The sequence below is a fragment of the Eretmochelys imbricata genome, chromosome 8 (assembly GCF_965152235.1).
Source record: "Eretmochelys imbricata isolate rEreImb1 chromosome 8, rEreImb1.hap1, whole genome shotgun sequence".
Classification (NCBI taxonomy): Eukaryota; Metazoa; Chordata; order Testudines; family Cheloniidae; genus Eretmochelys; species Eretmochelys imbricata.
The window spans coordinates 78,354,047-78,418,246 of NC_135579.1; the positions used below are offsets into that span (position 1 = coordinate 78,354,047).

General features: G+C 42.6%; 1 pseudogene; it reads right to left on the reverse strand.

Annotated features, from left to right (window-relative positions):
- Positions 1–12,617: 12,617 nt before the first annotated feature.
- On the reverse strand, positions 12,618–60,376 carry LOC144268865 (calcium-activated chloride channel regulator 1-like; annotated as a pseudogene).
- Between the last annotated feature and the right edge of the window lie 3,824 nt (positions 60,377–64,200).

Sequence of the window (64,200 nt, forward strand, 5' to 3'; positions counted from 1 at the left end):
TATATATATATATATATATAGTAAACACAGACACGGATACAGACAGGGATAATGTCGAAAAATTTCAAACGTGTGTCCTCATGAAACTCACTGTACAAGATTGTTCTCACAAATTTTCATCTTGAATCTGTGCCTATAGACTACAAAAGCCTATGATGATGCCCAAGCTACCAAGCTAGGGCTCAACCAACCAGTCACCTCTTTTAGATACCATATGAAGATAATAATGATGAATTCTCACACATAAATAATTCCTTAGTCAGCTAGACATAAAACTGTAAAGACACTAAAATGTACCAATTCGCTACCTTTCAACACGCACTTGATCTGGCACCACCCACTAGTAGTGGTTTGTTTATATGATCAGCTGATCTGAGAGGACACGTTCATCATGGTTTAATATTGTGCCATCAGAACCAATATATTTTTATTAATATTTATGAACATTTTAAACTCTTTAATATGACAAAATCTGTATCAATTAAAAATTATGTCTTTTACCAAATCACATCTCTTATTTGCTTAAATTTGTAGATCTAAGCTGAGAGAGTGTGTCACATTTTGGTCTGATAGGGATGCGCATAAAAACAAGTTGCAGAACTTATCAAATGCCAAAAAATTAACAAGTGTCTAAATTTGAGGCCCATTTTGAGCTTGAGGCCCAGGCCAAATGGCCCTCCTGGCCTCCCCCTCTGATTGGCCCTGTATGTACTACTGAATGGGACAAATGCAGATTGAGTGGCAAAGGCAGATCAGTGCTAATCTATGTGATTTGAGAGAGAAATTCCATATGGAATGTATCAGAGGACCTATTAGTTTTCATTAGATGCTTTAGTTTAAATAGAACTGTAGAAATTTGTCATACCTGCCAATGTTTGAAATCTACTATATAAATAAAATAGGGACAATTGTTATGTACTGTATGTAACTTTATATTCTAATATGTGTAATTTAAATTGCTTTCCTTTTTGTAGAGAGAACACTTCCACTCAGCTTAGCTGTTTTACTTCAACAATGCATATAACTGCAGTCACAATTCATAGATGCATTGATTTTAAGTCCACCAGGGACCATCAGATCATCTAGTTTAACCTTCTGTATAATACAGGTGATGGAATTTTATGATGACTAAAGCATGTCTTCCAGAAAGGCCCAGTCCCAATCTGAAGACTTCAACTGATGGAGAATCCACCACTTCCCTTGGCAGTTTGTTTCAAGGATTTATCACTCACACTGTTAAAAATGTATAACTTAGTTCTAATTTGAATTTGTCTGGCTTTAACTTACAGCCCTTGGTTTAATGTCTAGTATATTCTCCCCAGGAAGGTATTTATATACCATAATAAAGTCATCTCTTGATTTTTTTTAAATCAACTAAATAAATTGAGCTTCTGAACTCTATCACACTGAGATATACTTACCAAACTTTGAATAATTCTTGTAGCTATTTTCTGAACTCTTTCCAATTTTCCAACATCCTTTTAAAACTGCAGACACCAGAACTGTACACAGTATTCCGGTATTGGTCTCATCAGTATTGCACACAAAGGCAGCCTTCTCCTTGCTGCTACTCACAACTCCCCCTTTATACACCCAATGATTGAATTAGACCTTTTGGCCAAAGCACAGCACTGGGTGCTCATTTGAATTGTTTGTCCACTCTGACCCCTAAATCCTTTTCACAGTCATTGCTTTCGGAGATACAGTTCCCCATTCTCCATGACCTGCATTCTTTGTTCCTAAATGTATGATATTACATTTGTCTGCATTCAAATGTATTTTTGTTTGACTCAGCCCAGCTTACCTAGCTATCTAGATCACTCAGTATGACTGGCATGGCCTCATCATTATTTACCACTTTCCCAATCTTTGTGTCATCACTAAATTTTATCTGCAGTGATTTTATTTACTTCCAAATCATTGATAAAAATATTGAATCGTATTGGGTAGAGAACCAAGGCCTGGGTAACCCCACTGACAACACCCTCATTTGATGACGAATCCCCAACAACAATTACTTTCTGAGAGCTATAAGTAAACTAGTTCTTAATCCATTTAATGTGTGCTCTAGTGATAATGTATAGTGCTGATTTTTAATCAGAATGTCATAGAGTGCTACGTCAAACACCTTAAAAAATATAAGTAAAAGACAACAGTGTGGATGTCATAATCAACCACACTTGGAATCTTATCAAAAAATGAAATGAGGTTTGTTTGACAAGACCTATTTTCCATAAAATCACTGTGCCATTGCACCCCATAATGCTTTATGAAAATATGCTTATGAATGTATATATGGGACATAACTGAAATATGTTTTATGCTACATATGCTGTGTAACATATCTCTGCAAAGGTTATGATCGACTGAATATATTCATGTATTTGTATGCATGTATCATTTTTGTATTCAAAGTTACGAATATTGGCTGTGTACTTGTTTAATTTTAAGTAGTCTTAGTAAAGCATTTGGTCACCTTCTTTAGAAAGGAATTTGCAAGTTAAGTGCCCAATCAAGAAACACTTAAGCTAACACTGAACTTGGAGACGCCAATCCACATCTGAGCTTTCTCAGGAATGTGGTCTGGCTGGTAAGGAACTCAGTCAAGCATGGACATGTGACTTGCCCATGTGATTCCAAAACTCCATCTTGGAGCTGGATTTTGCACAGGAGAGAGGAGGGGTCTCCACCCACTAGAGAAAGTCTATTTAAGCCTTCCATTTTGTCTTCAGCTGGCTCAAGAGATAGCCTCTCCACCCCAAAGGTTATCTAAAAGAGACGAACAAAGGACAGTAACTACAGGGGGTGTGAGTGATTGCTGGACCCAGATTAGAAGGAGACTAGTCTGTAAAAGAAGCTTACTGGAACATCTCTGAGGGTGTGATTTCATCCGTAATGACTTTCTTACTGTATTAGGCATAGACTTGCTTGTTTTATTTTATTTTGTTTGGTAATTCATTTTGTTCTGTCTGTTACTACTTGGAACCACTTAAATCCTACTTTTTGTATTTAATAAAATAACCTTTTACTTATTAATTAACCCAGAGAATGTATTAATACCTGGGGGGGGGGAGGGGGCAAACAGCTGTGCATATCTCTCTATCAGTGTTATAGAGGGCGAACAATTTATGAGTTTATCCTGTAAAAGCTTTATACAGGGTAAAACAGATTTATTTGGGGTTTGGACCCCATTGGGAGCTGAGCATCTGAGTGTTAGAGACAAGAACACTTCTTAAGCTGTTTTCAGTTAAGCCTGCAGCTGTTGGGAGATGTGGTTCAAACCTGGGGCTGTGTTTGCAGTAGGCAAACGTGTCTTGCTCAAACCAGGCAGGGCACTGAAGTCCTAAGACGGCAGGGAAAACAGACTCAGAGGAGTCAAAGCACATCAGGTGGCAGTTCCCAAGGGGTTTTCTGTGATCCAACCCATCACAATCACATCATTTATATTCATTATTTTCCCATCATGTAATTCTTTATTGATTGAATCTCATATTGGCTTTTCCATTAATTTGCCCGGGACTGATGTCAGGCTAACCAGCCTATAATTACCCTGTGTGATGGATTAGTATGTGTCTATTTCAATCTGCAAAACCTATTCTGTTTTGTGAACACTATTCTGGTTATAAAATTATGCTGTGCCCTCACTTTGGCACTGCAGCCTTCATCTTGATCTGAAAACACACCTAAGGTGTCAGGAAAAATCCTTGCATCTGGCAGCAGGCTAACAATGGAGAGCAAACAAGAGTAATCAATTCTGGATAGTCTTCTATTTCAATGGAAGCATCCTAGAGCAATCTGCTGGCTGCAGTTTCCCAATCTGGACTTCAGGTGGACTGGAACTAAGCAACAGATCACTTGATGAGGGAACTGAAGCTACTCAGAGAAGTCCCCTGATAGACAGAATGGGACTATTATGAAAGGATAAGTTCTGTTCTGAGCTGCTACTCTTTCATTGGCCATCCAATGAGACAAGACCGGGCTGAAGGAGAGGAAGTGTAAAAGAATGCTGTGCTCCCTGGAAGAAATTGAAGACGATCCAAAGGACTCACAGGAGGGATGAGGAAACTGAGCAGCCTTGTGTGGAGCTGTTTAATATTTTCCCATAGATTTGTATATCTCTTGTGATTGTTTAGAAGTGCTTCTGTAAAGCCTGTGTGTTCCTTGTTTTAACTGTCACAAAAATCTCTGAAGGGTGAAACACTCATTCTGAGCAGTGTTGGGGAAGGGGACTTCACTGGCACCTGGAGAATTTAAGGTCTACAGCATTTATTTCTCTGATATATCAAATTCCACAGCCATCAGCCAAACCATAATCTCCCTCCCATACACCCGCTCTCTCCTCATTGACCACCACTCCCCTAGTCCCCATGGTTGAGGCTGGTGGCACTGCAGAGGTTAAAAATCACACACATTGTAATGCAGGCATGTTTCCTAAAATGGCAGAAGCTCATGGGCTGGATCAGAACTTAGTGACTAAGGAGGAAAGCCCAGCAGCTAAGGACTGGATGGGAGGAGAGTGGGCAGGCTATTCCTGATGTGAGGCAAGAAACTGGCCTTGAGCTAAAAATTGGTTCAGGACTCCAGTCTGCCAGAGGCCGTTGGTAGGAGGACAGACCTGACCTGGGTACATGTGTTAACTGGAGCCCAGCAGCTGGCCGTTAGATGGTGAGAGGGCTGTTGCTGCTGGGAACCTGCCTGTAAAGAAGGCGGTTGAAGGCTGAGTTGAGTGGGACTGAAGGCACTGTTGTGTTGATGTTATATTGGACTGGACTACGGGACTTTGTTACCTGGGAAGAAGATGAATGCTTTGAAGTAGCTTGGCCAGAGGGCCAAGTTACCTCTATGGCTGGAGCAGGCTGAAGATCATTGTTGGGAAACTGAGGAAGAGTGCTTGGGATGGTCAGTCTTGTAACAGAGACCATCACTGCTTCTGAGCCATGGACCTATCTGAAGAAGCAGCAATGTCATGGGGAGATATTGCCATGTAACCCCCTTTGACCTGCTGCACAGCCTCACCTACCAATTTCCATAGTCTTACTCCCCTCTCCACTGCAGTAATACAGTAGCACCAAGTAGTATTCCAGCCATGTGAGTGCCATCCCCTTCCTGAAATAGATCAAAGCACTACCCTATTTAAATTTAAGAATGTCATCCAGCCCTACGTAGAAAGTAATCTTATTGCAGCACAGCATATAAAGCCAACTGTACAAAACCTGGGGAATGCTATTTTCCATTACAGTGGAAGAAGGAAGTAAGGCCGTGCATAGAATGCACTTGTGAACTCTTGCACGCACAAAGTTCTTATATTGCTATTACAGCTGATGTAGCTATATCTTATCAGTAACCTAACTGCACTTTGGAAAGACTGAAAATGCTTTTGCAAAGCTATTTTAAGAGACAAAGTTCACCCAGATAGCAGGGTCAACCGTAAGTATACTAGTGGCTTTAGCAAGACATTCTTGGTACCTTGATCACCTGAACACACACCATGCCCACAAGATAGAGATTTAGCAAAAAAAAAAAAAAGTTTAAGCATAAAATGGGGTGGCTTTCATTTTCCAGGTTTCAGAGTAGTCTCTAAGGTGCCACAAGTACTCCTTTTCTTTTTCATTTTCCAGTTATTGCTTCCATTCCCCACTTTTCATCTTCCATTCTCTCACCCCACTTCCCCCTTAATTGTTTTGTTCTCCTCCCTTATGTCAGTTCTGTTCCCGTTTATCTTTCTCTACTCTTTCCTCTGGATCCTATCTTCCGGTGTCTCTAGTATTTCCCCCATCTCTTCCCTACCCAAAGAAATCAGACTGGCTCACAGCGATAGCACAAAATCAAGTGGAATTATTAAAAATAATTCTCCTCATGATGTTTAATGGGGTCTGGTCCTTTAAATCATGCACACAATGGCTTCAGCCCTCCACCACAGGTGTTACAGTTATGCAGTGATACAGTTAACGGCTCATCGTTTGCATTACAAACCTTGATTAATAGTAGAAATGGGCAAAAAGAGGTGATGTGTGGACTACGTTTAGGTTATTGTTTGAGTTGAAACAATCATTTCTTACTTTGAGGTTCAATGGTTCCTAAATCATGGAAGTATTTTTATGAGAGTTTGACTCCAAATGGCTGAAAACAGATTTGCAGCTGCATTTTCTGCATGAAGAAGCTTCTTGGGTTGCAGCATTCCTGGGAAACTTCTTTCACTCATGCTCTTTAGTCTCCACTAAAAATGCAGTACTTGGCTGTCTATGAACCAGCAATCAGATGAGGACCAGCATGAAGCTTTTTCCTGCCTCAACACATCCTCCAACTGGGTGCACATCTAAACCAACTGTTAGCTGGCTGCTTCCTCTGGATGCCATGACATGCATGAGAGCTGAATTATAAAGATGTTCACCGTATGGGCAGCTGCAGGAAACCTCACTGTACATCTTCTTTTGCATATAGATTTAAGACCTTATCTCATTAAATTTAATTGCAGCTTTTTCATTATAGTGTACACATAGACTATGTAATCAAGTGGCATAAAGCTTTAAGTGGCATGAGTTTAGGGTGTATATATGCAGTACATACAGTGTCCTTTTAGGGTATGTCTACACTACGGAATAAGGTCGAATTTATAGAAGTCAGTTTTTTAGAAATCGGTTTTATATATTCGAGTGTGTGTCTGTCCCCACAGAAAATGCTCTAAGTGCATTAACTCGGCGGAGCGCTTCCACAGTACCGAGGCTAGAGTCGACTTCCGGAGCGTTGCACTGTGGGTAGCTATCCCACAGTTTCCGCAGTCTCCGCTGCCCATTGGAATTCTGGGTTGAGATCCCAATGCCTGATGGGGCTAAAACATTGTCGCGGGTGGTTCTGGGTACATATCGTCAGGCCCCCGTTCCCTCCCTCCCTCCGTGAAAGCAAGGGCAGACAATCGTTTCGCGCCTTTTTTCCTGAGTTACCTGTGCAGACGCCATACCATGGCAAGCATGGAGCCCGCTCAGCTAACCGTCACCCTATGTCTCCTGGGTGCTGGCAGACGCGGTACGGCTTTGCTACACAGTAGCAGCAACCCCTTGCCTTGTGGCAGCAGATGGTACAGTACGACTGGTAGCCGTCATCGTCATGTCCGAGGTGCTCCTGGCCACGTCGGCTGGGAGCGCCTGGACAGACATGGGCGCAGGGACTAAATTTGGAGTGACTTGACCAGGTCATTCTCTTTAGTCCTGCAGTCAGTCCTATTGAACCGTCTTATGGTGAGCAGGCAGGCGATACGGATTGCTAGCAGTCGTATTGTACCATCTTCTGCCAGGCAGGCAAGAGATGAGGATGGCTAGCAGTCGTACTGTACCATCTTCTGCCGAGCAGCCATGAGATGTGGATGGCATGCAGTCCTTCTGCACCGTCTGCTGCCAGCCAAAGATGTAAAAGATAGATGGAGTGGATCAAAACAAGAAATAGACCAGATTTGTTCTGTATTCATTTGCTTCCCCCCACCCCGTCTAGGGGACTCATTCTTCTAGGTCACACTGCAGTCACTCACAGAGAAGGTGCAGCGAGGTAAATCTAGCCATGTATCAATCAGAGGCCAGGCTAACCTTCCTGTTCCAATAAGAACGATAACTTAGGAGCACCATTTCCTATTGGAACCCTCCGTGAAGTCCTGCCTGAAATACTCCTTGATGTAAAGACACCCCCTTTGTTGATTTTAGCTCCCTGAAGCCAACCCTGTAAGCCGTGTCCTCAGTCACCCCTCCCTGCGTCAGAGCAATGGCAAACAATCGGGCATCTGAGAGTGCTGTCCAGAGCAGTCACAATGGAGCACTCTGATGGGGCTAAAACATTCTCGCAGGTGGTTCTGGGTACGTATCGTCAGGCCCCCGTTCCCTCCCTCCCTCCGTGAAAGCAAGGGCAGACAATCTTTTCGCGCCTTTTTTCCTGAGTTACCTGTGCAGACGCCATACCACGGCAAGCATGGAGCCCGCTCAGGTAACCATCACCTTATGTCTCCTGGGTGCTGGCAGACGCGGTACGGCTTTGCTACACAGTAGCAGCAACCCATTGCCTTCTGGCAGCAGACGGTGCAGTATGACTGGTAGTCGTCCTTGTCATGTCCGAGGTGCTCCTGGCCATGTCGGCTGGGAGCGCCTGGGCAGACATGGGCACAGGGACTAAATTTGGAGTGACTTGACCAGGTCATTCTCTTTAGTCCTGCAGTCAGTCCTATTGAACCGTCTTATGGTGAGCAGGCAGGCGATACGGATTGCTAGCAGTCGTATTGTACCATCTTCTGCCAGGCAGGCAAGAGATGAGGATTGCTAGCAGTCGTACTGTACCATCTTCTGCCGAGCAGCCATGAGATGTGGATGGCATGCAGTCCTTCTGCACCGTCTGCTGCCAGCCAAAGATGTAAAAGATAGATGGAGTGGATCAAAACAAGAAATAGACCAGATTTGTTTTGTACTCATTTGCCTCCTCCCCTGTCTAGGGGACTTATTCCTCTAGGTCACACTGCAGTCACTCACAGAGAAGGTGCAGCGAGGTAAATCTAGCCATGTATCAATCAGAGGCCAGACTAACCTCCTTGTTCCAATAAGAACGATAACTTAGGTGCACCATTTCTTATTGGAACCCTCCGTGAAGTCCTGCCTTAAATACTCCTTGATGTAAAGACACCCCCTTTGTTGATTTTAGCTCCCTGAAGCCAACCCTGTAAGCCGTGTCGTCAGTCGCCCCTCCCTCCGTCAGAGCAACGGCAGACAATCGTTCCGCGCCTTTTTTCTGTGCGGACGCCATACCAAGGCAAGCAGGGAGGCCGCTCAGCTCACTTTGGCAATTAGGAGCACATTAAACACCACACGCATTATCCAGCAGTATATGCAGCACTGGAACCTGGCAAAGTGATACCGGGCAAGGAGGCGACGTCAGCGCGGTCATGTGAGTGATCAGGACATGGACACAGATTTCTCTGAAAGCATGGGCCCTGCCAATGCATGCATCATGGTGCTAATGGGGCAGGTTCATGCTGTGGAATGCCGATTCTGGGCTCGGGAAACAAGCACAGACTGGTGGGACCGCATAGTGTTGCAGGTCTGGGACGATTCCCAGTGGCTGCGAAACTTTCGCATGCGTAAGGGCACTTTCATGGAACTTTGTGACTTGCTTTCCCTGCCCTGCGGTGCATGAATACCAAGATGAGAGCAGCCCTCACAGTTGAGAAGCGAGTGGCGATAGCCCTGTGGAAGCTTGCAACGCCAGACAGCTACCGGTCAGTTGGGAATCAATTTGGAGTGGGCAAATCTACTATGGGGGCTGCTGTGATGCAAGTAGCCCACGCAATCAAAGATCTGCTGATATCAAGGGTAGTGACCCTGGGAAATGTGCAGGTCGTAGTGGATGGCTTTGCTGCAATGGGATTCGCTAACTGTGGTGGGGCCATAGACGGAACCCATATCCCTATCTTGGCACCGGAGCACCAAGCCGCCGAGTACCGCAAGGGGTACTTTTCGATAGTGCTGCAAGCTCTGGTGGATCACAAGGGACGTTTCACCAACATCAACGTGGGATGGCCGGGAAAGGTGCATGACGCTTGCATCTTCAGGAACTCTGGTCTGTTTCAAAAGCTGCAGGAAGGGACTTTATTCCCAGACCAGAAAATAACTGTTGGGGATGTTGAAATGCCTATATGTATCCTTGGGGACCCAGCCTACCCCTTAATGCCATGGCTCATGAAGCCGTACACAGGCAGCCTGGACAGTAGTCAGGAGCTGTTCAACTACAGGCTGAGCAAGTGCAGAATGGTGGTAGAATGTGCATTTGGACGTTTAAAGGCGCGCTGGCGCAGTTTACTGACTCGCTTAGACCTCAGCGAAACCAATATTCCCACTGTTATTACTGCTTGCTGTGTGCTCCACAATATCTGTGAGAGTAAGGGGGAGACGTTTATGGCGGGGTGGGAGGTTGAGGCAAATCGCCTGGCTGCTGGTTACGCGCAGCCAGACACCAGGGCGGTTAGAAGAGCACAGGAGGGCGCGGTACGCATCAGAGAAGCTTTGAAAACTAGTTTCATGACTGGCCAGGCTATGGTGTGAAAGTTCTGTTTGTTTCTCCTTGATGAAACCCCCCACCCCTTGGTTCACTCTACTTCCCTGTAAGCTAACCACCCTCCCCTCCTCCCTTCAATCACCACTTGCAGAGGCAATAAAGTCATTGTTGCTTCACATTCATGCATTCTTTATTCATTCATCACACAAATAGGGGGATGACTACCAAGGTAGCCCAGGAGGGGTGGTGGAGGAGGAAAGGAAAATGCCACACAGCACTTTAAGCACAGCACTTTAAAAGTTTACAACTTTAAAATTTATTGAATGACAGCCTTCTTTTTTTTTGGGCAATTCTCTGTGGTGGAGTGGCTGGTTGGCCGGAGGCCCCCCACCGCATTCTTGGGCGTCTGGGTGTGGAGGCTATGGAACTTGGGGAGGAGGGCGGTTGGTTACAGAGGGGCTGCAGTGGCAGTCTGTGCTCCAGCTGCCTTTGCTGCAGCTCAACCATACACTGGAGCATACTGGTTTGGTCCTGCAGCAGCCTCAGCATTGAATCCTGCCTCCTCTCATCACGCTGCCGCCACATTTGAGCTTCAGCCCTGTCTTCAGCCCACCACTTACTCTCTTCAGCCCGCCACTTACTCTCTTCAGCCCGCCACCTCTCCTCCCGGTCATTTTGTGCTTTCCTGCACTCTGACATTATTTGCCTCCACGCATTCGTCTGTGCTCTGTCAGTGTGGGAGGACAGCATGAGCTCGGAGAACATTTCATCGCGAGTGCGTTTTTTTTTTCTTTCTAAGCTTCACTAGCCTCTGGGAAGGAGAAGATCCTGTGATCATTGAAACACATGCAGCTGGTGGAGAAAAAAAAAGGGACAGCGGTATTTAAAAAGACACATTTTATAAAACAGTGGCTACACTCTTTCAGGGTAAACCTTGCTGTTAACTTTACATACATAGCATATGTGCTTTCGTTACAAGGTCGCATTTTGCCTCCCCCCACCGTGTGACTACCCCCTCAACCTTCCCCCCTCCCTGTGGTTAACAGCGGGGAACATTTCTGTTTAGCCACAGGCAAACAGCCCAGCAGGAATGGGCTCCTCTGAGTGTCCCCTGAAGAAAAGCACTCTATTTCAACCAGGTGACCATGAATTATATCTCACTCTCCTGAGGATAACACAGAGAGATAAAGAACGGATGTTGTTTGAATGCCAGCAAACATACACTGCAATGCTTTGTTCTACAATGATTCCCGAGTACGTGTTACTGGTCTGGAGTGGTAAAGTGTCCTACCATGAAGGACGCAATAAGGCTGCCCTCCCCAGAAACCTTTTGCAAAGGCTTTAGGACTACATCTAGGAGAACCGCGAATGCCAGGGCAAAGTAATCCTTTCACATGCTTGCTTTTAAACCATGTATAGTATTTTAAAAGGTACACTCACCAGAGGTCCCTTCTCCACCTGCTGGGTCCAGGTGGCAGCCTTGGGTGGGTTCGGGGGGTACTGGCTCCAGGTCCAGGGTGAGAAACAGTTCCTGGCTGTCGGGAAAACCGGTTTCTCCGCTTGCTTGCTGTGAGCTATCTACAACCTCATCATCATCATCATCATCTTCTTCGTCCCCAAAACCCGCTTCCGTATTGCCTCCATCTCCATTGAAGGAGTCAAACAACATGGCTGGGGTAGTGGTGGCTGAACCCCCTAAAATGGCATGCAGCTCATCATAGAAGCGGCATGTTTGGGGCTCTGACCTGGAGCGGCCGTTCGCCTCTCTGGTTTTCTGGTAGGCTTGCCTCAGCTCCTTCAGTTTCACGCGGCACTGCTTCGGGTCCCTGTTATGGCCTCTGTCCTTCATGCCCTGGGAGATTTTGACAAAGGTTTTGGCATTTCGAAAACTGGAACGGAGTTCTGATAGCACGGATTCCTCTCCCCAAACAGCGATCAGATCCCGTACCTCCCGTTCGGTCCATGCTGGAGCTCTTTTGCGATTCTGGGACTCCATCATGGTCACCTGTGCTGATGAGCTCTGCATGGTCACCTGCAGCTTGCCACGCTGGCCAAACAGGAAATGAGATTCAAAAGTTCACGGTTCTTTTCCTGTCTACCTGGCCAGTGCATCTGAGTTGAGAGTGCTGTCCAGAGCGGTCACAATGGAGCACTCTGGGATAGCTCCCGGAGGCCAATACCATCGAATTGTGTCCACAGTACCCCAAATTCGAGCCGGCAACGTTGATTTAAGCGCTAATCCACTTGTCAGGGGTGGAGTAAGGAAATCGATTTTAAGAGCCCTTTACGTCGAAATAAAGGGCTTCATTGTGTGGACGGGTGCAGGTTTACATCGATTTAACGCTGCTAAATTCGACCTAAAGTCCTAGTGTAGACCAGGGCTTAATTTGACCTGGCCATTCAGACATGCGGTGTACATGCAGTATGATACTGCTATTAAATCACAGCAGTTTCATACAGTTCTGTATTATGGCTTTCCAACTATTTTATACACCCATTTTCTGTACCAGTGTAATTATTTTTGTGTATTTCTTGAAAGCATCTAACCGAATCCTAGAAAAATAAGTGGATGTCATCCAAACTTTCATCTTAAGTCACAGTAGATTTGTTGCAGTTTCTGTGATAACCACTTTCTTCTTTTACTTTAAAGCACATATGGTTGCATTTATAAGGCAAACTGCTGTTATTAACCCGAATCCTAGCAACACTATATTCAATATTACAAGTGAGATGATCCATTGCAGGAACCAATGTCACTGTTTGTGCTGTATTAGATATATCAGAGTGAAAAGAGGCTTAATCAATGGCATGTACAGCCACATAGATGATGGTGATATTTTCTGTTGCAAAAGGTTCTGGTTTAAATACAAATATTTCCTTGTACCCAGCATGCTGAGGTGTCAGATCAGAAGTATTCACCAGAATAGCTTTATCAAAGTTGTCTCTTAGTTCCAGAGGACTTTCACTTGTTCTTATTTCGTAACTTGCAGCTGAAAATGGAAATATGTCAATAGAAATTATACAGCATGTATTTAACCCTGTAATTAAAACTGTTGATCTGTTCCTTTAGAAGCAGTCAAATTGTTAGCAGCACAAGTGAGCACCTATTCCAGTTACCCTATTCAACCATCTGAACAGTGAAGGTTGCATGCTGGACAGATCCCATAACAGAACACTTGCTCTGCTAACTTGAGGGAGACTTGAGGAAGCTGTTGTGAACTCGAAATCTCACTGAAAACAAAGATTCATGATATTGAATTTAATAGCCAGTATGGGTTAATCCTGTCCTCACCCAAAGCCTCACAGCCCTACCAACATCACTGAATTCAGTCTATAATGAAGAAGTAAAATTACAGTAAAATTATTGAGTCAAAAGCTTTCACTCTTCACTCCATGCTCTCCCTTCACAGTTGGAGACCACATGGCTCCCTTTTGTGGCTGCTCAGAAAGCAATACGACACTATAGTCAAGGTAAGACCTCCCATCACAATTGCAAGCACCACTTCTGCAATTCTTTCAAAATCCATTGGCCAAGTCAGTCCAAAATCACCCCAAAATCAGGAATGAAATCCTGGCTCCATTGAAGTTAATGGCAAAACTCCTACTGATGTCAATAGAATCAGATTTCCCCAGGGACTTGTGTGGTGTACTATGTTTCAGGCTGAGTGACAGGAATGACTCATATAGGTTATTTATGGGTGAACTCTGGTTCGTAATCACATTTTATTCATACTAAAACAACAGAAATATTGGGTCAAATTCTTGGAGTTTCTTCACTTGCTCTCATACTTCAGAAGCGTGTTGGTTTGCACAGGCAAAACCTGTACTGACATTTAAAAAGGCATGTTTTCTCTGTACAAAATGGTTGTGGTTGCAAGTTTTTGTGAGCACAGTTAAGGAGGACCAGTGAAAATCTGCCTCAGTCACTGTGCGGTTTCATTGCAATCAGATGACAAGCAGATAAACCATCAAACATACCTTGCCAGTGGTCAAGATCATCCCCTGATGCTGTCCATGATAAAATAATCATACTGTCAGCTGTTCTGGAATCAAGATAAATAATTTGACATGGTGGAAACACAGCAGTAGTGAGTCTAGTAGGAATGCAGACAATATGAAGGATCCTCCTGAGGCTGTGCTGCAGAAGCCACCGACTCTGATTTGAATATCTTTGTTATTGATAACTGAGGGTCTTGATGGGTTCATCTGGATCTTACCTACAGACACGCACGCACCCCATTGGATTTGTCTCAACATTCTCACATTACGGAGCTCTGCAGATACTGTGACCCCAATTCTGATCTCACTTATATTGCTGTAAATCAGGAATAACTCCATTGAACTCAGTGGAGTTGAGACCAGAATCACTCCATAGTATGTGCTCTGTATCTTCAAGAATACTGAATTAATGAGAATGAAAATAATACCTAAGTGAAGTAGTTGAGACTCAGTATAAAATGCTAAGTGTTTGACATTTGCTAAACCTTTGTCGCAATTCTGAATGTAAGATTATTGATTATGATTTTCCAGTGCCATTGGGGTACATGGCACTTTACAGATGTAGAGGCAGGACAACTTTCCATATCTGCTTTTTTCACAGGCAAAACATAAATTCATGTGGATTTATTCCCTCTAAAGTCCCATCCACATCACAAAAGTAGTGTTCTCGGAAATAATGGTTTTAAACTAACTTTAAACACTGATTTAACTACCCCTTTTTTGCTCCTGTGTAGAAAGGGCAGAATTTAGTTAAAACAATTTCTGAAAAGCATCCAAAACTAATATCATCCAGCCGGGCCGATCCTTATACTTATGAAGATCTCTTAGCAAGGATGTCAATGCTCTAATGCCCTTTAACAGTGTTTGAGAGAATGTGATGCAGTTATTTATTCCAGTGTATTCACAATGGAGCTTGTTTTACATGCCTCACCCCGCATTACTCCATCTTACCATTTTCTGTGTAACCGGGTATATACATAGAATGACTCCATGGCACTATGGGGTGTGGTCTGACAGTCTTGCTAGCTCGTTGAACACATACTTTCAAGTTGTATCTGCCATTTTCAAAGAAAGAATAGATGTTCCTAGAATAGACACTATCATTCTTGACAATGTCTGACCCTAGACAGAAAAAACTGAATGAGCACAAAGAAATTACTGCATTAGTTCGTTCTTCATTGTTAGAAGGAAACTAAAAGGCAGGGATGGAGGGAAATTCTGTTCTGACTTATAACCCATGCAACTCCATTGACTTTGGTGCTGTACAATATCAGAGAATAATTTTGCACAGGCTGTTTATAAAGTGACCAAAAGAATGCAGTCGGAAGCTAGAATGCTTGCTTATCACCCTGAGGGATGCTGACTGAGGGAGCAGCTGATTTCTCAGTATGGAAGAGTTAAGGGATTTTCATCTCCTGGGCCTATTGCTTCCCAGCATGGATGATCATACAACTGTATCATTAAAGCTAAGTGAGCCAAAGTCAGACCACTGTCAGAAAAAGGCCACACAGTCAAACCACACTGCTCAGTTAAAAGACAATGATGCAAGTATTGTGCTTTCAACAGAGAGGCACGGTTATGCAACTGGAGGGAGCTCCAGGGAGGTCTTTATTAAAATTCGGCCAAAAGCTGAAGGGAGTTTGGGATGATTTTTCTGTATACAATGATGCTTACTCCCTTTTTGTATATGGCTAACCCATCGCTTTTGGAGATGCATGTTCTTTGTGAGGCCCAGGGAAAAATTATTTTGCCTTGGAATGTACCACACAATAGATATTTTCAAGAAATTTCCCAGATTACCCCCTATTTAAATCTTCATCCACAGCCAACACTTCAGAAAACTCCAGTGCTACACTATCGGTTATACTTAACACATTTTTCATTAAGTAAGTATACCCATTTCCATTAAAGCACAGGTAACCAAAGTTTGTTAGCCAAGTTGTAGTGTCTCCTTCCTGATCAGTTAAGAGAAAAAGATTAGATTCCTAATTCCCACATACTTCCTTCTTGTAAGCACATTCACACCTGGTAACAGGGTTGCAGTGAAAAATATTTATGGGAATCCTTGTTAACTATTAGCCACACTTCCTTGTTGGCAGGTGATTACTTCATGTGAACTATGAACCAAATATAACCCTAGTTACAGCCTGTTCTGGAAGGCCATGCACATCAGCAAAAGACAGCCCAGAGCACGTTTGTTCCCCTAGTTATACACCATTAAAATCGGTGCAGATGTCAAAAAGCCAAATGTGTATACGTTTCAGTAGTCAGTGTAGTCGAATATATTGCATATGACAGATGGCAAGTCAAAAGCACCATTCACATTTGTAAGCAGTCAAGATGAGCTCTACCCTGACAGCTGGTGGCGAGTCACGGTGGGTTGTGGAAAAGAACTTCAGGGGCTGATCTCATTTGCATAGGCACACCCACCTTGCCTAGATGGTCACTTTGGCTGCTGTAGGATCCCCAGTTTCTCTGTTATTGGGGAATGAATAAACCTGTTATTATCCTGATTATGTGAATCAAGGACAGTGGAACTGTACTTGGCCTTTTGTTATGATGGAGGGACTCACCATCAACTAAGCAGCACTCACTAGGCAAGGGTCATGCGTTCCAACTCCCAGTAAATGGAGAGAGGTTGGGGACAGGTATTAATACTTGGTGGTATGGGCCCCCTGGTGAGGGTCTTACATGCTAATTGCACTTCCATCTCTTTCCACTGTAGAATATCAAAGCTAATTTTGATTCCCTTAGGAGTCTAGTTACAGGCTGCTGAGCTGAATTTACTTTGGGCTAATGGTGCACCAGCACTGAGGTTCCCCTACTACAAGCTGAAATCACAAAACAGCTAAACTTACTAAGAGCTGAAATCACTGAGTGTTGTGTTAAGTAGTAGGGGAGCCCAAAGATATATGGCGGAGCAGTTTGTGGGACAGCTGGCAGAGCAGAGCGGCTGGTGAAGTAGAGCAGTTTGTCGGATGCCTGGAGCAGGTCATGGGGGCAGCGGACAGAGCGGAGCCCCATGGAGAGGTGGGGTAATCAGCTTTGAACCACGTAAGGTGCCCCTTAAACCCCCCCCCCATCTCCACACAGGTTGGGAGGTAGAACTCTGCAGATAAACTTTTGAACTCTGGGGCTGCCCTGACCAGGGACAGAGACTTTTGGGTCGTTGGACTTTTGGGACTTTGGGTGATTTTGGGTTGCTGGACTCAAGAACCAAAGGGAAACGACATGCCCCAATTTGCTTGGGGTGGGTTTTTTGCTCATGGGTTGTGTTATGAATCCTGTTGGTGGTGTTTCCCCAACATAATGCCACATTGTTGCTCTCTGTTATTAAAAGGCTTTTTGCTACATTCAGACTCTGTGCTTGCGAGGGGGGAAGTATTGCCTCTTGGAGGCGCCCAGTGGGGGTGATATATATTTGTCCCAGGTCACTGGGTTGGGGCTCGAGCCGGTTTTGCATTGTGTTATTGGAATGGAACCCCTAGATACTGAACCCGGCCTTTGTTGCTGCCAACTCTGACGAGCAGAAGGGTTACACATTAAAATCTTTACTCTTCCTGGGCGCCTCTCAGAAACTGTGCTTTGAAAATGATTCAACCTCTACACATTGCAGAAGCAAGAAGCTCAGTGTCATTTCTGAAACAACAGCTAGCCTCACTAAGGGGATGTATCAGTTCATAAATTGCCTTGTTCTATTCATTCCCTCTGAAGCATCTGGGGCTGGCCGCTGTTGGAAGACAGGATAGCGGGCTAGATGGACCATTGGTCTGACCCAGTATGGCCGTTCTTATGTTCTTAACAAGACCAGTATACAGTTGCAGACAAGCTAAGTTGTCCATGACCAATTCTATGTTAGCTGATGCGAATGATTCAGATAAAGTGCAAAACTGGTTCCATACAGTATTAACAAAGTGAGGGCTGAGTTGTTAAGTTATAAATAGCACTACCGATTTCTTTGGTAGAAATAGGAGGACGAGAAAACTCAGTACTACTAGCTGCAATTATTTTGAAGAAATTGTTGCTGAGTTGAGATAGATCATGAAAAGTGCCAGGAAAGCTGGGAATCAAAATGCTATCTATTGTTTAGAAGAGAAGTAATTGGGGTATTTTCCTCTTTATTGATAATAGTATTAAGTAAGATGCTCTGGAAGACAAAAATGACTTGTTTACAGCATTCCATACAGGAGTGGCTGAATGTTCTGTGGTATTTCTGCCTACCTCTATCTATAAGTCCTTTTGCATTAGCTAATCGTGAGAAATTTTAATTTTCTTTGTTTCACTGGCTGTTTCATTTCATTGCTAATATAACAGACCACAGAAATTCCCACAGCCATTTCCAAATATCAGTTTATATTTCAATTTTAAGATCAGTCACTGGCAGTGCAATAGTTAAGATTACTGACTACTAAAATTACTCTAATTGATCAGTAACTGATTAATAATGTGAAAAAAACCAAAGGTTTGAATCTCAGACCTGAATAGACTGTTCAGAAATATTTCCACTTCCTGATGAAATTCCACTGAATGCATCAATTAGGCCATTGGAATCAATGGTATCTGTGGCATAAAACTTTAAGCCTCCTGAAATGTGATGGTTAAAATAATCAGAATAGTCATTTACTGTAAAACAGTAGGTCTTTGTTATGTGCGTTATGGTAGTTGGCTGTTGCTATAAGCACAGTGTTCATTTGATAAATTAAATCTTGTTCCTTTATTATCCTTTATTCATGGGGCAGTGCAGGGAGGAACCACTGGGTGGTGGGGAATCAACTAATACAAACACCTAAAACAGTTCCTGCAAAAAGCTAGTCTGACCTGGGAAATGATCCTATCTGTTAACATTTTAACTCCACCTAGCTTGGTCACATCTACCACTTCATCCAGCACACTGTGCTGACTCACTTAAAGTCTGTTCTTGGTAAGTCTGGACTTTGAGCCATGCACTACTTGTAAAGTGTAATTCCGTTTTGCAAGACGCCTCTGTAAAAATAACATTGTAGCATTCCATGATTATTGCTTCTCAATGACTCAGATCAAATCTGCTTAGTTTACCAGTATAACATTTGGGCCTCTTTCATATGTGCTGAGCACCCATAACTCCAATGGGAATTTCTGGTGCTCAGTGTCTTTGGAAATCTGGCATTTGTTTCAAACAGGTGAGCCCTGCCTGCTGAGACTGGGCTCTGAAAGACCATCTGGGTTCTTTCTGGCTCACACATCCATCACTAGCACTGAAGATTCTGTGAAAAGCTTGTTCTCCCACAGCCATGTTGGCTGTACAGTGCTAACAAGAGTAAAAAGCAGTACAATCTTATTTAAGTCCCTGAAGCAAGCAGATGTGATTCTGAATACATAAAAGGAGCATCTCTGACTAAAAAGGTGTAATTTATACATAGTCACTATTTTGAGTAAACTTACACTGTAAATCAACACATGGAATTCCCACTGGTAGGTGCCCTGTACTGCAGCATCACCCAGCACTCATCTGGCTTTCCTTAAAATGGCTGAAGTTAAAAGTAACAGTGCAGCTTCCACTGAAAGCAGAGCTGACTGAGTCTCCTGATCACTAGTGTAGTGACATTGGTTACAGACTCCTCAGCTAGAGCCCTCCAGCTGTGATGATTTGTGAGGGGGTACTTATTTCACTATTAAGTTTACACACTACTGCCAAGTAAACAACAGAAATACAATGTTAATCATTTCAACACTGAGCTTATCTTTTTGTTTGGAAAAACATCCTGCAGTAATATCTTTATCAAACCTTGCTATGCCTCTAATGATAACCTATAAGTAATGTAGACTAGACAACTAGTAGTGTACTAGACAACCTGGACCCAATCTTCTCGGGCCCACTATAGTGGGAAGTCTGGAACACTAATTGGAATAGGTGTGGTATGCCCGTACAAGAGAAGGTGCAGGGCACTGTACCACACAAGGGGCAGTGGGACAGATGGATCATTGACACCTTCCACCTTGATGCCTGGCCCTATCAGGAAGTGTCGCCATATGTCCTATGCTTTTCCAGGGATACCTGGGCAGGAGGATTCCCAAAAGAAAAAGAAAGGGGTGGAGTGTTAGAATATAGATATTCAGGCCTGCCTGCAAAGGCCTATACTTTAAGAACTTAGGTGTATTTTTATCACTTAGCTACTTGTAGAGGTATAAAATCAAAGAATCAAAATCACAAGTCCGCCTGTGTATGGGCCTTCTCTCACTAGGATAGTCTGAGGCCTGGTTCTTAAGTTCAGGCCTTTGTCTAAGGAGCAGGGGCAGTCATAAACTGGGACGCGAACAGCCACATCCTCACATCCCAAGCCAGTCACACTGAAACAAGGTGGTATTGGGTTGTTAGGAAGACGATCCTGAGCTGATAGTTCCCATCACCACCAGATAAAGAAACAGATCTTAAGATGGTTAAAGAAAACTTAGTTTGATAGCATCCTGTCTGGCAATAAATCACTTATTAATGGTTGTGGTTGTGAAACCCTCATTTCTGTATTGTTTTATCTTGATGGCCCCCACTTTTTTATTGTTAATCTGTCTGGTTCTCTAATTGTTTCTGTCTGCTGTATAATGAATTTTGCTAGGTGTAAGTTAAAGAGGGTAGTGGGATATAATTGGTGAGACAATTATATTACAATATATTAGGATTGGTTAGTTAAATTTCAGTAAAATGATTGGTTAAGATATAGCTGTGAATATTCCTATATAAACTGGGGTCAAACAGGAAGTGGAAGGGAGATTGGAATCATGCTTGCTAAGGCAAGGGGAATGGGAACAGGGAATGGGGAACAGGGACATAGGTAAGGCACTGCAGCGTCAGAGCTGGGGAGGGGGATATGGGGTAAACGCTCTGCGGCATCAGAACTGGGAAGGGAGACACTGGGGAACAGACTCTATTGGCATATAGAGATAAGCCTGACTGGTGTGAAGTGCTTCAGAATATGCTTGCTTGTAAACTAACCCCAATAAACATCACGTTGTCTGCACTTCAGACTTCTGGTCTTTTGCTGCTTGCTGTTTGCGTGACAAGAACCAGGGAAGTGGGAGGGAGAAGGGAAAGCACGCTAACACTATTTAGCAGGGTGTTACCAGGTTACAGTTTTTTTTAAAGTGAGGACAGGTAAAGATAAACAATTGTTCCCAATATTGTTGTGTTTATTTAGGTGAAAATAAGCATTCTGTAAATACGACTGGAATTAGGTGACTAAGTTTACTTTCTTTTCATATTACAAGTTGTAAACCACTCTATTTTTACATTTCCTGCTTCATGTATGCAAGCCAAAAGCAGGATTAGTTTGGAAAGTTACTCACCTGTCATGGCTGAAAATTGTTCTAGTTCTGGAGCAGCATTTGGCCCCAAAGCAATGGTGTGAATGATTGAGCCACTGTTTTCTACCTCTGTAAGGCAACTTCTCATATATGTATCCTCTCCATCTGTCAGCAGTACAATTTCAGAACCATAGAGATTAGTGTATTTTTGTTTAATCACCTGAATTGAAAAGAGAATTTCAGGTGTTAGCAATAGGACTTTGTTGTAAATCAGAGGTGCGCAAACTACAGCCCGCAGGCCCGTTCTGCCCAGCTCCTGAGCTCCCAGCTGGAGAGGCTAGCCCCGGCCCCTCCCCTGCTGTCCCCTCTCCCCCACAGCCACGCTGCCACATGGGCAGCGCTCTGGGTGGCGGGGCTGTGCGCTAATGCAGGGCAGCATGGCAACGTGTCTGGCTCTGGCCGGGCGACGACTCTGCCAGACATGCTGCTCTGAGTGGCATGGTAAGGGGGCCAGGGTGGGAGGTTCCAGGGGTCAGTCAGGGGACAGGAAACAGGGGGCGGTTGGATAGGTGTGGGAGTCCTGGGGGGTCGTCAGGGGGCAGTTGAATGGGGTGGAGGTTCTGGGGGGGGGGGGGCGTTGGAAAGGTGTGGGAGTCCCAGGGGACCAGTCAAGGGGCAGGGGTGTGGATAGAGGTCGGGGCAGTCGGGGGAGGGGGTTTGGATTGGTGCGGAGTTCTGAGGGGGCAGGAAGTGGGAGGGGGCGGATAGGGGGCGGGGGCCAGGCTGTTTGGGGAGGCACAGCCTTCCCTACCCAGCCGTCCATACAGTTTTTCAACCCCAATGTGGCCCTCGGGCCAAAAAATTTGCCCACCCCTGTTGTAAATGTTAGCTGCCCTAGCACATCTAGTGTCTATGTCGAGGGATATGGTTATCAGTGCAAAATCATAGATACTAAGGTCAGAAGGGACCATTATGATCATCTAGTCTGACCTCCTGCACAACGCAGGCTACACCCACCCACCCACTCCTGCGAAAAACCTCACCTATGCCTGAGGTATTGAAGTCCTCAAATCGTGGTTTAAAGACTTCAAGGAGCAGAGAATCCTCCAGCAAGTGACCCGTGCCCCATGCTACAGAGGAAGGCGAAAAACCTCCAGGGCCTCTTCCAATCTGCCCTGGAGGAAAATTCCTTCCTGACCCCAAATATGGCGATCAGCTAAACCCTGAGCATATGGGCAAGATTCATCAGCCAGATATTACAGAAAATTCTTTCCTGGGTAACTCAGATCCCACCCCATCTAATATTCCATGACAGGCCATTGGGCCTATTTACCATGAATATTTAATTACCAAAACCACGTTATCCCATTATACCATCTCCTCCATAAACTTATCGAGTTTAATCTTAAAGCCAGATAGATCTTTTGCCCCCACTGCTTCCCTTGGAAGGCTATTCCAAAACTTCACTCCTCTGATGGTTAGAAACCTTCCTCTAATTTCTAGTCTAAATTTCCTGGTGGCCAGTTTATATCCATTTGTTCTTGTGTCCACATTGGTACTGAGCTTAAATAATTCCTCTCCCTCTCCGGTATTTATCCCTCTGATATATTTATAGAGAGCAATCATATCTCCCCTCAACGTTCTTTTAGTTAGGCTAAACAAGCCAAGCTCCTTGAGTCTCCTTTCATAAGACAAGTTTTTCATTCCTCTGATCATCCTAGTAGCCCTTCTCTATACCTGTTCCAGTTTGAATTCATCCTTCTTAAACATGGGAGACCAGAACTGCACACAGTATTCCAGGTGAGGTCTCACCAGTGCCTTGTATAACGGTACTAAAACCTCCTTATCCCTACTGGAAATACCTCTCCTGATGCATCCCAAAACCGCATTAGCTTTTTTCACAACCATATCACATTGGTTGCTCATAGTCATCCTATGATCAACTAATACTCCAAGGTCCTTCTCCTCCTCCGTTACTTCTAATTGATGCGTCCCCAGCTTATAACTAAAATTCTTGTTATTAATCCCTAAATGCATAACCTTACACTTCTCACTATTAAATTTCATCCTGTTGGGGACACTTGGCACTACACTAGGTAACTCGGGAAGGTGGAAGACCACGAGTGTCGATGAAGCCCTCCTGCTCTATGCCCAGATAAACCAAGGCCCCTTTGCTTCTTGAACCCTCTGTGATCCTGCATAACACTGAGGAAGCTAGCACACGAACAGACAGGTTTGCACATGGCTAGCCAGCCAAGGCCAGCTTCGGCCTGGGAAACAGCTAGATAAGGCAGAAATGTTTAGCAAAAACTGGTAACAAATAGGACCAAATAAGGCAAGGCTCGGGCAATGCTACTGAGGAAAAACACAACTGGCTGCTTTAGCTGATTGGCTCCGGTATTGTACGGGGCAACAGGTAATTGGTTGCATAAGCTTGTGTAGTGAAGTAGGAAAAGGTATAAAATGTATACTAGAATCTGCTGCACTGGGGAAGGATTTGAGACAGCTCAGTCTCCCTGCGCCCTATTTAGAGCTCCAAATAAATCTCTCTGCTTCTCCACCCCGTTGTGTTTATTGGGTGACGCACACTGGGCAATGAACCCCTGTTGTTGCTTGCCTCTGGCACTGGGTGCCGGCAACAATCCTATTACTATTACTCCAGTTTACAAGGTCATCCAGATCCTCCTGTATGATATCCCTGTCCTTCTCTAAATTGGCAATACCTCCCAGCTTTGTATCATCCGCAAACTTTATTAGCACACTCCCAGTTTTTGTGCCGAGGTCAGTAATGAAAAGATTAAATAAGATTGGTCCCAAAACTGATCCTTGAGGAACTCCACTGGTAACCTCCCTCCAGCCTGACAGTTCACCTTTCAGTAGGACCCATTGTAGTCTCCCCTTTAACCAATTCCTTATCCACCTTTCAATGTTCATATTGATCCCCATCTTTTCCAATTTAACAAATAATTCCCCATGTGGCACGGTATCAAACGCCTTACTGAAATCTAGGTAAATTAGATCCACTGCATTTCCTTTGTCTAAAAAATCTGTTACTTTCTCAAAGAAGGAGATCAGGTTCGTTTGGCACGATCCACCTTTTGTAAAGCCATGTTGTATTTTGTCCCATTTACCATTGACTTCAATGTCCTTAACTACTTTCTCCTTCAAATTTTTTTCCAAGACCTTGCGTACTACACATGTCAAACTAACAGGTCTGTAGTTACCCGGATCACTTTTTTTCCCTTTCTTAAAAATAGGAACTATGTTAGCAATTCACCAATCATACGGTACAACTCCTGAGTTTACAGATTCATTAAAAATTCTTGCTAATGGGCTTGCAATTTCAGATGCCAATTCCTTTAATATTCTTGGATGAAGATTATCTGGGCTCCCCGATTTAGTCCCGTTAAGCTGTTTGAGTTTTGCTTCTACCTCAGATATGGTAATATCTACCTCCATATCCTCATTCCCATTTGTCATGCCACCATTATCCCTAAGATCCTCTTTAGCCTTATTAAAGACTGAGGTAAAGTATTTGTTTAGATTTTGGGCCATGCCTAGATTATCCTTCACCTCCACTCCATCCTCAGTGTTTAGCGGTCCCACTTCTTCTTTCTTTGTTTTCTTCTTATATATATGGCTATAGAATCTTTTACTATTGGTTTTAATTCCCTTTGCAAGGTCCAACGCTACTTGCCTTTTAGCCTCTCACTTTATCCCTACATGTTCTGACCTCAATAAGGTAGCTTTCCTTGCTGATCCCTCCCATCTTCTACTCCTTGTAGGCTTTCTGCTTTTTCTTAATCACCTCTCTGAGATGCTTGCTCATCCAGCTTGGTCTACAACTCCTGCCTATGAATTTTTTCCCCTTTCTTCGGATGCAGGCTTCCGATAGCTTCTGCAGCTTTGATTTAAAGTAATTCAAGGAATGAAGGACCAGCCCTAAACACAGATCTCCATATACTGATGACAGTTTGATTGGTCAAACACTCCTAGGCTCCCAGGCCAATTTTTCTATCGGAAACAGCTCGGATATATATGATTGGGCAGGTCATCAGATGAAAAATCCTCTGTTCACCAGGGCTCGAGGTTAATTGAAAAATAAAAAGTAAAATACAATCCTCAATTCCCATGGTCTGTTCTATTCGTCTTTATGCATAACACATGGCACCGCCAAGCTTTCTGTTTATTACACAGATACTCTACTAATTACCTCCTTGTGTCCTATTCACCTACACCCTCAAAAAGTGAAGAATATCCCAAAATGCACCAGACAAAACAAAACTGGGAAGTCATATTGCCTTTACATGTGGAAGAGCAACTGTTAAATTCCATTTATGACTTTCACTTCATGTTATAAAAAAAATCATCTAGGAAACATAGAAATTGCACTAACCAATCAGACCCATGGTCCATCTGATCCCAGATACCTCTCTCAGACAGTGTTTGTTTTCACTAGTGATTTGTATTTAATATGTTTGTAAAAGCTAACATGGACATACCCCAAATGTTTGTTCCAGGCATAGTCTAAATGTGGTAACTACCTTGAGCTATCAGTTAATTAACTTATACAAAATCTGAGTGTAGCATACCCCTGTTAGCCAATACGTCTATATTGCTAAATATACTTCAGTGGAAGCAGTAAGAATCCCCAAAATGGACTGTGACATTCCCTAGGGTAGAATCTGGACGGTTGAGTAGCTGTGTCCCCTCAACTCTCCAATTGGGGTGCCTTTCACTGCGTGAAAAACTACCCCTGGCCTGTTTATACACAGCCTCCAGCATGCAAAATCACTCCCAGCTGAATTATATGAGTGCATTTAGCCAGCCACTCCTGAATTGTATTGCAGAGTGACACCAGTAAATTCCCAGTCCAAGACTTGTCCCCAGAAATGTACATCTTGTACTGCCCAGCTCTTTCCTTCTGTACTGTACAAGCTTATAGAAAGTCCATCATTTCATAAATAGAAAATGATATGCACAAACTTTGCTATCTCAAATTACGTTTCTCAAACACTTCAATCCAGACATACACTGGTTTGGATAAAACAAGTTTATTAACTACAGAAAGATAGATTTTAAGTTATTACAAGTAATGAGGCAGAAAAGGCAGAATTGATTAAATAGAAATAAAAGGTAAAATTAATACCTAAGTTAAACTAAATGAATTTAAAACAAAAGGCTTCTCTCACCATATGCTTACAGCATTCTGGCTGAATTCCTTCAGCCAGGACCACTCCCCCAATTCAATGATGCTTCTTTTGTCTTTCAACTGTTGTTGATGCCATGAGGGAAGAGAGGTGATTTAGGGCCTCTGTTCCTCATTTTTATATCTTTTCCTCCTCTTTGAGAATCATCTTCATCTGGGGTTCAGGTGAAGCCAGTCAGTTTACATGGGAACCCCTAGCTGTGCCATTGCCAAGATGTAAAGTTCTTACTCACACCCTTCTTCCTGCCAAAGAATGGACACTTACCCCATTGATAGTCCATTTGATTGTGCTGACACATTGCTGAGGCTTCAGTTTTCCTTTTGCCACACATATTTTACAAGAACGATAATGATCAGCGAATTATGAGTTTTCAAATGATACCTCACAAGGCACAGTTTGTATAAGATTTATCATAGTTTTGTAAAAGTGGTTAACATAAGGGTACACGGTGTGTCACATGGACAATTATGGAATAATTTACCAAATGGAAAAGGTCCTCCTTAGGCCCTGTTAGTGATGAGCTGATGACCTGAAGCATGAGGGTTTATGTCCCTTATAAAATAATTTCACCCCATCTAATGTAACTATAGATATTTTCATTATGCATAGAATGGATGATCCTTTCCCATTTCTGGAATGTCATATCACACAGCATGATGTTGCAAGTTGGGCTTGCAGGATATGGAAAAGGTGAGTGAAAAACCATCTGCTGAATAGCTTTTCCTCCTTGATGCCGCATGCAGTTGCTTCTATCATATGCCGCATGCAGGTGGCATTCCTGCTAATTTGGCATGTATTGTCTTCTCTTCTACTATTTTGCTTTTGTTCTTTCGTTAATAGTTTAGAGTTGGAAGGTTGCATGTGTGATTGGTGATTATATCAGGAAGAAAGTGTTTTCCATATGCTCATTTGTGGATACTGTATGGCCCTGATCCTGGTAATATTTAAATACCTGCATAACTCTCCTCCCATGAGTAGAGTTGTGCATGTACTTAAGCATTTGCAGGCTCAGGGCCAACAGAGGTATGTATTTTTATTTCCTACTCACTGTATGTAACTGAAAGGATGTGAAAGGTATGTATCTATCACATTTTTTATAAAATCTCATGTTCCTGATAGCTAAGCAACTGGAAAAAAAATAGAAAGACACAGTTTTTGCTACTTTTTAAAAATAAAGCACAGAATACCTAAAATTGCAAAAATCTTGCAAGATTAGAATTAAATTATAATCTAGATTGTCATTTATACTCGTGTCTTACTCTACTGAGTACATGCTTTTAAAATCAGTATTTTGTCTATATACATGTACTGTAACATAGCATAAACTCATTGAAAGCAGAACAGAAATACACATAAATGCACATCTATTTTAAAGTCAATTCACTTAATTTTCAAATGTATTAACAAATTATTTAAGTCTTCCCTTATGTATTTTAAAAATCACAAACAGAACAAATTAGGATAGATTCCTACTGAGCTTTCATCTTACAATTAGTTCTATTACATTCTGATCTCAGGGTCTCACCTTCTATTTTTCTGGTGCAAAATGCAAACAGCTGTACTTACAGCTATTAATACAGCTGCTACACACCCAGCTACTATTAACACTATGGTTAAAACATTAATACCTTTATCACCAGGAACACTAGAAGACGAGGATTCCTTTGGAGGAAGAAACAGAGCTGCTTGTGCTATATTAGACACCTCTGAAGTCAGGGAAGCATTATCAATGGCACATATTGCAAAATATATTATGGTGCCATTTTCTATTGTGAAATTTTCTGGTTTAAACTGAAATGATTCTTTGGTGCCTGCAGGGTTAGGTACCAGACTAGAGGTATTCACAGAAGTAGCATTCTCAAAGATGTTTCTTAGGTCCAGAAGACTTTCACTCATTTTTATTATGTATCTTTCAGCTGGAAAAAGAAACATATTCAGGTAAGAATGTGTTAGTATGTGTATTACCCTATCTGTAAATGCAAGGATAGCACAGGATTTGTAGAACAATTTTGTATTTTTATTAACCACTCCTTGGGGGAATTCTGCACTAAAAAATTAAAAATTCTGCACTCAATATTTGAAAAGTCTGCAAAATTCTGCATATTTTATTTGTCAAAATAACACAATATAATCATGCCAGTTTCAGTTATTTTGGTAATTTATTTTAAAATGTCTGTCAGCAAGTATGTCTGTAACAATACAGACCAAAAAAGAAAGATTCTGGTAATTTTTTTTTTGACAATAGATTCCTTACTCAACATATTAATACAGAACTTTGTGTAATTCATTTAAATTACAATACAGAACTGTATTTCCTGCACCTGGCAGAAGCAGTGTAAAGGCTTGGGGCAGTCAGGGGCACAGAGGAGCTGAGGGAAAAGGAAGACGCCTAGGAGTGAACATGGAGGGAGTTGAGTGGGAGAAGTTTTTTTTTTTGGGGTGGGGTCGGGGGGAGTAGGATTGCTAGAAAGTTGGAAAGCCTCCTCCATACAGTCCCTGGCTGAACCCTAGCCTCTCCCATTCAGTCAGGCTCATCTACCCCGTTTCCGCACCCCCTCGCCCCATCCCCATGGGTCTCTGCAGCCCCCTTTCCCCCTCTGCAGTCCCAACACTGTCACCCCACTAGCTCCTGAGCCCATGCCCAGGTCTGTCCCCCCCACTAGCCATTCTGAACCCGTCTCTGACCCCCCACGCCCCAGCAGCCCTGTATGCCCCACTCTGTCCTAACCTGGCTCCATGGGCAGGGTGCTGTGATGAACTTCTACACCTGGGGGAATTCTGCAGCACTGGGCATAGAATTTTGTGTTTTCCTGCATAAAATACATTTTGGCTAAGAAGTGCTGCATTTCTTCCTTGTGTCCACTAGAGGCAGCTGTGGTGCCAGAACAGCCAGCATAAATGCAGCAGGCCGTTTTGGTGCCACAGTGGCCTCTAGTGGGCATGACATGGAACTGCAGCACTTCTTAGGCAAAATGACAGGTTTCAGAGTAGCAGCCGTGTTAGTCTGTATCCGCAAAAAGAACAGGAGTACTTTTGGCACCTTAGAGACTAAGAGACTAAGCTTATGCTCTAATAAATTTGTTAGTCTCTAAGGTGCCACAAGTACTCCTGTTCTTCTTAGGCAAAATGTTTTTTATGTGGGAAAATTCAAAAGTATGTGAGACAGAGGAATTCCATGCATTCGCAGATGCACAGAATTCTCCCAGGAGTAATCCTTCTAACTGAGGTTATTCTTCCATTGCTGGCTACTCTAGCTATAAGGCTGTTTTGAGCCAGATGAGTAGTGCAAAGTAGCCACATATCAGAACCTAGGCCAGTGCTTTGGGGGTTTAATGGAGTTTTTGGTTTGTTCCCTGATGAGCTGGTTGCCAAAAGCTGTCGGCATATGTAAAAATGTTAATCTGAAGCTGCTCTCTGTGTGACTGCAGGTTGTCTATCTTAACCTCTCTGTGGCTTGTGCTGATGTGCACACTGTAACATAACAGAATCACGGGACCTGGTTACAACATACTTAAAATGTGTATTATAGAGGAGACCTAGCTCTGTGCCATAAATGGACTAAAGCCTTGGACTGTCCATGGTGTAACTGGGTCCCCTGATTTATGTATAGTGCAGTGTAGACAGGGGCGAAGCCTTGGAAGAGTCACTGGTGAGTGTGTTTTTTATTTAATTTGTTTGCCTTTTTAAGCTAGCATTGGCTGGTTGGTATAAAAGTTTTGCATTTCTGCTGTAAATGTCTCAGGGTTAGGGAATATTACATGTTTCTCAAATAGTTTTTGAAGGATTAAGGGGGACTAACATGAAAAGCATATTGACCAGGTAATTTATTGGTTACCCTGAGGCCTGATCTACACTAGGAAATCTAGAGAGAAAATCTAGTGGAGGCCAGGCCATAGTGATGGTGAAATTTTGCAGATGGCAAAGACGTAACTTTTGTCCTCTGCTTGGCATAGTATGTAATTTCAGATAACTGATAAAAATGGATCACTTCCAGATGACTAAAACAAAACTTCCAATTTACCTTGTCCCACATCAAAGTCATTCCCGGGAGCTGTCCAAGACAAGTGAATTTTATTTTCTTCATACTGAGCCTCCAGGTCAATAATTTTACAGGGTGGGAACACATCTGTAGTTCCTCTTGAAGGAACTTTCTCCACTACAAAAGAACCTCCTGATGCAACTCTGTTGAAACTTCCTAGCTTCGCTTGAATTTCATCATCACTAACTTCAGGCCTCGGGGCATTCATTTTGATTTCACCTGCCCCAAAAGAAAAAAATTGCTAATGTTATTTGAACATTACAAAACTCTAAATCATAACACACTTTCTTTTTATCTAGCATTCCTTCTCTTATTCTTAATCTCGTTTTTAATCTACTTTTTTCTTTGTCTTATGCAAACATAGTGCAAATATTAGTGCAGCTCAGACAGAAAACAAAGTGAACTTCAGGAACCTGCATCCTTGCACAAAACTAAGGCAGACCCCAAAAGCAAAACAGATTTCAAGGGCAGTTGAAAGTAGCAACAGTGCCTATTATCAGGTAGGGTGTTTAAGGTATTGAGCAGGTGTCAGTGGGAAGTGGCTGTGATAAGGTAGCTTCCACCCATCTCTTCCGAGGCATTGCTGCAGAATTACAACCTTGTAGGCATTTCCTTACTTTTCTGGGGCTAAGTTGGACACATTTTTATGCAGACTTTTTAAATTCTGTATATTCTAAGTTTCTAGAAATACAGAAAATTCTGTCTGTGTGTGCGTATGCAAGAAAGAGAGAGAGAGAGAAAGAGGATATGAAATGCAAAAACTAATATTAATCCACCATTAAGGTTGAGAAGTCAGGCACTCAAAAGTCAAGAAATTCCAAAACCGAAGTTTTCTATTACCACCTTTTTACGGTCATGTTGCACAATTTGTCTGGGTCTTTTTGGTACTGGCAAAATAACATGAAGGTTTATATTTAAAAAGGAAAACTGGAATAGGAAATCCTACTTTGTGCAAGGTAGCCAAGTGAACAGTGAGGTACAAATCTTAACTGTTGGAACTTCCTGAGGTTTTTGGGTGCCTTACAGCTCAGCCTTAGAGAGTGGTCCTTACACAGTAGAGCTGCCACTCTGTGTACCCAGAATCAGATTAAATGACAAAAAATCAGTTTCTATTTCCCCCCAAACCAAGTTCCATTTGCATGGCCAACTGTTCAACTATTCTCTTCAAAGTATGTCCCCAGTTACACCTGCACAATCCCACTGATGGCCATAGTGTTGTATAGATGTAAGTGAGCATGGCATTTGGCCTTCAGATTATGGAGACAATGCACAAACCAGAAAGAACACAACTTGATATTGACAGACTCACAACTAGGCTGAGTCTGCAGGGCTGGGAGTTAGAACAGCCGTGTTGCCAACCTCTAACTAGCACAAATTTGTTCTGGAGTGATTGAGACAAAAGTGTAGAATTCGACAATACTAATTTTACAAAGACACTTCAGAATAAAGCTATATATTTAATGATGAACTAATTGTATTTTTTTCACTTAATTTCCCTGGGGATTTTAGGTCAAAACAGAAATGCAAAAATAAGGGAAAGAGGAAAAAATATACTAAGTCACACCACACTTGTAACAGACTCACTGTTAAATTATCATTAACTGAGGCTTCATTGATTGATAAGGCTTAAGCAGTACAATCTTAATAGCAGCATTCATACCTTTGGTTTCTAGAACTGAGAAACTTTAGCACACACATGCCTAATGGAAAGAGTCCTGAACAATGTGTCCAGAAAACCCAACAGAAGAACAGAAAAAATGTGGATGCATTAAACTGATAACTTTAAACTTTCATAACTTTGAAACTGAAAGATGCATATAATAAACGTTATAGTTAAAAAAGCATTTTTGTGTAGCTAAATTATCTCCCATTCACCTTTATTTTACACACACACACACACACACACAGAGTGTTTTCTACTTCATGAATGTTCCTTACCGTTTTCTATATAGCCTGGTATATACAAGGCTCGACTCTGCCTGCGGCCAAGTCTGACAGTCTTATCTTTCCCTTGGACACGCACTTTTAAGTTGTATCTACCATTTCCCTTGAAAGATGTAAAGTACTTTGAATAAATTCCATCATTCTTGGTAATATCAGCACCTTGACATACAAATATATCCAAACAAAGTACCTTTTGTTAAGCAAGGACATTTGTTGCTGTCGAGCCTACTCTTGCTTCTATTGAAGAGTTTTGATATGGACCTAGGTGAAAACAGGATCGGTCCCATTGTGATGACATAAGCTCATTAAATATTTAACTGGAGATAACAATGTAGCATTAAAACATGTAGCTGTGTATTTACTGTTATTTTCAATAATAGCCACTAGTGTACTAGTTCCAAACGACTTAGTAATTCTCTGTAGTTCTCTGGTTTGTGGAGCCCTTCTTGGTGATGTGCAGACTAAAACTCTTTGAGATTGCAGCAATGGTGGAATGTAGGGTTGTGGGGAGGAGAGAGCCTGCAGCCTGTACTACGTGGTTCAGAGAATGGAGAAGTTGGAGATTGATCACATCTCCTCTGTAGGCACAGTAGCATTTGAAAAGGAGAATAATAATCTATGTAACTCATCCTTTTGAAGGAGAAGTTTTTAACATAGCTCTACTGCCTATATAGCATGTGACAAGCTATAGAAACAGACTCTCACTCTCCTGTTCTGCCTCCTGCATCCCCTCTGGAGGGCACACAAGTAAGTAAAATATACCTAAGTTCAAACAGTGAGTATGGCTGAATCAGGCCCACAAGACCCCCTTCTGTCCCTGTGCTGGCTATTTGCATCAGGGGTAACGGAAGGGAAAGGAAGAAAGCTCTGCACAGCCACTACACACCCTCCTTCTTGGCGCAGTTTCTCTCTCCTCCTTCCCAACACACCCAACAGTGTAGCTGTGCCAGCATGTCAGGGCACACATGCTGCACCACTTTAGACCCAGTGCAGTTTACTCCCATCCTGACCAGAGTCACAGTCTCCTCTCACTTGCTGCCCCTTAGTCTGTGCTCATGGCATAGCCGTGTCTGAACCCTTAGTGGTAAGCTTGGAAGTAGCATCCAGAGGCAGATTCTAAAACACATACCACAAAATGGGGATTGTAGAAATTTTTCTAGACAAAATGTAAGGAAACTGTGGTGAAGATGAGAAACCACCCAGCAGCATGGAAGGGGTTAAAGAGAGCCTTTCGGCCCAGCTCGCCCTGCCCTGTTATACCTGCAGCCAATGTCAGGTCTGACAGGGAGAGAAAAGGAGGGAGCCTGGCTCTGTTCGGAGCTGACTAGTGAAGAAACAGGAACTCGCTGCCTCCTTACCTGAGGGAAGGGTCACTAGGCTGCCAGCTGAGGCAGCCACCAGGAGCCAAGTGCTGTCTTCCTGGCCAAGGGAGCTGGAGAAAGAGGCCTAGGAGCACGGGGCCTAAGAGGAACCCAGGGGAACAAAGCTCAGACACCTTGTGGGGGTCCTGACCCCACTAAACTTATGTCTGCCCTGCCTAGAATGATCTGGGACTGCAGATCAGGGACTGCAGCAGGATGCTGCCCAGGGTCCACAGGAGGGTGCTACTAGAGACAAGCCACCACAGGAACTTGGACTAAAGGGGCCATGCCCCAAACTGAAGGGGAAGGAGAAGGAAGTAGCCCAGGGCTGTGGACATAGACTTTGTGCTGGGATGTCCCCTACTCAGGGATTGACTTACAGAGGGCCGTGCCTTAAAGACTGAGGCACCTCAACCACAGAAGCAGGGGGCAGGAAGTCAAGTATTCCAACCAGCACTCCAAACTCCAAACCCCTGGAACAGAAACCTGTAATAAGATTACCTGAACCATCATCAAGGAGTTTGAGATCCATTGCAGATCCAGTCTGTGGTTCAACAGTGGCCATCACGGTTGCACCAAGAACAGGCAAAAATCCTTGACTAACTTCTGCATAAATCACCATTGGATTAGGGAAGTTGTTTGTATCCTTATTCATGTGGGCTTTCACAGTCACTGGAGGCACAGCCAAAGATGCTGCTCGAGACGTTACTATCATTGATATGACTTGAGAATCTGTGTGGTTATTTTGAATCCAGTAATACCAATCTCCCACCTGCAAATCAAATATATGAAGTATAAAAATATAAGACTTCATTAGTCTAAGGGCAGCTTTGTGTTTCCCTTAGCTAATTATTATCTTAGTTCAGGGGGGAGGCACAAAGGGCAGTTAGGGTATTACTACAGGACCACACTTAAGGTGATCTGGGTACCTTACTCATGATTCTTCGTGGTCTCAAATGTTTGGTTTCTTTTAAATTTAACCTATATCTGAATTTTCTCAGTTTTAGTGGTGGATGTTTGAGAATGATCACATTCTTGGAAGGATTTGAATCCTTATGTTGTTGATATCCACACTCTACTCCTGAGGGAATTCTGTGCCAAAAAAATAAAAATTCTGCACCCAATATTTGAAAATTCTGCAAAATTCTGAATATTTTTTCAAAATAACACAATAGAATCATGCCAGTTTCAATTATTTTGGTAATTTATTTTAAAATATCTGTCAGCAAGTATGCCTGTAACAATACAGACCAAAAAAGAAAGATTCTGGTAATTTTTTTTTTTACAGATGGATTCCTTACTAGTCATATTAATACAGAACTTTGTGTAATTCATTTAAATTACAATACAGAACTGTATTTCCTGCACCTGTCAGAAGCAGTGCAAAGGCTTATGGCAGGGGCAACGGAGGAGCTAGCCTAGGAGTGAACGTGGAAGGAGTTGGGTCGGAGAAGTTTTTTCTGGGTGGGGGCGGGGGGAGGAATTGCTAGGTAATTGGGAAGCCTCCCCCATGCAGACCCTGGCTGACCCCAAGCTTTTCCCATTCAGTCAGGCTCATCTGCCCCTGTTCCCGCCCCCCCCGCCCCAATGGGTCTCTGCAGCCCCCTTCCCCATCCTCAGGCTCAATGCTGTCACCCACTAGCTTGTGAGCCCATGCCCCAGTCTGTCCCCCCTCCCACTAGCCATTCTGATCCCCTGTCTGTGACCCCCAGCAGCCCTATATGCCCCACTCTGTCCTAACCTGGCTCCATGGGCAGGGTGCTGGGATGAACTTCTACTCCTGCGGGAATTCTGCAGCATTGGGCATAGAATTTTGTATTTTCCTGCATAAAATACATTTTGCCTAAGAAGTGCTGCCGTTCTTCCTTATGCCCACCAGAGGCCGCTGGTGGGAAAGAGGCAGAACTGCAGCTCATCTTAGGCAAAACGTTTTTTATGCAGAAAATTTCAGAAAATACAAAATTATGCAAGACAGAGGAATTCTGTGCATCCGCAGATACACAGAATCCCCCCAGGAATAATCTTAACTTCTCCTGAATTCAGTGTTTTGTTTGGGAATCTTGTATACTTGGGATGCGTACAGTGCATAATAATAAATTTGGAGGAGCACAAATGACAGTTTCGTTACCCAACTTCCATTGCAAGTCAATGAAGTTGCCCCAAGGATAATGGGTCCATTATGGAGTTGTGTTTAACTTCTAAAAAGAGAAGGTGCATTTTAATCTATGAAAATGTTAACATGTTTGGATAATAAAAGAGTTTAGTCTTTACCTCTGCAGTGCCTGATATATTCAGTCGAGCTGTTCGGAGGTTTAGAACACTAACTGTGAAGTCTGACGTTCTATATTCTTTTCCTTTGGGGTCCCTCAGTAAAATGTCTGGTGGAGATGTGATTCCATCCCATGTAACTACAAAGAAGGTGTCATTTCCCACAGTGCTATCTACAGTCACTGTACCATTCATCCACTGCTTAACTGCGACACTCCGAGCTGTACTTTCAAGCTGTTAGACAAACAAAATATGTTTTATGGCTCGTTAGCAGATAAACACTTAAAATACCAGTAATTTCAGAGTGATTCATTTTCCTCTTAAAGGAAAGAACAAATCAATATTTTGTCTATTCAGAGGGCACCTCGACTGGCTGGTGGACAACTGGCCCACTGCTGGAAGAGGGGATAGAGGAGCATTAATGCTGTCACAGGCCTGTTGGCACCCCCCTGAGCAGGTCTCTGCTGTTCTGTGCAGAGCTGAGGGTTGTGCAAAGGAGACAGAAGCCTCCTGCCACTGTGCCTCCACACATGGGGAACTAGCAGGAGAGTGAGGGCCACGTGGATTAGCCATTGAAGGGAGTGGAATGATGAAGCCCTGAGCACATTTTTTTGATGCCCATTTGCAGAGTACAATTGCTTAAGAATGTGAAAATATAGTAACCAAGCGTCTCCTTCCACTTCTATGTGTGGTCTATCCACCTCGCTATGAAATCACTTCTGTGCAGGAGATCAGTGCTACATTTCCTCTGCAGCTTGTCCGCCTGCTTCCAGAAAGACCGCACAATGAAAGAGCGATACAACCACAGGTAGAGACAACAGAAAAGCAATGAGAGAGACAGACAGAAATAATAAAACACAGCAAGGAGAGAAACAAGATTTCCTTTACCAACACTGATGTTGCACAGTGATTATGTGGGCCAGTAGAATTAACAGATGAGCTACCAATAGGAGTTTTATAGTGGCCCCCGGAGTACCAGGCTGCAAGTAGATTTGCTCTCTCCTGTTTTATGAATTACAAAAACTACAATTAGAAAAGTACCTTTTAATAAAATATTTTTCTGTTTAGGATAAAAAATGGGAAACTAGATACTGGAACGCAATTGCAAAGGTCACTTGGACAGACATTTGAGAGTCAGGTGCTAAGATGATACTATAGGGATGAGATTTGTATAAATGCTTAGGAAGTGTGGTAAAATCCCAGAAAATAAAGAAACATTTTGCTTTCTTTCTCTTGAATAGATGTGATAGTGGAGCTACAAAACAGAAAATCTAATAATAATGGGGATTTCAACTATCTCCATATGGACTGGAAACATGTCACCTCAGGATGGGATACAGATATAATTTCTAGACACTAATTTTTGGAGCACCTAGTCCAGGAACCCAGAAGGGGAGATTCATTTCTTAATTTAGTCCTAACTGGCACACAGGATCTGGTCCAAGAGGTGAATACAGGTGAACCGCATGGTAATAGCACTAATAATGTAATTAAATTTAATATCCTAGTAGGGGGAAAGTACCAAAGAAACCCATCACAGCATCATTTAACTTCAAAAAGGGGAACTACAAAAAATGAGGAGGCTAGTTAAACGTAAATTAAAAGGAACAGTCACAAGAGTGAAATGCCTTCAAACCGCATGGAAACTTTTAAAAAACACATAACAGAGGCTCAAACTATCTGTATACCCCCCAATAAGAAAACAAAACAGGAAGAGGACCAAAACAATGCCACCATCATTAAACAGTAAAGCAGAGTAAATAGATGTGGTTAGAGTCAAAAAGACAAGTTTTAAAAACTGGAAGTCAAATCCCACTAAGGAAAATAGAAAGGAACAAACTCTGGCAACTCAAGTATAAAAGTTTAATTAGGCCACAAAAGAATTTAAAGAACAATTAGCAAAAGAGGCAAAAGAGACAAAAGGTCCACTGGATGATCAAGGTGCTAAAGGAGCACTCAAGGATGACAAGGCTGTTGTGGTGATGCTAAATGACTTCTTAGCATTGGTCTTCACTCACTGCAGTGGATGTGAGGGAGATTCCCACACCTGACCAACGCTTTTTAAGTGACAAATCTGAGGAACTGTCCCATATTGAGATGCCAGTGGAGTTTTGGAACAAATAGATAAATTGAACAGTAATAACTCACCAGGACTAGATGGTATTCACCCAAGAATTCTGAAGTAACTCATACATAAAATTGCAGGACTACTAGGGGCATGTCTACACTTACCTCTGGAGAGATCGATCCAGCGGGGGTCGATTTATCGCATCTAGTGAAGACGCGATAAATCGACTGCCGAGCACTCTCCCGTCGACTCCAGTACTCCACTGGAGCAAGAAGCATAGGCAGAGTCAACGGGGGAGCATCAGCAGTTGACCTACCACAGTGAAGACACCGTGGTAAGTACGCCGACTTCAGCTACATTATGCACGTAGCTGAAGTTGTGTAACTTAGCTCAATCCCTCCCCACTCCCACCCCAAGTATAGACCAGGCCTAACTGTGGTATGTAACTTATTGCTTAAATCAGTCTCTGTATCAGATGACTGGAGGTTGGCTAATGTAAAGCCAATCTTTTTAAAAAGGCTCCAGAGGTGATCCTGGCCAGTAAGCCTAACTTCAGTACCAGGGAAACTGATTGAAACAATAATAAAGAACAGAATTATCAGACATACGGATGAACATGATATGTTGAGGAAGAGTCAAAATGGTTTTTGGAAAGAGAAATCCATGCCTCACACATCTATTAGAATTCTTTGAGGGTGTCAGTAAGCATGTGGATAAGAGTGATCCAGTGGATATAGTTGTGATGAAGCAGAGAAACTGCCTGCTATCATGGAAGGGGTTAAAGAGATCATTTTGGGCCCAGCTAGCCTCACCCAATTATACTGACAGACACTACCAGGCCTGGAGGAAAGATAAAAGGAGGGAGCCTGGCTCTGTTCTGGCTGACTGGTGAAGAGGCAGGATCTAGCTGTCTCCCTACCTGAGGGGAAGGATCACCAGTCTGCAAGCCAGGGCAGCCACTACAAAACAAGCACGGTCTCCCTGGCCAAAGGAGACTGTGGAAGAGGCTTAGGAACACCCGGCCTACAAAATAACAGGTACCTTGTGGGAGCCTGATCCCACCAAACTTATGGTTGCCCTGCCTGGAGGGACCAGGCTGCAACAGGATGCTGCCCAGGGACCATGAAAGGGCACTAACAGAGACAAGACACCACAGGAACTTGGACTATAGGGGTCACATCCCAAACTGAAGGAGAAGAGGTAGGAAGTAGCCCAGGGCAGTGGATGTAGACTCCTTGCTGGGAAATCCCCTTCTCAGGGGTTGACATACACAGGGCCCTGAACTGGGATCCCATGGAGTGGAAGAGCTTGGGTCTCCCTACCCCTCCCTCCCTGTTTTAAAGACTGAGGCACCTCAACCAAGCAGGGACCAGAAGTCAAGCACTCCAATCACTAGGCTGCTTGGCCCTCCAAGCCCCCTGTTACAATAGTGTACATGGACTTTTAGAAAGCCTTTGACAATAATGGTTCTGAAACACTTTTTATAGTAGGGGTGCTGAAAGCCAGAAAACTGTAAAGCAGTGCCCCCCAAACTTTTTACCTCATCCCTTACCCCACCTGGCACCCCGCCCCCCTCAATCCTAGAGCTGGGGCCGGGAGCAGGGCCGTGGCTCTGGGAGGGAGGGACTTGCACAGGGTAAGGGGGCCAAGACTGGGGCCACAGCTGGGGGCAGGTGTGGAGCTCCAGGTGTGGAGCCGGCAGCTGGGACCCTGGGTGCAGGTCTGGGAGCTGAGCCCCATGTAAAACATGTGGGTGCTGTAGCACCCCCCACACCCTTAATTCCTGTGCCTATGTTTGACAAGGTTCCTCACCAAAGGCTCTTAAGCAAAGTAAACAGTCAAGAGATAAGAGGGAAGCTCAGCTGCACAGGATCAGGAGGGGCCTGTACAAAGCCCAGTAGCTGAGAGCAATGGGGGGGAAGGGGCTGCAGAGAAGTAGTCTGCAGTCACTCCCTGGGTGAAGGGAGGTGTGTTTGGGACTATAGAGTGTAATCTGCAGTTACTCCCTGGGAGGAGGGAGCTTGAGCTGGCAAACCCAGAGAACAGGAGGTGGAGCCAGAAAGGTAAGAAAGGCTCAGGGGAAAAGCAACAAGGTATAGGATAGAGCAGACCTCGGCTGCTGACCAGAGGGTCCCTGAGTTGGAACCAGGAGTAGTGGATGGGACTGAGGAATCCCTACCAGCCACTGGGGAAGTGACACAGACCCAGCAGTGGATAGCAGAGTGCCTGGGACAGTTTGCCCTGAAAGACTTTGATACCCTGGAAAAGGAGCATAGTGACCTGGCTGGAGGGCCAACTCACAAAGAGGAATCTGCAGCTCCTGGAGCGAGAGGGGCCTCAGGGTGAGAGAGGATGATGGGTGGAGAGATGGCCAGAGGAGGGCACAGCACCTGGAAGGAGCTAATCCCCAGAATGGCCAGGAGGAGGTGTACCTTGTGGTAAGAGGACCCATCACAGTGTGTAGTAAGTGCATAAGGAAGTGTTAGTTACCCCTTCAGATAACACAAGAACCAGGTGCCACCAAATGAAATTAATATTCAGCAGGTTTAAAACAAACCTAAGGAAGTACTTCTTCACAAAACATACAGTCAGCCTGTGGAACCTGTTGCCAGGGAATGTGGTGAAGGCCAAAATTATAAGTAGGTGCCAAAAAGAATTAGGGTTCAGAGTAACAGCCGTGTTAGTCTGTATTCGCAAAAAGAAAAGGAGTACTTGTGGCACCTTAGAGACTGACCAATTTATTTGAGCATAAGCTTTCATGAGCTACAGCTCACTTCATCAGATGAATAAATTGGTTAGGCTCTAAGGTGCCACAAGTACTCCTTTTCTTTTTGCAAAAAGAATTAGATAAATTCATGGAGGATAGGTCCATCAATGGCTACTTGCCAAGATGGGTAGGGTTGCAACTCCATGCTGAGGGTATCACTGATCCTCTGACTGCCAGAAGCTGGGCCTGGACAACAGGGGATGGATCAGTTCAAAAACTGCCCTGTTCCATTCATTCCCTCTGAAGCATCTGGGGCCAGCCGCTGTTGGAAGACAGGATAGTGGGCTAGATGGACCATTGGTCTGATCCAGTATGGCCGTTCTTATGTTCTTAACAAGACCAGTATACAGTTGCAGACAAGCTAAGTTGTCCATGACCAATTCTATGTTAGCTGATGCGAATGATTCAGATAAAGTGCAAAACTGGGTCCATAGCTGAGCATTAACAAAGTGAAGGCTGAGTTGTTAAGTTATAAATAGCACAACCCAAGAGCTCTGGTAGAAATAGGAGGAGGAGAAAACTCAGTACTACTAGCCGCAATTATTTTGAAGAAATTGTTGCTGAGTTGAGATAGATCATGAAAAGTGCCAGGAAAGCTGGGAATCAAAATGCTATCTATTGTTTAGAAGAGAAGTAATTGGGGTATTTTCCTCTTTATTGATAATAGTATTATGTAAGATGCTCTGGAAGACAAAAATGATTTGTTTACAGCATTCCATACAGGAGTGGCTGAATGTTCTGTGGTATTTCTGCCTACCTCTATCTATAAGTCCTTTTGCATTAGCTAATCGTGAGAAATTTTAATTTCCTTTCTTTCACTGGCTGTTTCATTTCATTGCTAATATAACAGACCACAAAAATTCCCACAGCCATTTCCAAATATCAATTTATACTTCAATTTTAAGATCAGTCACTGGCAGTGCAATAGTTAAGATTACTGACTACTAAAATTACTCTAATTGATCAGTGACTAATTAATAATGTGAAAAAAACCAAAGGTTTGAATCTCAGACCTGAATAGACTGTTCAGAAATATTTCCACTTCCTGATGAAATTCCACTGAATGCATCAATTAGGCCATTGGAATCAACGGTATCTGTGGCATAAAACTTTAAACCTCCTGAAATGTGATGGTTAAAATAATCAGAATAGTCATTTACTGTAAAACAGTAGGTCTTTGTTATGTGCGTTATGGTAGTTGGCTGTTTCTATAAGCACAGTGTTCATTTGATAAATTAAATCTTGTTCCTTTATTATCCTCTATTCATGGGGCAATGCAGGGAGGAACCACTGGGTGGTGGGGAATCAATCAATTAATACAATTAATACCACCTAAAACAGTTCCTGCAAAAAGCTAGTTTGCCCTGGGAAATGATCGCATCTGTTCACATTTTAACTCCACCTAGCTTGGTCACATCTACCACTTCATCCAGCACACTGTGCTGACTCACTTAAAGTCTGTTCTTGGTAAGTCTGGACTTTGAGCCATGCACTACTTGTAAAGCGTAATTCCGTTTTGAAAGACGCCTCTGTAAAAATAACATTGTAGCATTCCATGATTATTGCTTCTCAATGACTCAGATCAAATCTGCTTAGTTTACCAGTATAACGTTTGGGCCTCTTTCATATGTGCTGAGCACCCATAACTCCAATGGGAATTTCTGGTGCTCAGTGTCTTTGGAAATCTGGCATTTGTTTCAAACAGGTGAGCCCTTCCCGCTGAGACTGGGCTCTGAAAGACCATCTGGGTTCTTTCTGGCTCACACATCAATCACTAGCACTGAAGATTCTGTGAAAAGCTTGTTCTCCCACAGCCATGTTGGCTGTACAGTGCTAACAAGAGTAAAAAGCAGTACAATCTTATTTAAGTCCCTGAAGCAAGCAGATGTGATTCTGAATACACAAAAGGAGCATCTCTGACTAAGAAGGTGCAATTTATACATAGTCACTATTTTGAATAAACTTACACTGTAAATTAACACATGGAATTCCCATTGGTAGGTGCCCTGTACTGCAGCATCACCCAGCACTCATCTGGCTTTCCTTAAAATGGCTGAAGTTAAAAGTAACAGTGCAGCTTCCACTGAAAGCAGAGCTGACTGAGTCTCCTGATCACTAGTGTAGTGACATAAGTTACAGACTCCTCAGCTAGAGCCCTCCAGCTGTGATGATTTGTGAGGGGGTAATTATTTCACTGTTAAGTTTACACACCACTGCCAAGTAAACAACAGAAATACAATGTTAATCATTTCAACACTGAGCTTATCTTTTTGTTTAGAAAAACATCCTGCAGTAATATCATTATCAAACCTTGCTATGCCACTAATGATAACTTATAAGTAAAGTAGACTAGACAACTAGTAGTGTACTAGACAACCTGGACCCAACCTTCTCGGGCCCACTATAGTGGGAAGTCTGGAACACTAATTGGAATAGGTGTGGTATACCCCTACAAGGGAAGGTGCAGGGCACTGTACCACACAAGGGGCAGTGGGACAGATGGATCATCGACACCTTCCACCTTGATGCCTGGCCCTATCAGGAAGTGTCGCCATATGTCCTATGCTTTTCCAGGGATACCTGGGCAGGAGGATTCCCAAAAGAAAAAGAAAGGGGTGGAGTGTTAGAATATAGATATTCAGGCCTGCCTGCAAAGGCCTATACTTTAAGAACTTAGGTGTATTTTTATCACTTAGCTAGTTATAGAGGTATAAAATTAAAGAATCAAAATCACAAGTCCGCCTGTGTATGGGCCTTCTCTCACTAGGATAGTCTGAGGCCTGGTTCTTAAGCTAAGGCCTTTGTCTAGGCAGCAGGGGCAGCCATAAACTGGGACGCGAACAGTCGCATCCTCACATCCCAAGCCAGTCACACTGAAATAAGGTGGTATTGGGTTGTTAGGAAGACGATCCTGAGCTGATAGTTCCCATCACCACCGGATAGAGAAACAGATCTTAAGATGGTTAAAGAAAACTTAGTTTGATAGCATCCTGTCTGGCAATAAATCACTTATTAATGGTTGTGGTTGTGAAACCCTCATTTCTGTATTGTTTTATCTTGATGGCCCCCACTTTTTTTATTGTTAATCTGTCCGGTTCTCTAATTGTTTCTGTCTGCTGTATAATGAATTTTGCTAGGTGTAAGTTAAAGAGCGTAGTGGGATATAATTGGTTAGACAATTATATTACAATATATTAGGATTGGTTAGTTAAATTTCAGTAAAATGATTGGTTAAGGTATAGCTGTGAATATTCCTATATAAACTGGGGTCAAACAGGAAGTGGAAGGGAAATTGGAATCATGCTTGCTAAGGCAAGGGGAATGGGAACAGGGAATGGGGAACAGGGACACAGGCAAGGCTCTGCGGCGTCAGAGCTGGGAAGGGGGACACGGGGTAAATGCTCTGCGGCATCAGAACTGGGAAGGGAGACACTGGGGAACAGACTCTATTGGCATATAGAGGTAAGCCTGACTGGTGTGAAAGGCTTCAGAATATGCTTGCTTGTAAACTAACCCCAATAAACATCATGTTGTCTGCACTTCAGACTTCTGGTCTTTTGCTGCTTGCTATCTGCGTGACAAGAACCAGGGAAGTGGGAGGGAGAAGGGAAAGCACGCTAACACTATTTAGCAGGGTGTTACCAGGTTACAGTTTTTTTAAAGCGAGGACAGGTAAAGATAAACAATTGTTCCCAATATTGTTGTGTTTATTTAGGTGAAAATAAGCATTCTGTAAATACGACTGGAATTAGGTTACTAAGTTTACTTTCTTTTCATATTACAAGTTGTAAACCACTCTGTTTTTAGAGTAACAGCTGTGTTAGTCTGTATTCGCAAAAAGAAAAGGAGTACTTGTGGCACCTTAGAGACTAACCAATTTATTTGAGCATAAGCTTTCGTGAGCTACAGCTCACTTCATATCCGATGAAGTGAGCTGTAGCTCACGAAAGCTTATGCTCTAATAAATTGGTTAGTCTCTAAGGTGCCACAAGTACTCCTTTTCTTTTCACTCTGCTTTTACATTTCATGCTTCATGTATGCAAGCCAAAAAAAGGGTTAGTTTAGAAAGTTACTCACCTGTCACATCTGAAAATTGTTCTAGTTCTGGAGCAGCATTTGGCCCCAAAGCAATGGTATGAATGATTGAGCCACTCTTTTCTACCTCCGTAAGGCAATTGCTCATACATGTATCCTCTCCATCTGTCAGCAGTACAATTTCAGAACCATAGAGATTAGTGTATTTTTGTTTAATCATCTGAATTGAAAAGAGAATATCAGGTGTTAGCAATAGGACTTTGTTGTAAATCAGAGGTGGGCAGACTACAGCCCGCGGGCCCGTCCTGCCTGGCTCCTGAGCTCCCAGCCGGGGAGGCTAGCCCCGGCCCCTCCCTCACTGTCCCCTCTCCCCCACAGCGCTCTGGGTGGTGGGGCTGTGCGCTGTTGCAGGGCAGCACAGCAGCGTGTCTGGCTCTGGCCAGGCGACGCGGCTGCGAGACATGCTGCTCTGAGGGGCATGGTAAGGGGGCCGGGGCGGGAGGTTCCAGGAATCAGTCAGGGGACAGGGAACAGGGGGCGGTTGGATAGGTGTGGGAGTCCTGGGGGGCCCGTCAGGGGGCAGTTGAATGGGGCAGTGGTTCTGGGGGTGGCGATCAGGGGACGGGGAACAAGGGGGGTTGGAAAGGTGTGGGAGTCCCGGGGGGCCAGTCACGGGGCAGGGGTGTGGATAGGGGTCGGGGCAGTCAGGGGACAGGGAGCAGGGGGGGTTGGATGGGTGGGCTTCTCTGAGGGGGCAGGAAGTGGGAGGGGGCGGATAGGGGGCAGGGGCCAGGCTGTTTGGGGGGGCATAGCCTTCCCTACCCAGCCCTCCATACAGTTTTGCAACCCCGATGTGGCCCTTGGGCCAAAAAGTTTGCCCACCCCTTTGTAAATTTTAGCTGCCCTAGCACATCTAGTGTCTACGTCAAGGGAAAAGGTTATCAGTTGTAAGGCAAAATCCTTTCCTTACAAGTGTGAATTGTGCTGCAAGTGGAGATTGTGTTATGTGGCAATGGCTGAATTGAAAGTGTCTGAATTATCCTGCTTGTACAGAGAAGGATGGTTTGTTCAGGGGAGAGGTGTCTAAGGGTAGCATATTCCTTACATCTCTTCCAAGAAGTTGTAATGTGTGCCCTCACTCCAGGTCCTGCTGCCAATGACAGCATATCCACAGTGCATTTTCCAGAAGCCCTGAACATGTCCCTTAAGGCTATGGAAAGCTACCTTGAACACAGTTCTGTTCTCGTTAGTGTTTGAGAAATCACAGCATAAGATGGTTCCATTTTTATTTAACCACATTTCAGAATGAAACCATGCTGAAACCATAGAATGATAGAAGATTAGGGTTGGAAGAGACCTCATGAAGTCATCTAGTCCAATCCCCTGCTCAAAGCTGGACCAACTCAAACTAAATCATCCCAGTCAGGGCTTTGTCAAGCTGGGTCTTAAAAACCTATAAGGATGGAGATTCTACCACCTCTCTAGGTAACCCATTACAGTGTTTCACCACTGTCCTAGTGAAATAGTTTTTCCCAATATCCAACCTAGAATTCCCCCACTGCAACTTGAGACCATTGCTTCTTGTTCTGTCATCTGCCGCCACTGAGAATTGGAACCCCCATTCAGGTAGTTGAAGGCTGCTATCAAATCTCCCCTCACTCTTGTCTTCTGCAGACTAAATAAGCCCAGTTCCCTCAGCCTCTCCTCGTAAGTGATGTGTCCCAGCCCCCTAATCATTTTCATTGCCCTCCGCTGCACTCTCTCCAATTTGTCCACAACCCTTCTGTAGTGGTGGGACCAAAATTGGACGCAATACTCCAGGTGTGGACTCACCAGTGCCGAATAGAGGGGAATAATCACATCCCTCGATCTGCTGGCAATGCTCCTACTAACATGGCCAATATGCTGTTGGCCTTCTTGGCAACAAGGGCACACTGCTGACTCATATCCAGCTTCTCGTCCACTATAATCTCCAGGTCCTTTTCTGCAGAACTGCTGCTAAGCCAGTCGTTCCCCAGCCTGTAGCAGTTCAAAGGATTCTTCCTTCCTAAGTGCAGGACTCTGCACTTGTCCTTGGTGAACCTGATCAGATTTCTTTTGGCCCAATCCTCCAATTTGTCTAGGTCACTCTGGACCCTATCCCTACCCTCCACTGTATCTACCTCTTTCCCCCCAGCTTAGTGCCATCCGTGAATTAACCAATGCTAAAATAAACAAAATGTGGAATTTCTTGTAAGACTTTATATGATTTTGATCTTCTGCAAAATGCCTTGAGATTCCTGCAAAGCATTCTTGTAAGATTATTTCAATGCAGTTTTAATTTTTTTTGTAGTATAAACATGGCAGGGCCTTGTTAATTTTTTAGGCCCTGATCTTGCTTTTGTTGAACTGAACAGATTGAGCTTCCTAAGTCTCTCACTATAAAGCACATTTTCTAAACCTTTAGTTGTTCTTGTAGCTCTCTTCTGAACCCCTTCCAGTTTCCCTACATCCTTTCTGAATGTGGACACCAGAACCAGTCCCAGTAATGATCTCAGTACTGCTGTACACAGAGGTGAAATCACCTCCCTACTTCTACTCACTATTCTCCTCCTTATACATCCTAGGAATGGATCACATGAGCTCTCTTGGCTATATCACTGCACTCAAAGCTTATGTTCAGCTGGATATCCACCAAGATCCCTAATTCCATTTCAGTGTCACTGCATTCCAGGACACAGTCCCCCTAATGTTCTCCTTCACCTCAAATCCTTTGCGTACTCCTTCGCAGATGTTAGTTCCTCCACCAGCTGATGTAGGCAGGTGTGCGATAAGATTCTGGCGTACATTCTCACTAACTATTTGTTGTAGATTAATTTTAATTTGTGCTGTGGACTGGAATGTGGTCATTCCAACCCAGGAACCCATTTCAACAATCTGTAGTAGGAATATCTCCGCGGATTGGTAGAGACGATTAATGCGGTTATTCTGCAGGTGAAGAAAGGACGTTCTTAGAATGGTCAAGGCTTTTCAGAAGAGACAGCAAAAAGCAAGAATACAGCAATTACTAATATTGTTCAGTTTGTACAAATAAATTGAAATGTACCTGACATGGAGTAGATGAGAGATTTGGATGGAAAATATGGGTAGTTTTCTAATTTTCCAGTATCTGAGTACCCCAAAGTACCCCATATATCACCCCGGCATATTCTTTCCAAACCACTGGAGATGTGTGCCATGTCTGGCTATCATGAAAGAGTATCTGCATACTGAAACCTCCAGGAGATATATAACAGTGTGAGCCAAACAGCTTTCTAATAATGTGATCGCATGGTCACAAATCAGATTGTGTCACATAATTTGTTTAGGTAAAATGGCTGCAGCCTCAGAGAACAGCACTCAACCTACCGATGCATTAGGATAGCCCCTCTATTTCACAGGCACCTGGCACTTGGAAAATTTGTTAATTTTAGTGAAAGAATTTATTTTAAATGTAAATATTTGAACAGATTGCTGAAAACCAGCTGAGAAAGTTTACCCTTGGAAGATTTTCTTTCTCTATTAAAACTAGCTGTCATTATTCTTGATCTTTTTAAGGATTCTCATCCTTTCCTATATTAAGGTTAGGAGATGGACAATTGCTGTATTTTTATCTCTGGAAATCTAGGTGCACATCTTAGGTAACGAGTTTGCCTCTTAATAGCTTTGGGGTGAATTTGATGCTAATGAGAGTAAAATACTCATAGCACTAGTTTACAAAAGCTTTTCCAGACTGCTCGTTTACTGTACCTCCACAGCTGCTCTTCCAATCTGAAATCTCTCCAGAGGAAGGAATGCCAGCTGTGTCAAAAATATTGATTGTGTGATGAGGACAGATAATCATTAGAGAACACCACACTCATTTCACTTGTGATCCAGATTTTGCAGTATTATCTCTAGGTTGGTACATTTACATCCTGGGCCTCTCAGTCCCCAGTTGGGTGATTTCATAGCATGTGTCATGCATGACAGACATTTATCACATCATAACATCACTAGATAATTTGTGGAAACTGTCAATCTTTGCTAAAGATCAGTCCCAGAAATAGAATTGTACTGGTATGGCATGTTAGGAAGAGCAATATAGGGGAAGCTTACACAGGGTATATCTGCACTGTACATGTTTTCAGCCAGTGTTTAGTGCTTTACTTTCAAAAGCACTGAATTCCATGCTGCTCAACTGTAGTTCATCACAAGATGGACCACTTACTTGCTATCCATATCTTTCTTTGTCATAAATTAAATGAAGTCCTTATCTGATATTGACAAATACTGAACCACACAACTTAAATCATATAAAACATTATATAGTACCCTGTAGGCCAAAGAAGTAGCCAGATGCTATTTTAATCACCCTTCTGTACATTTTGGTTGAATTCATTATTATAAATCTTCATCAAATATATTAAGAGACCTTTTCAATCTGCGTTAGCTTCATAAATTATCTTTCTGAGAGAGAATATAAATCCCATGCACCATCCTTGGCAAATTCCATACCATATGCCAAAGATTTTTCTAATAGACTTTATCAAAACATCATCATTTGACTCCTCAGTGGAGTTGTGTTGATTGTTGAACTGAAGACCCAAAATTTAAACTTTTTTTAAATAAAGCTATATTAATACACTTATACTTTATAATAATATATGTGGAATTCATGTCAGTATAGTACAGTTTTAACCTGCATGAGTTGGGAGTACTAATGTTATTCCTTTTTGGTGAAATTTTGAGTGACTAGGCAGGTCATTCCAAAGAAGCGTTGATAAAACCTTTCTACCACACGAATATATATTCAGTATAACAGGAAAAAGTATTCTTGAATGTTTTAGAGAGGTTTCATTTTTTTTATATTGAGACTATTTTTTACCCCTGCACCTGTAAAGCCAGGTGCCTTTGTTATCATTATTCAATCCATACAGGGCTCATAAAGACTTCTAAAAATTACATTTTTTCCAGATATAAATATACTACAATTTTAAAGCAAGATGTCTGGGGCCTCCCTAGGGCATAAAAGGGTGTTGTGCTCCCCACAGGGATGCTGAGGACCTTCTCTGCCCAGAGATATACTGGTGGGAAGATCCTATTTCCAGCCCTGAAAGTCTGTGAGATAACACACTTCAAAGTTGTAACGTTTTTGAGAATAGACGTTGTCACTGGCTCAGGATTCAATGTTTGAAACTAACAAATTAGGGATGAAGAAATTCTGTATATTGGGGAAAGAATACAACATAGGTTGATATAAAAATAGCTCTTGGAAGCTGGGGAATGGTTTGGAATGTAAGAATAAAACCTGGGGAGATGGATTTATGGGCAGAAGACAGCTGAAGCTTGTAAAGGTACAGGATAAATAAACTGCAAAAATGTGACAAACTTATCACATGACTCTCATTTCTACTGTTATATGATATTTATACATATGAACACATAGCTTATTCAGGGAGGTTATATTGGATTTACTGTAAGAATGATAAATTTGAGGCCCGAAACAGATTAAGAGTCTCTTTAAGGGCTCATGTCACCTACAGGGACCTCTCCAAGATGATAATTAGGCTAAATAGCACAAGTTTTAATTAAAAAAAAAAGTCTCACTCTGGTTAATCCAGCATCACCTTATGACAACCCAAATTCTTGACTCATTAGGATGAATGATTGAGAGAAAGTATTTCATTTTTATTTTGCTATACACAGTGACTTTCATATTTATTTTGAAAATAATTTGTGAGTCACAGAGCACAAAACTTGCATGTATGATATATGTTCTGTTTTGGGGAACTACAGTAGTTCTGACATTCTGGAGCTGAAGTTAAAAAAAGAGCAGTAGTTATATTTTGTAAGGAAAGAGAGACTAAGTCTGGCATATCATTTTTAGCAATTTGAGTTTCCTTTTAGCAATCCCTAAATATGTATAATGGAAAAATAATGGCATCAAATTTTCTAAAATAATAAACATACTTTCTGAAATATTGACTAAAGAAAACATTTGTGTGGGTGTATATATATATATATCTCGATAGACACATACATACACACACCACATTGTTTTATAACTGCCTAACTGTTTCTAAGCAGTTCTGCTAAAAAAGAAAGAAACTTATATATGTTTGTTCTTACTTGAGCCATACTCCCAGAAACATCCAGTACAAGACAGACTACTCTGTCTTTGGTCTGCAGCAATGAGAAGGAGGTCTCATATGGAGGGCTTGTGCTATTTATTGGAGAGGTGTTACTGAAGTCAGGAGAGTTCATAATTATTTCCCAGGTGCTGTGGTAGTTACACATTTTGTTCTGCATATTTGTAGCCTTTTCATTATGAGTACTTTGATCACAGAACTCAACCACCTTAAAATAAAGCCAATTGGAAGAGAAAAAAAATTATTGAAAAAAGCAAGTATACACATATAGTAGCAAATCCCAGTATACTATTGTTCCATTGCTCATGACAACCACAAATACAGAAATTCTCTGCCCACTCTAAAGGCTACAGAGAATATAATCTTTCTATGTCCTGTACCCTGGACGAAGTCAAAGAAGCATGTTCCCAAAGAACCTGTCTCAGGGTTTACACTGTGCATAGCACTGCAGCTCAAGTTGACATACCCACATTAGCTTTAGTCCAGCTAGTGTGGCTACAGATCGCAGGGAAGATTTGGCTGCATGGGCTTCAGCATGTCTGTACAAGCTCACCCAGAACCCTGGATATATACTCAGATTGCTAGCCTGCACGGTGTCCATGCCATTATGTCTTCGCTGCTATTTTTAGCCACACAAGCTATATTAAAGTTAGCACAGAGATGCCTACTTGAGCTTCAGTCATACTTCCGATTGCGGTGTAGACACACGGTGTGTCTACTTACCCAGTGTTGTGAGGATGCCCAGGTAGTGCAGACCTCATCAATAAAGTTCACAGATATGTAGTTACTATGGCGTCCCAGTGCTTTGATACATAAGGATCTCAACTCACCTGGGACACAACACACTCTGCCAGTGGAAAATCATGCAGGAATGGAAAAGTTTTTTCAAAACAAATCTCTCTGATCTTCTTGACTGTCAGGAGTACTTTTAAAGAGGATGAACAGCTCACTGCCCCCTTACTAGTCTTAGCAGAGCAAAATTTATGTCACATAATATTTTCAAAGCTCCAGAAGTAAGGTGCTGAGTGCATCTAGCAAGTTGCTGAGCACACTCAGTTTCCATTTATTTTAGTGGCGTTGAAAATGCTTAGCACTTCACAGGAGGCTTGTCACAATGTTATAACAGAAAATGCCTCCTGTCTGGGTAACTTTTTATTTTTACCTGATCCAAAAAGGAGCAAAACTAGCCACAATCTCTGGGTATTTCCATATACCTGTGATGGGACAGATAAGCCCCACACTGGCAATGAAAGGGCTAATGAGAGCCTGTGGACCCAGCTGGCCCCACCCCACTACACCAACAGCAAATATCAGGCAAGGAGAGGGAAGCTAAAAATAAACTTAGGTAAACTCAGGGCTCCCCGGGAAGGAAAGCAGAGGGGAAGTTTTTTGGACAGAGTGATACGTGGAAAGAGGCTTGGATCTGTGAGTAAAGAAAATACCCCTTATTTGATTCCTGCTATCTTCAGAGTAACAGGAATTGTGTATACTGTTTGTAAATAAACAGGAAACATCAAAGAAATACTTTATTACATATCAGCTTCTCCTAATGGAAACAACGTACAAGACCCCAAATATTGGCTACCCAACTGGGTCAAAAAAGCAGTAACAATACTTACAGAAGGGAGGCTTTGCATGTACATTATAGATGCTGGGGCATTTTGTATTTTATTTGGCACAAATTTACATCCAGCTTCATACAGCTTTGTCTGCTCATCATATTTGCATTCTTTTGTCGTGCTTTGGACTATGTATTTACCTGTGACACTAGCTGAACACCTAAAGGGGAGGTAAGATAGTAAGAGACTTCGCTAACAAGCCACATATAATCAAAATAATAATCTAAATAATAATCTGTTATTTATTATTTGAATCATGTAAGGCCCAAAGCCTCCAGTCATCATTGGGATTATATTGTACTAGCCATTGCTCAAACACAAATTTAGACACTATCTCTGCCCCCAAAGAGTTTACAATCTAATTTAGAAATGGTCAGAATAATAAAATACTGGTAGACTTTTTTTCCAGCGGTATCCTCAAGTAACTATGTATAGGTTGTGAATCAAACACCATCTAGGTGAGGAGAAACAATAGGAGTGATGAGTGCCTCCACTATTCCATCAATATACCTCAATCCAGACTTGAAGAACGTGCTCCAGAGGTGAACTGGTACTACATTCTCCATGCCCATTCAATCACTGCCTCTGGGACAGAGATCTAGGAGCCTAGAGCTGACCCAACACTGGTCACTAAGTTACTAGCTATTCCCCGCCTGGAGTGGACTTAACTGAGGGCAAGTCTACACTACAGCACTATACTGGAGCACTGCACCGCTGTGGCATGTCTGGTGAAGATGGGCTATGCTAAGGGAGAGCACTCTCCCATCAGTATAATTACTCTCACCTCGGTGAGAAGTGGAAGGTATGTAAGCAGGAGAGCATCTCCTGTCAACATAGCACCGGTGAGGAGAGCACGAGGCTTGCATCGCTTGTTGGGAGGGGGCTTTCTTGACTTAGGCTGTAGTGTAGACCTGTCCTGAGAGATGGGTGCTTAATGTTCTAATTAGGCATGGGGCTGATGTGCTAATGAGAGCAATCAACCCATCAGCTGGGAGCAGTTAAGAGGCAGGAAGGAAGTGCGAGAGGTAAGATGCCAGGAGATACAGGGGCACATGATGAGGAGATCTTTCCCTCTGCCACCCCAGAGAGTGGGCTGTGGGGAAGTTTACGTACACTGGTATGTTACTGCCCAAGGCTGTACTGATGAACTGGTGGAGGGACCTAATAAATAACACTCTCATGCTTATAAACCTGGAAAGTGTCCAGCCAGTTTGTGGTGGTCCAAAGGTCGGAGCAGGGAGCCCTGTCGCAGTCTCCTTCAGTGGTACCTGCCAATTAGAGTGCTAATTGCAGCAGAGGAGTTTTGTGATGTTGATACTTGTCCATTAGGAATTGGACAGAAAACACTAATTCATTTCACAATGGCCAACAAGTGACTAGCAAACGGTAATGAGTTTTAGGCCCTACCAAACTGGTTCAAGTTCAGACCAGGGCCATTCCAACCCTCTGAGATATCCAGTCTCACTCTGTTTTTTGTTTTTCATTGACAGAGTTCTATGCTTTTAAAAAAACCCTTAAATATGAAGACTCTAGAGAACATTATCATAAGATAGTAACTGCTTTAAAGCAGGTCAATAATGGGGTGTGTACCTTGACCATGTCCCTTTTTAATATTAAAAAAAACCCTAAACATGAACTAGTAAGAATGGTTTGGAACTTTAAGGATCACGCCCCAGAGGAACTTAAGAAAACATTCTTATTTAATACATGCTAACCGCTATTTGATAAAGCCATGGTAAATCAAAAGGTAGAAAACAGTAACTCAAATCTGCAATTGCACCCAAATTAAAAGCTCATTTAGTATAAAAAATGTGTTGGATTATAAAATTATAGTGACTGCAATTCAATGAGACTGCTTTGTGGGCAGCAATATTGTTAAACATTGTCCTATCGCTTCTCTTTTAATACTATGAACAACAACTCGTCAAGACTCTTTGCATGGGGCTCAAAGTACAGACTGAAAACAGACAAGTATGTGCCAAATGTCATTCAACTATTTAAAATGTCATCAGCTGAATTCAAAATATAAAAACACTGGTACCTTGTTGCTTCAACACTTGCTTTTCCGGAGTTTATGGACACATAGAAAGGTGCATCATTATTGTATTCATCAAACACCCCCCAACGAAGATGGGCCCATTCATGGACAAAAACTTTGGCTACGGAAGAGCAGGAGCATGTGTGAATTCTAAATGCAACACTTTAAAGTTGATTTTATATTTCAGTATGTCGTTTAAACAAATTTAGGGTCCAATCCTGCAATGAGCTCTGCTTGGACGGACCCCTGTACTCACACAGGACTCATTGCGGGATCCAGGCCTTAAACCCAAACAGATCACTGTGTTCAGATTAACCCTTCCGGAGTATTAACAGACCTGGGTAAAGATCTGACACCTCTGTTTGCAGACAGTAGCTTCTGTCTATTCCTGGCATCAAGCAAGGTGTTTCATGTTACCCATGTCTTCTAAAATAATTCTTGGCTCTTATATAACACAAAGGAAAAGGTGTACTGAACATTAAAAAACCATAGAGAAGTTAGTTTAATTTCAGTTTAAGGTAAAACTAAGGATTACTTAAATAGTTGAAGGCAGATAAAGTGTAAAAGGTTAGACAATCAGAATACTTTCCCAGAAAACCATAATATCACATCAAGACAAACTAACCCCTTTCTTGCAGGTGTTGGTAAAGCCATTGACATAGAGAATATATATAATGTTGTCTAACTAAAGCTTTTAACTAGAGATGGGCCAAGGAAGCAGAGCTCAGATCTGGTTAAATTTAAGTCAGAATTCAAGGTTTGAGTTCAATGCTTCACCCAGGCTAGTATTTGACTTTACTGGATTCCAATGAATTGTTTTAAGGAGATTTTTGTCCCAAAATGCCAGAAATCTGATGAGACCACAAACCTATACATTTTTATCTAATCGAATGCAGGTTTGTCTTGGATTTGAATCCAAATAACCTTGCACATTTACCAGGGTTCAGACTCAAAGGACTGCTTTTGACCTACTTCTATTTTAAAAGAAACACATCAATTATTAATTCTAATTTGTGTATGGAAACAGATTAATAAATTGGACACTATATTGGTTAAATGGGCATAGGAGAAAGTCATTTTAATGGACAGCAGATTACACTGCACAAAACTGAGGGGTTTCTATTGGGGCTTATTTATTTGCTTATTAATGGCCTCACATGGGCAATGTGAAATCAAAATGGAAATATTGTTCATTCCTTGTGAATGTACACTTACAAGAAGGGTAGTTGGGCAAATGTGACTTTCAGAAGTTCCAATAAAAACCTTCAAGTCCCCAGATCAGGATCTGCTCAGGAGGGTTTGTTCTATTCTAGGATCCACTGGGACTGGTTTTACCTGCATGTTCACCAGGTTACACCCACTGCAACTCTCAGACTAGCTTACTGCACTGTAACGTTAGGATATAGATTATTTCCAAGTCAAAGCAATGATTTAAGAGGAAAAACAACCCACATTTACTGTAAAAATATTAGCCAGAATTTTCTAAAGAGATTGGTCATTTTAGGTTCCCCCTTTTCTGAGTGTCCAATTTAAGACTCCTTAAGGGAGCCTGTTAGGGGGCTCATTCCTTCACCCACTTACTTCCCTGGTCCTTCTCACATGAACAGAGAGCAACAATACCCGAAGTCCAAAGGTGCAAACAATTCGATGTTTATTGGGGTGAACTTCCAGCAAGTATGATTCCAGTTTCCTTCCTTAGTGTCCCCCTTCCCAGCTCTGACACCACAGAGCCTTACACCCGTGTCCCTGTTCCCATTCCTGCCCTTAGCCAAACATGATTCCAACTTCCCCATTCCCATTCCCTGTTCCCATTTCCCCCTTTAGCAAAACATGATTCCAATTTCCCCACCCATGCACTTCCTGACTGACTGCAGACTATATAGTAAAACTTGAGTTCTGCTTAGCTATACCTTAACCAATCATTTTACTGAAATTTAACTAACCAATCCTAACATATTGTAACATGATTATGTAACCAATTATATCCCACCACCTTGATTAGTTTACACCCAGAAAAATTAATTATACAGCAGACAGGAACAATCACAGAACCAGACAGAGATTATACAGATAAACAATGGGGAAATGGGGACTACAGTGATAGAACAAACACAGAAATGAGGATTTCACATCCCAGCTATTGATAAGTGAGTTCTTGCCAGACAGGATGCTATCAAACTAAGTTTCCTTTTACATCTTCTAGGCACTTCCCTTTCTCTGGAGGCGATAGGCATTATCAGGATAGGATTGTATTCCTAACAGCCCAATAGCACCTTATTTCAATGTGACTAGTTTGGAATGTGAGGATGTGACCATTCGCTTCCCAGCTTATGGCTGTGTCATAAATATAAAGGGAAGGGTAAACACCTTTAAAATTCCTCCTGGCCAGAGGAAAAACCCTTTCACTTGTAAAGGGTTGAGAAGCTAGGATAACCTCACTGGCACCTGACCAAAATGACCAATGAGGAGACAAGATACTTTCAAAAGCTGGGGGGAGGGAGAAAACAAAGCTCTCTCTCTGTCTGTCTGTGTGATGCTTTTGCCGGGGACAGAACAGGAATGGAGTCTTAGAATTTAGTAAATAATCTAGCTAGATATGTGTTAGATTATGATTTCTTTAAATGGCTGAGAAAATAAGCTGTGCTGAATAGAATGGATATTCCTGTCTGTGTGTCTTTTTGTAACTTAAGGTTTTGCCTAGAGGGATTCTCTATGTTTTGAATCTAATTACCCTGTAAGGTATTTACCATCCTGATTTTACAGAGGTGATTCTTTTTATTGTTACTTCTATTAAAATTCCTCTTTTCAAGAACTGAATGCTTTTTTTCCATTGTTCTTAAGATTCAAGAGTTTGGGTCTGTGGTCACCTATGCAAATTGGTGAGGATTTTTATCAAACCTTCCCCAGGAGGTGGGGTGTAAGGGTTGGGAGGCTTTTGGGGGGAAAGACATTTCCAAATGGGCTCTTTCCTAATAAAATAAATCCGGTCAGACGTTTGGTGATGGCAGTGGAAGTCGAAGGGCAAAGGGTAAAATAGTTTGTACCTTGGGGAAGTTTTAACTTCAGCTGGTAAAAGTAAGCTTAGGAGGTATTCATGCAGGTCCCCACATCTGTACCCTAGAGTTCAGAGTGGGGAAGGAACCTTGACAGGCTGCCTCTGTTGCTTAGCCAAAGATCTTCGCCTAAGCACAGGGCCTCAGACTGTCACAGTAAGAGAAGGACCTTACACCGGCAGACAGTGATTTTGATTCTTTCTTTTATACCTCTATCACTAGCTAAGTGATAAGAATACACCTAAATTCTTAGAGTATAGGCCTTTACAGACAGGCTTGAATATCTATATCCTAACAGAGCCTAATGTTCAACACTTTGTGAAAACCAGGTTCTTTTAACGTGTCGTAGGTTGGGCAACCAAAAACTGTGGCACCCCAAATCATGAGTCACTTTGGAAAATCTTGGCCATTGCATATTTATAAGAACAAAAGCAGAAAATTAAGGTCCAATAGATGATGCTACCTCGTGGTCCATAGATGTTATACAAATTGTCATTTAACAGGAAGTCGGGAGTAAAATGAATGTATCGTCCCTTTTCCCCACATCTTCCATATTGCAGAGTGTAGGGATCGTCTCCGTACTTCAAGAAAGGATTAGCCACGATAACATCTGCCTAAAAATAAAATGGTCCTTGTTTAAAGAGCAGCAGGAAATGGACGGTGACGAATGATTTTACTCACACCCATTGATTGTTCCCTTGGGTAATGACTGCAGGACTGGGCACTAGAGGGCAATACAAATTCTAAAAAGAGCAATTTATGTTTCCACATTATTGAAAAACTTAGGGCTTGTCTACACAGTGGGGTAACATGCACTACAGGGGGGTGATTTCAAAAGTGCAGGACTACGTTAAAGTGCATCAGGGAACATTTAATACACAAGGATCAATTAATGAGCAATACGTTAGTGTGTTTTAGAAATCACACCCCCATAGTGTGAATTATTCCACCTAATATACAAGACCCTATGTCTTATGCTTATGAACAGAACAAATACTTTTCATTTGTGAAAAGCGCTCTAAGTCTTACCTTATCATATGACTCTGTCTTTATGCTTAAATACTCCGGTTTTGGCAGCCAATGCAGAGGAATTATAATTTTTACAGCTTTGAAAAAAAATCTCTGTTTTGTAGCATTGAACAAATAAGAAGAAGCCTCTTTGACCATGTCCTGGTAGGGAAAGAAAATAAAAGATTTATGAATTAAAAATTGAACAGGAGCAATTTAGACTTGCCAGGAAAGAAGAGTACATAAAGTAACACTAAATGTCTGAAGGCATAGAAAGAAACCAACCTTGGCCAAGAGAAGGGCTGGGACAGATTATTTCCCTCATGGAGCAAGGAGAGATCAAATTGTAACTCTGAAAGACTCTGGATTGCTCCTAGGGCAGTACAACTATATACTGCCCCTTACTCAGGGATTATGATAAAAAACACAATCTAGCCCATAAAATAAAACCTGACAGAGATCCTTCCAAACATGAAATTTCCTCAAAAAGGTTACATGGGCCTGAGGTGAAGGATAGGCATGGTTCGGTCCTGGTCTTTTTCACTGATCTGTAAAATGTACAGTACTTTGATGAATAAAATAAAATGATAAATAGTAAGTAAGTAATAACCTTTTTCTTGTCTCTGGGATTCCTCATTTCTCTGCTGCACTTCTATAGAGTTGTACTTTTTTTCCTGCCTCTACAGTGGGCACTACTTTGTCATTATTTTTCTTTTTCCCTCCTCCTTGCTCCTTCCCCACCTCTCCTCAGTAGTTTGGAGGTCACTAGTTAATGGCTATGCCCTCCTCTGTTTATTGTTCTCTTTACAGCAACTGAATGCTGCAATGACCAAATCATTATGAACATGGAGAAAAGATCTACATGGTGACACTGAGAAACGAAAGAATAAAAACAGAAATCACTACATATATACTAAGGGTTTTTAAGAACACAGTGAATATCTGCAAGGCCAGGGAGAAAGGAGGGATAAAAGCAAATGGAAAACATTGTAATGGAGGTACAGTAAATGGTAATTAAATATCCATCTTCTAGAGATTCTCTAGTCTTAGGTACACATATTTTGGAAAGAAGAAATAAAAAGGTGATACATAGAATCAGCCTGACCCTGAGCCATGATATTCCTGTTAAACTTCAAGAGATGAGTACATTCATTGCATTAACAGCAACACTTAAATAAAAATTCAAGCTAAGAACAAATTTATTAATCATAGAATTGATCTAGCTCCCATGAAAATCAAAAGAGAAAACCTCACATTGACATTAATGGGAGCTGGAACTGGTCTTTTTAAGATTACGGCTAATTTAGAGGTAGAACTAACCAAGACGTCTGAATGTCACAGAAGGACATTACATATACCAAAGTTCTTACCTTTATGTTTCTAATGATATTGTCATTTTCTGGTAATCCAGGGTTAATTGCAATAATAATATCCTCATAGCCACCATCTTTCAGCTGTACCATAGAACCTCTCACTACAGGTAGCAGAAATAAAAGAACCAAGCTCTTGAACACCCTCATTGTCCTTTCTCCACAACTTTTGTTATAAATATGGAGGCACAACAGTGCTATTTATACAGTTGTATATGAGCAGTTTGTTTGTACATTTTGTATATTTTATGGCAAGTATATATGGATCTGCTGTGTAAATTAAGTTTGCATAACTGTACTCAATGTGATGATGTAGGTTACATATTAATACACTGGGGAAATTCCTAAAGACTGTAATAAGCTAAGTCTGAGCTGTATTTCCTTATCCGTGCACATATTCAATGCAAAATACAGTTAACAGTTATCACATGAGGCAGATATTGCTCAGCAGCCTCCAACTTCATCACTGGCCATCCCCATCTCCCTTTCAGCCTTCACATACATATTGCACTGGCGTTCTGTAGCTACTCAGCGTATCCATAGTGGTCCAGGAGCAAAATTTCCCTTTTTCATTGTAGAAAAGAGGCCTTACTTTCCAAAGAGTCTGGCATCATTTACCTTTCCAGACCACCCTTCATCAATATTGATGCTTCTGCTGCAGTGATCAACAAATCTTTAGAGGACTTCTGATGATGAACTCTGAGGCCTGGTGTGGTGGGCAAAGCATACATTGGTCCCATCAGTGGCCCCAATACAGTCTGGGAACCCCAGCCATGCAAAACCATTGATAATCTTTTGTGCAGTGCCCTAGCCTTTATGACCCGTGGCAGCAGCATCCTGTTAATAGCTGCTCACACTTCCATGACAACAGCCTTGACAGTTGACCTATAAACACCAAACTGGTTATCTAGTGACAGAGAGCAATCCAGGGGTGTGAGCTGTCAGATAACGATGTACATATGCTTCTGCAGGCTGAGGGGAATTCTTGGTTGGTTGCTGCAGCTCCAAGGTGAGCTCCATTCTGTTTGGCTTAAATGACCTTTTGAACTTTACCATGTACTCTCATACTAGTTTACTTCTAGCCCTCCTGGATTTCCTTCTGAGCAGAGGTTTGCATGCCTCTGAGACTCCATTGATTCCCCAAGTAGCATCCATGCACAGCCTACACCTATGTTCCACAGTTTTACTTCCGCCCTTTATACAGTTCACCAAGTAGCATTCCAACCATGGGCATGCCCCCACCTACAAATAGATTAAAGCTCTACCCTAAACTTAAGAACATCATCCAGCCCTAGGTAGAAAGTAATTTTATTGCAGCATAGCACATAAAGCCAACTGTACAATTTTATAATACAATTCTATTTTCCATTACAGTGGAAGAAGGAAATACGGCTCTGCACAGATTTCAGTTGTGAATGCCTGCACGCAAAAAGGCTTATATTGCTCTTATAAAAACAGATTTAGCTACATCTTATCAGTAATGTAACTGCACTTTAGAAAGAACGTAAATGCTTTTACAAAGCCATTTTAGAGACAAACTGAAATAAACAGGGCCAACCATAAGCATGCATGTGACTTTAGCAAATATGGTAAAAAATAAAAGATTTCTAAACTTAAAATGGTGTGGCTTTCTTTTCCATTCCCCACTTTTCATCTTCCATTCTTTCACCCCACCTCCCCCTTAATTGTTCCATTCTTTCACCTCACCTCCTCTCTTATAATCAGTTCTGTGTTTTTGTATCTTTCCCTTCTTTCCTCTGAATCCATCTTCTGGTGTCTCTAGTATTCCCCCCATCTCTCCCCTACCCAACAGAATCAGACTGGCTCACAGCAATAGTATGAAATCATATGGGAGGCACTTGACCCCAACCTGGCAAAGCTATTAAAATAATTCTCTTTATTGTGTTTAACGGGGCTTGTCTCTTTAAATCATGCACACAAAAGCTTCAGCCCTCTCAGGTGTTCATTGGAGATGCCTTTCTGTCTGGAAACCAGCAGCTACTGTCTCCATGATGGTGTTTGCACCAAGAAAAGAAGGAAGCTTTGCACAACTAGTCCCACCTCCACCCCAGTGGTGGGGGCAGGTTGACTTAGGTGCAGGAAGGAAAAGCTGTATGGAAGCATTGCTTAACCAAGCCATGGAGTGAAAGGGAAGTTTTCCTGGGTGTGCCACCCCAAAGATGGGGAGCATGATGACTGGGGGAAGTACCCAGTCTCTGTGGCTTGGTGCGTGTTGTAGGGGGATGTTGAAGGGTAGGTGCAAAGATGAAAATAGCTCCCTCAGGCCTTTGCATTTCTCTCTCTTCCGAGTCTCCCCTCATTTTGACCCCTCCACATTTCTTTTCTTAACTGCTTTCTCTTTTCCCTCCTACCTATTTCCCACTCCTCCTTCAGAGTTACCCAGAATCTCATTTTTTTCTCTTCTTCCCCACTCATCCTACCTGCAGGCACAGTACAAGTTGGGCAATTCTTAAAGCCATCCTGAGCTAGGCTTGGATTCCCAGTTGTTCAAAGTGTCAGCCTTCTCTTGACCTACAATTCTATGGAGAACAGATCTTCAGGGGCACCAGCCCCATCTCTGGCTGCCCCATGTCCTTCATGCTCCTGAGTTTCTTTCTCCCCATTACAGCTGAACTCTTTTATTCCAGACTCCTCCTCTGCCCTTGTCCATTTAATTTTTTTCCACTCCTTTCTCCACTCGTTTTCTTTCCTTCCCATCACCTCCTTTCAGGTCCCTTTTCCACCCCTGCTGCTCCTCTGCCCCTCTTCCCATCTTCATTAGCCCAAAAGTGTTCAAAGCACCAAATGAAACTCCCTCTTTTAGACTCATAGAGTGCAAAGCCAGAAGAGACCATTGCCTTACCATGAGGCAAACTGAGGCCGCCGCCTCAGGTACAACACTGTGGTGGGGGCGCCACTAGGACCCAGAGTGTAGAAAATTGTGTCTGCTGCTGGTGCATATATATTCTCTCTGCTCTAGCTGCACAGAGATGGTGGAGTGCGGTGCTGGAAGAAGGAGGGCACAAGAGACATAACAGGCAGGCAGGAGAAAAGGTAAGGGGAAATAACAGAAAACAGCAGGAGCTCCAGGGAGAGAGAGGAGGAGGAGCCTGGACTAATTAACACCAGCTTCTCAGGGAGCTTCCTGCTGCTTCCCTGAACCCACTTGAGGAGAACAGGCAGTCAACTGAAGTAGTAGGAGCCAGTTAGGCCCTTAAGACGCTGATATCTTCCCTCATTCAGGCCCTGCGACCAGCCTGCTTATTTGTCCCCTTCAATTGAGTGTTGAGAGCCACTATAGCTGGCACAGAACAGCAGTCATGAGTGAAAGAAGAAAATGCCCCTCTGTGGCAGCATTCAGAAAAAGAAAGAAAGCAAAGGAAGCTTTTCTATATAAGCAGGAAGGAGCTCTCCTGAGATACACAGACAGAAATTTCAGAGTGGTAGCTGTGTTAGTCTGTATCACAGAAAGAACGAGGAGTACTTGTGGCACCTTAGAGACTAACAAATGTATCTGAGCATTAGCTTTCGTGGACTAAAGCCCACTTCATCAGATGCATGTAATGGAAAATACAGTAGGAAGATTTTATATATATATATACACACACACACACACACACACATATATACATACAGACAGAGAACATGAAAAAATGGGGGTTGCCATACCAGCTCTAACGAGACCAATCAATTAAGGTGGGCTATTATCAGCAGGAGAAAAAAAAACTTTTGTAGTGATAATTAGGATGGCCCATTTCAAATAGCTGACAAGAAGGTGTGAGTAACAATAGGGGGAAAATTAGTATGGGGAAATAGTTTTTAGTTAGTGTAATGACTCATCCACTCCCAGTCTTTATTCAAGCCTAATTTAATGGTGTCCAGTTTGCAGATTAATTCCAGTTCTGCTGTTTCTCGTTGGAGTCTGTTTTTGAAGTTTTTTTGTTGAATAACTGCGACTTTTAGGTCTGTAATTG